Source organism: Meleagris gallopavo, chromosome 4 (assembly GCF_000146605.3).
Source record: "Meleagris gallopavo isolate NT-WF06-2002-E0010 breed Aviagen turkey brand Nicholas breeding stock chromosome 4, Turkey_5.1, whole genome shotgun sequence".
NCBI lineage: Eukaryota > Metazoa > Chordata > Aves > Galliformes > Phasianidae > Meleagris > Meleagris gallopavo.
This window is the reverse complement of record NC_015014.2, coordinates 806,069-868,922: the sequence shown is the minus strand read 5'-3', so window position 1 is coordinate 868,922 and position 62,854 is coordinate 806,069. Positions and strand designations below refer to the sequence as shown.

The following is a 62,854-nucleotide window of genomic DNA, read 5'->3' as shown; positions in this document are numbered from 1 at the left end:
AAAAAAAAAATTGAAAAAGACACAAAAGCAGAGATGTAGAAAACTGCTTCCTGTGAGACAGCTGCCAGAGGAGAACCCTCAGGATCTAACACTTATTGACTTATTTTGTAAAAGAAGGGAATATCTTGCCAGATCTTGCCAGCAGATGCTAATGTATCTCCATCAGTGGGAATGACAATTGGCCCCACTCAGTGACACTGTTTGAGTTTGCTGGTTTTAGTTCCAAAGGAAGTCACATTCAGCTAACACTTATTCATCTGCCAGGTTCAAGGCTGTAAACCTAGCCTTGCTGATAGTGAAGTCACCAGAATGAAACCACTGTGTACTAGCTAAACTTAAACAACGTGGGTCTTAAAAACAAACAAACAAACAACAACAAAAAAAACAGCAGACACAAGAGGTAGAAACGAGTTTTAGATTTCAAGGATTCAGGAATGTTCACTTCCTCTTTATTTGATAGATGAGTCAGATATGATTAGTTTAATGGTTACTTATCATCATCGTGTCAATTTTAATGAGCTAATTTGGTATTTGTTCAGGTGCCACACGTTTCCAAGTTGTTTTAATTCTAATTGCCTTGCATAGTGGACTCAAAAGAAGTTGTTCCCAGCATCAAATAAGGTTTGGCAGCTGTGACAGCCTTGCCAGATTTTCATCCCTTCTGGGAGATCAAAGGAGCTATGAACTCCTAATCAATGTCCTGCCAAAAAGGAAAGCTAAAAACTGGCTTCATCCAAAATCTTGTCATTGTCAGCTTGTCTTCATATATTGCTATTTTAGCTAAAATAAGTAACAATGGTTTACATCAACTACTCCTTGATTTAATCTGTTGAACGGAAAGGATTTGATCATCAATATTCAAGATCATTGGCTAGATGGTGATAAATTGCCCAAAATACTATTTACAGAAAACACAGCTGAGATTGTCAGTTTGAACTGTTGAGTCCTGAGGAATGTGCTGGCTTGACAGGCTTCATTTTTCTCTACTTCTAACGAAGTGCTTCTCTCTCTTTCCCACAGAAGAGGTAAGAAATAGAGGAAGGATTACTTTTTCTGGGAGGGGAGGATGTAAAATGAGAGAAGAATATCACATTAAAAATACCAAAGATATTTTAATGGCTGCCAGTGCTGAATTCTCTTCCCATTTTGAGCTTTTGGAAAGTATTATCTAGTAATAAAAGGTCATCAATAATTTCTGTGCAAGCAGGAAGGACAAATATTATATTAATGTCTGTTATGCATTCTGTAAAGCCTCAACAAAAAACTGAGTGAAAAATGGAAGTTTTTCCTTTCCTTCAGAATAATGGAAGCATCTGCTATTCTGGCAAACCTGGATGAAAAGACAGCAAAAATTTAAGGAGAAAATTGACACATTTGAGTACTTCAGTGAATTTAAGGAGTGCAGTTTTTCTTATGTAAGACAAGTATAATATATTAATAGAAACATTCCAGCTCAGACTGTTCCTTTTTTTTTTTCTATAATGCATATGTATGAGGAGAAAAGAATGGAAGTCAATAGTTCAGTTATCCTTATGTGTTCCAGCGATGCACTGAAATAAAGCTTACAGTTATTCCTACGTCCTACTCAAACAAATCTTTATTAATTCTCTATTTAAAATAGAACACATTATGTGTTTTCCTAATGGGACACATCCTGCTATTAATATTTTAACAGATTTCCCCATGGACAGTAATGTAGAGTCCACTAAAAAATTGATGGCACCATTATGTTCAAGTATGTTTAAATAAAACTATTTTTCTTTATATTCATTCAAATTTCTGCTCATGAGGGACAATAGTTCACTGGCTAAACTAATTTGTTGTGAACACATTATGTTTTGCTTATTTTGGTATGGTTTGATTCTGAAAACCTGTTAGGAACGTTCATTCTTTTCTTTTATGGATTAACACAAAAGAGTTCAGCAGCTTAGCACAGATTCAGAAATGTTTGCGGAAACCATTTGCCATACTTTAGGAAGAAATCATTGCAACCTAGTGTGATATAAGTGCAAGTAGAGCCTTGTTGAAAAAAGCTGGATAATAAGAATGGCTAGAAATTGCAGAACGTAAAAACTGATATACAGGAATTTATAAAACAATTCTGTATGTATTCAACTGACTTTTTTGGGGTTCACAAAGCTAAGGAAATTCAGTAATTTCAGAAAGTTGCTGAAACCTGTCTCCTGAAGAACTGTCTTTACAAGTAGAATCTTTTCTAATTTATACCTAGTGTCTGGATTTGTTGTGAAAAACATACTGAGCAATTTATTTAATGGGAAGTCTTCCCTAAGTAAGGTAAAGGTTAGAGTAAGTTTCTGGATTGCTCCTCCGGAAGAAGCCTCTTAGCTACTTTTTTTTCCTTTATTGACTATTTGAGGTAAATTCTTATGTCTGAGTATTTCCTACTAGGTGGAGTTAATTTTTTGCTAGCTGTTTTTGATATTTTTCTCTTTTCGCTCTGTGTTTCTCTGGGTATCTTTTCATGTTTTCCTTTCTTTTTCTCCCTTTGGTACTCTGCAGTTTCTTTTACCACATTTGAGCACTTCAGAATCTTAATGTACTCATTCTCAGAAAATATGGAATATAACAACCCATGGCTAGGCTGGCTAGGCTACTTTCAATGCATAGGATGATCAGAATTTCTGTTTGTTTTATTTCCTAGCACTTCACACTTCAGGAAAACACACGTAAGTCTGTTTCCAAGAATTTTTTTTCAAGTGTTCAGTGAGAGTATATCATTCTATATATTAAAAACATACCTATTTATATCTTTAATACTGCAATTTTTTTAAAGCATCTAGTTCTCTATGGCTAGTGATTCTGTAGATCTCTGTTCGTTCAGCTCATAATGTAAAGTTGATACTGAGCAAACTGAAGAACTGAAAACGTTTCCTCATTCTTCTTCAGTCTTAAAGAGAATATAGGCACTTTGAAATGAGGAGCATTTCTCAGACACATCACAGAGATTGGAATATTCTGAGCATTCAGTAAACTGAAATTCTCCTCTTTCCAGTGAAGTTTCTAGAATAAATTAAAAATGGCAGGTTATGAATGACAATTGTTGTAATTTCAATACAAAACAGCCTGATTGTATCTTTTTGTTTTCACATCCCAGAGCTGGGCTTTTGTATCCTCTCCTGGATGCAGCAGGAGGACACATGCAAGATGTTTCTATGCTGTGGTGCACTTAAATCATTATTCAGTACATATTACTAGAAGAATCTCTTGCAACGACAACACGCAGTTTCAGTGTTCAACATTCACAATGTGACTCATTGTGTACATGTATCCATTTGGCAAATGATTTGCAGAGATCTTTACTTCCAAAAATCAAATCTTACTTTTGTATGGCAACCAGCTTATTAATTTATGAGAGAGCTGGAGCCAAACAAAATTTTCTTGTCTTCTCATCAGTAAACCAAAACCATCACGCAAGTCTAGAAGGTGTTGCTTTTGCTTTGCACTGTACCACAGAATCAGTGCTGTCAAATTCAGTAGATTTATGACATTTTTTGGTCCTGTAATATGAAGAAGAGACCCAGGATTTTAGCCATGTTTCTTACTTACGTAATAAGTAAAATTATGATATGTCCATAGGCAGTAGTTTACAGAAGGTCATCTAATCAGTTCATCCCAGATCACAAACACTGTATTACTGAATGAAAGAACCCAGTATCCTACAGTATGGGACAGATCCTGCTGTTTACAATTGCACACGAAGATGTCAATTACTCAAAATGATTGGAAAGAAAAAAGGATAATTATTCTCTATTCTCCAAGCCCTGGCACACGAGAAGAGCTGCAATGTGGGTGGTGCACTCTTGTGCTTTTGGGACAGCAATACGAGGTATGCATCTCTGAAAGAAATATTTGCAGCAAGGTCTTTTTCTGGAGTTTCCATCTTTACATAGCTTGTTCAGTCTGCTAGTTGATATAAAGGTACAATATGAGAAAATGTCTTGAAAAACTAAAAAAAAACCCTACGTACAAAAATATAAAGGCTGCTCCAAATGTAATGTCTCCTACTTTATTTTGTTGGCTTATGACAATAGAGGTGGATGTCGGTGGCATGGCAGTAGATGTTGAGCCTTCCTGCCAGTATTCCATTACATTTTGTTGCTGTGCAGAGGGGCAGTCTGACAGAATGGTGGCTGACATAGAAGTGCAGATGAAGCCAACGTGTGGCATTGAATTCCTCCATGCAGACAAAATGGCACCCGCTGACATTCACTGATGTTTGCTGGATGTTGATGTAGACCAAGCTGTGAAAGTGAGTACAGTGAGGGGTGGGTGATGTGTTTCAGCAGTGATGACAGTGGGCTGGATCCACTAGTGCAGATTTTTATGAGCATGGCATGCTGTCTTTTGCTTATTGCTAGTGCAAATACATAGCTAATAGTGTGAAAAATAGTGTTTTGTAGCTGATAATTTGTTCTATCAATTAGTGTTATTGTACTCTTTGCATCTATTCTAGTTTCCATGCAAATAAATAGGAGGCATTACTTTCAGAGTGACCTTTGTAAATTTAGACAACAAGTGGATATGCTCAGTCTGGTTTTGCTTGCAGTTACTGTCAGGAAGTCTGCTTATAATTGCCATTTGCTAATACAGAATCATAGAATCATGGAATCACAAGGTTGGAAAAGACCTACAAGATCATCTAGTCCAGCTGTCCTCCTATTGCCATTACTACCCACCAAGCTACTAAACCATATCTTGTAGCAGCTCATCCAAGTGCAGAAGCTGGCACTTGGCCTCGTTGAACCCCATCCCATTCACCCATTCCCATTCATATCTCTTACTGATAAAGAGATAGGACAGTAATTAACAGCATATACATGATTATTTATGATTATTGGAGGTTTGAAATTAACTTCGCCCACTTAGAAATTGAAGATCCCACATGGATTTTATGTCATGACATAAAATTAAGTAAATAAACCAAAAAGCCCAATTATATTTTTTTCAAGGCAGGTTGATTAGTGTATACTACTGTTGTGGTGCTGCTTTTGCACATGAGCAATTTTTTTCCTAAAATATATATATATGTAAAATATACGGGACACGACCTTTAACATTATTTAGGAACATTTTATATTTCACATTAAGCTATTAGATTTCCTGGTCTTAATAAAGGCACTGAGTTTCTATAAAAGCACTGATCCTATTAGCTACATAATGACAGTATCATTTAAATAAACATTACTTCAGTATCATTTAAATAAACAAAGATTATAATTAGAGCTGAATTCTATATACCTATCCTACCTGATTAGTGTACAGCATCAACAAATAAGCTAGCTTCAAATGAATAAAATTAAACCTCTCTCATCTTCCAAAAAGGTTTGACTACTACAGCAGAACTGTGATTATAAAATAATTTAGTGATCTTTGTTGTAATACAGTCAATGTAATTTTCTTTTGTGTTAGATAGTAAATCATGGAAGTTTTTGAAACTTCTCATCGTACCTGACAGCTCAGCTGCTGTTAAAATTCTCGTCTGGTGTAAAGCAAAGGAATCTGGTTCTGCATCTTACTTGGTCCTCTTTGCCAAACAAGGTTGCCATATCTTACTCTTTTGTCACACTTGTGTAGACGAAGATTGCAGAGGTAGAAGAGAGCACAAATAAATCCTCCAGTTTTCAGATATTTACAGCCTCATTTGCGGTAAGGTCCTGAGATGTAATCTTGTTCTGGTTATAAGAAAGCTAACATTCAGTTACCTAGAACATAATGTTAATTTATCAATAATTTACTCTTTTAATGCACTACTTTTAAAAAATACTGCAGATTTTAATGGGACAGGACTTCTTTGTACTAATCTGATGCAAATGTTATATATAAATCATGTCCTAAAAATGGATCCACCTAATCAAAGTCTTATGTTCACCTTGTCATTTCTTAAAGCTTAGCATTCAAGCAATGCAGCAGAACCACCTCTGTTCTGAACTCGGTGGGATGTGAAATATCAATATAGCAAGCAAGCAGCACTTCTCTGTGTAGAGACAGAACATCAAAGATGTCAGGATTAATTATAAAATGGGTTGTCACAAGTACCATCTATGCTAAAAAAAAACAGATAGAAAACAGAATTTAGGATGGGGGTAATGTGCTTTTTTAAAAAATTAACATTAAACACTAAGTTCATTTCTGTGTCATGAGACAGAAACTGTGCCATCTGGTAGCAGAAGGAAGCTCTTCAGTTTCTAGTCACAGTGAATACTGTTGGCTCAGCTGATGGTTATAGCTGTACTGTGTATTCTAGTAGAATTGCCAGAGTTATGAATAAATGGTGGAAACTGAATACCAGGAATAGCTAAAACGCATTAGTGGAAAAGTCTGCTTGGATTAATACCCACTGCTTTTCATTATGGAATTTGTGCATTAAAATCCCTATTGGATTAGTCTCAGTACAAACGTTACTATATTGCTTCTGATATCCAGTCTAATGTTGGAGCGACTTTGTATAAAACAGCTAGAAGAATATCCTAGACCAGAGTTAACAGATTGCTAACATGAATACATGCTACTCTGTTTATATGAGTCAATTTACCCCTACACTAGGAATATCAAGAAGTCTGGTGCTAGCCACAGGCTAGAGCTGAGGTTGTTGCATTGAAATTGCCAAGACTATGACTTGGGAACAATTGCCTTTGGTTGCTCACCTATGTGATCACCAATAATGTTCAAAGAAAGATAATGGAAATATTAGGAGTGACTGTGGGGCTTTGGAGTCCCACTGGTGTTTTCTGTCCTGCCACCAAAGGATACAAGGTTCCGTAAGATAGGACATAGCTTTGTGGCAGGTGAAAAATGCAGAGCTTTTATGTCTGTCTCACCTCAAGTGCCTGTACACAGGTCCACTCCTCATGGGAAACAAATACGTCGAGTTGGAGGTTTGTGCACAGATGCTATTGAAGTTAGAGATGAAGAAGGATAGCTCACATCACAGGAATGCCGCAGGGGATGGTAATGTCCTTTTAGGAAAGCCAGGCTGGGAGATCAGGAAGGGTGGTTGTTACAACATACAGAGGAGCAGCTCTGCAAAGGAATGAGCACAGGGACAGCTGACAGTTTATGTGTCAGGATCAGTGAGGTTGCCAATTTGTGCATGCCATGCTAGGCTTTTGTCCAGTAAAAACGATGGTAAAGGCCCTCTCTAATCATCTGGAATAATCTTAATGTTTCAGGCTCTGGTTCTCTGCAGCACCAGTATATGATGGAAGAGTAATATGGCAGGGTGCAACCTATCTGGGATACTTGAGAAATATGTTGATGCGTAGCTGGTGAATAAGATGATAAAGGGAGGTGTGTAGTTGTCTTTATTATCTTATGGAATTGTATGGAAGTGTATGGATGTGTAGGGAAGATGAAGCTAAAATTTTCATAGTGTGTACCGCCAAGGTTGGTGAGACAACAGAAAATGCAACAAATTCTGAGTAATAAAAGAAAAAAAAAAATAACATGAGGGCAATCAAACTCTAAAGCAGTAGGCAAGAGATGCTACAGAGTCTCCAACACTGAAGGTACTCAAAGCTCATGTGAACAAGACTTTGAGCAACCTGATCTTACTGTGAAGTTAGCTTTACTTTGGAGCAGGAGTGTACCAAAGGTTCCTTCCAAATGAAGTTATTCTGTGTTTCTGTGATTCTTAGCAGACCACAGAATTTTCTCTGGCCCTGAGATATACTTATGCCCATGCATCTAAACTCTCTTAACACCAGAAGATGACCACATACAGACTGATCACTGGGAGCAGTCCTCAGCCCATGCTGTTAAATGAATCGTGTGGAAAAGCTACCCTGTAGCAAGTCTAAACAACACTGGGGAGTTTGCTAACATTTTAAATTATGGAAATTGATTAACCATTGCTCAAACATATGGTCTGGCCCCTTCTTTAGTTATTAATTTGTGTATAATCATACTAATGAGTGTAAACTGTAGTTAATAATCAGATGTGATCTTCTAAATGTCATCTCATCTGTAATATATAAAACATTCAAATAGTCACTACAGTGTCTCAATTCCTCTGACAGACTTTCTGCTATCAGAATGTAAGGATAAATTTAGTAAGTGTTCTGTAAATATAATTAATTCCTACACAGTTGAAAACAATTTTGTAGGTCACAGAATTAGTCTCATTTTTGAAGAAGAAAAGTGTTTTAATACAAATGCTTGATTTTCTAGTTTTCCTAAGACTGACTTGATTTGAGAAAGTACCATCTAAATAGAGAGTGATGAGTCATTTTTTTTTTTAAAAGAAAGGCCTTTGGTACAAAGTATTTATCTACCAACTGTTTGAAATGCTTCTTTCTGTTTTTAAGTTGTCATAGAGCCAAATCCTGTTTTCAGATAGAAGCACGTTGCTACCCTGCAGTCAGCAGAAATGAAGTCACTGGAATCTGTATGTGAATTATAACGGTACGATTTGGCTCGAACTTTATAGTACTTCTGTCTCGTCAGTTTCAACAAATTACTCGATTTAAACACAAAGATTTATGCTAAGGGCTTTTCAATATATTTAGCGCAACTGGCTGATGCTGAAAATGTGACAGTAGTTAGCAGCTGACCTTGCAGTATGGCCAGTAATCAGTTTTCCTGAGATGAAATGCCCCTTGGGATCAGTCTTGCACAGTGCACAGCATTATGGTTGCAGTTCTGCCAACTTGTTCAACATATACTTGGTATTAAACATCTGAGTCAGCGCATAAAAGTAATTAGGTTGCTTTTGTATTCAGAGATAAATATATAATAAAATGCTTGCTTGGGAACTGTACACACATTACCACAGGTCTGGCTTCCTATCTTTCCAGCTTGAGAACTATGGATTATAGCCGTCCTGTCAAGATTTTATATTACTCTATACTAGGTAAATTAAAAAGGTTGTAACCACAATTGATACTGATGTACAGGCATGATAAATTGTATGAATTGTAGATTCATGCAAGTCCGAGAGCATTTCCTGATATAGCTAGCTGATGGCCCAAGTCCACTAATGGTTATAGCAAGAAATATCGGGTAAGATTAGTTTTGCTGTAGTAGTGGAAGTATATGATATCCACAACAGTGCCAAAAAGTTGAGTCTCAGTGTTGAGGAGAGTGCTGTTCAGTGAACATCCAGTCAGATCCTTCTTTCCTGAGTGTTACAATTGGAAAGATCAATGCAGTGAAAAGGTGATACAGGAGAGGAACAGAGTTACAAAAGAAAAGCGCTCACTCACCTCCAAAGATCTAGGCTCCCAGGAAAGACTGCACAAGGAAGGGATCTCCAGGGAAAAAATCCCTTCGCAATGGCAGTCAGCCCTCAAATAAGGTTTAAGAGAAGTAAACTCAGGCTCCACCTGTTCCAGTCACACAGCTGAATTGCCTTCACCTGTGTTCCCAGGCTGACTGGGTCCTTTCCCCAGGTGCTCAGTGGTTCAGGCTATGATTCAACAGTTACCATAAACTCCAACCCTTCCCAGTGTGAGCCAATGACTGAGCTGGTTGAAGGGTGAACCTTACTAATATAAAGATCTGATGCACCATGATGCTTGTACAATTGCTCATTATGATGAAGGTTGGTATAATATATATTATATAAAACATATATATTATATAATGTACATATTATATACATACTACTTTTCTGAAAGAATGGTCAGGCACTGGAATAGGCTGTCCAGGGAGGTGGTGGACTCGCCAATCCTGGAGGTGTTCAAGGAACATTTGGACGTTATGTTGAGGGACATGGTTTAGTGAGAGCTATTGGTAGTCAGTGGAGGGTTGGACTGGGTGATCCTGTGGGTGTTTTCCAACTTTAGTGATTCTATAAGATGTTTGACAGTCGATTCACGGTTGAAGGTTGTGTTCTTCTAGTGGCCATTACTTGGTGTTACTGGAGGCATGCAGTTGTTTGGTGCAGGTCCATTTAATGTTCCATCAGTCTCACACAGGCCATCACCAGGTGTTGTGCTTGACCTCACAGCAACACTAGAATATTTCAATGGCATTTTGCTCCTTCCGATGATCCTAGAGACTCAAAGACTCATAGAGAGTAGTACAGATGTTTCAGAGGTACCAGGAGGGGAAGGTCTGCCCTCCAGTGCAAAATACTGGTGTCTTAACTGATTATCAGTGCCCGTAATTTGGATCCTCAGCAGGGAGGCCCATGTTGTCTGTAGCATTTTCAGGGCTCTGGGTCTGCCATCTCGAGGCCTTCCATTCAGGTCCTGCAGGGTTTCACAGAGCCTTTTTGTCCAGCCCTGCAGGGACTGAGAGTTTGTCTTCAGCGCAGCCTTAAGAATACAGTAATGAGGCCTGCCCCTATATGGCAGGTGGAATTGCCACTCAATGTTGTTTTCTTCTGCCCAGTGTAGTACCTTTGCACCATACTGACATATATACAAGCCATGGTCCAGAGCTGCCAATTCAATTTCCTTTCGTTTATATTTTTTATCTTAGGGGAAACACTCTTTTCATCAGAATGAAACAGACCACTTAGGCTAAAGTAAAGTGAGGTCTTTCACTCTTTCCTAATCCTGGTACGCTTTCTGTAAGACTTCTGTATGAACTACATCAATACTTTTCATCAGAGTTGTTTATTTTATAAACACGTAACCACACAAAGCCTGCTTTTCTGTTAGATGTTTGGAACATATAAGTGGCTTGATTTGAAATCTATTTAACTGTTGATAAATAGATTTTGTGAGTTGTTGTTGTACAGGGTGCCCTCTTCTGCAGGGTCTGGCTGGATGTGCTGCAATGAAAACTGTGTTGTGCTTGCTCCTTGTGTGGTACCTGTTGAGTCACAGTCTGAACCACTGATTGAGAACATGGGGAAAGGACCCAGTCAACCCTGGCAGCACAGCTGAAGGCAATTCAGCTGTGTGATCAGAAGGGGTGGATCCTGGCTGCACCTCTCTTAGACCCCGTTGAAGGGCTGCTAATCACTAAATCAGGCAATAGATCAGGTTGCGCTGGGCCTCATCCAGGCTGGCTTTGAACACCTCTAGGGATGGGACATCCACAACTTCTTTGGCATCCTGTACCAGTGCCTTACCACCTTCTCACTGAAAAACTTCTCCCTGACATCTAGTATAAATCTCCTCTCCTTTAGTTTAAAACGTTGGCCCCATGTCCTGTTGCAGTCTAGTTATGTAAAAAGGTGATTTCCCTCCTGTGGATAAGCTCTTTTTGAATACTGGAAGTGTGTATAAGTTCTTTTAGAGTATTGAAAGGCCATAATAAAAGGTCTCCCTGGAGCCTTCTCCAGTCTGAACAAACTAAGCTTCCTCAACCTGACTTTGTAGAAGAGGTGCTCCAGCCCTCTAATCATTTTTGTGGCCCTCCTCTGGATCTGTTCTAAATGCTCCACATCTTTCTTGTGCTGGGTACCCCAGACCTGGATGCAATATTGCAGATGAGCCTTCACAAGGGCAAAGTAGAGACCTCCCTTGCTCTGTTGGCTATCACTGTTTTGATGCAGCCCAGGATGCTGCTGACTTTCTGGGCTGCAAGTGCATACTGCTGGCTCATGTTAACATTTTTATCTACCAGCACCCTGAAGCTCTTCTCAGCAGGGTTGGTCTCAAGGAGTTCTGTGTTTGTAAATGTACCTGGGATTTCCCCAACCCTATGCAACACCTTGTGCTTGGCCTTGTTGAACCTGATTTGATTTACGTGGACCCACTTTTCAAGCCTGGCCAGGTCCCTCTGAATGGCATCCCTTCCCTCTGTTGTATCACCTGCACTTCTCAGCTTGGTGTTGTCTGCAAATGTGCCAAGAAAGCCCTTTATCTCATTATCTATGTCACTGATTAAGATGTTATAGTGTACTAGACTCAACACAAACCCCTGGGGGGCACCGCTTGTCACTGGCCTCCACCTGATCATAGAGCCATGGAAAACAACCCTCTGGCTGTTACCATCCAACCAAATGCATTATAAATGCATTTTCATTTTTGAAGAGCATAATAATGAATTAGCATTCTCATTACGAGGAGATTACTGACCAGTAATTAGCAAGTCATAGTCCTTTACTGCTAACTCTGTCATCCATTAAGGAAACTGTTGGTATCACTCTCAGTTATTTTGAAGAACAGTATGGGAAAGAGAAGTTCCAATTTAAATTCAAGCCAAGTAAAACAGAGGAGAAAAATGTTTTTTTGTGAACTGAAAAACTAGGTTGAAAGTTTGCATAGATGGAAGGGTGACAGGGACTCCAAAGGGTCAAACTTATGAAATCCTTCATACTGTGTGACAAATATCTAAAAATACCATTAGCTTAAGACTTTTTTTTAAACTTTGATCGTTTTCCTGCAGCTTAGGAAGTTTGCCACTGATCACAAGAAGTAATTTATTCACCATATAATGTTTTTTGTTTTTTTTTTTTAAAGGAGGCTTAAAGTTACCTGGTAAAGAAGCCTGTGCACTTACTGGTTTCCACTTAAGCGTATTTTAAACTTCTAAACATCCCTGAGTGTGTTTCTGTGCCCACGTGGGAACTGATGACAGAGCTTGAGAATAAGTACTGAGCAACTCCCAGCAGAAGAATGCTAACATTCGGTGATCTGAGACAAGCTACATTACCTCATGGATTACTAGGAAATTTACTAGAGATTACAAAAAAAAAACAAACAAAAAAAAAACACTGTTACAGAAACACTTTAGCATGTTAGCAGTAATATGTTTGAGTCATTCACATTTAATTATATACACTCCAAAATTTTTTCCTGCTATTGCTGTCTTTAATTACACTGCCTAATTGCATAGCAGGCTTGAGGGATAGAAAAAGAGAATAAATGTATTTATTGGAAGATCATCTGAGAATACTGTTAATGTATACTGCGTGTAAACTCTGTTACATTGGTCTTCTGTCATTAATGCAGATTGCTTATACACTAATTGTAAATAAGAAAATAAGGCAAGGTAAGGAGTTCAGAATCTGCTGCTGCTGAAGTTAGGGGGCAGTTTAGGGTTGCAAGGACAAGGGAGGTCCCTGGGGCTTATTATTCATTTTTTATCAATGTGTCAGAAGATAGCAGGCAGTTACTCATTTATCTTTACACCAACAGCTACGACTCACCTTAAATTCTTCCTCAAATCTACACTCAGTGCTCAGTAACATTGCAATGATTCCTCCACAGTGACCCTGGAAAACTAGCTTCATTTCAAGTATCAAATCAACAACCAAATATTTAAAAATGTACCTGTAAGAGTTTACTTGAGCACAGGAAATTTTTAAGCATTACCATAAAAGTTCAGCAGCACTCTTGACTCTTACTACATATGTTCCCTAACTGAGATCAGCTGATGGTAATTTCAGAGCCAGCTAGACAGCTGAAGCATGTTAGTATACCTGTTCTGTGAGGTAAAGAAACAATGAAAACCAAAATCTAACCCATGTTTATTTAAAAGTTGAGCAGTTAAAATGCCAGAGTTGATTTCCACTTTTGCTTGAATTGTATAAATGGTTTATTGAGGATATACATTACAGATTGAGTAGAACTAGCTTTTTCACTTGCAACTATTCAAATATGACTAGATTATATATAATGAAAGTAGCATTTAACCCCATAAAAATAATCATTTGGCAAAATGCTTTACAAAAGGTATTAGTTCTTTAGACAGACCAAGTGATGCCATCCAGAAGCATTCTTATTATACTGTTTAGTGCAGTGTTCTAAAGGCAGAATTTACAGAAGCTTATACAGAAATATGTACCATGAGTGCGACAAAGCCAAGCTGGTGACCTGATATGATAAAATATTAAAAACATGTAACAGATAATAGAGCCGTGGTACAGGAACTGCCTTTTAGGTTTCTCTGGAAAATGTCAGGCTTAAGCAGTTCTTACGCAGTTCTTACAGACATGACTGGAAAGAATCTATGGGATTATGGTGTCACATTGCTTCTGTAGGAAAGCTTGCATTGGTTTTCAGCAAATTTGTTACCGTATCTAAGGACCGAGGACTGGCTGAGAGAGTAAGAATCTGCGACCAGACCATCTGTGACAGTGTTTTACCTTCTTGGAACCACTGTGAAGACAGAACACTCCTGCAATAACAGTCCACTGCCACAAAAAAAATACATTACCTCTAGGTATCTTTTTATATAAACTTTTTTTTTTCCTGCAATAGTCAGAGCAGCTCTGTTGAAATTGTACGGAAGATATAGAATAATAGAATCCTTAGAGTTGGAAGGGGCCTCTGGAGGCCATCTAGTCTAACTCTCCTGCAATGACCAGGGAATTATAAACCTCAGAGTTCCTTGTGGAGCTGATCTTTAACGCGTCTGGTTTGCTCTGTTGTGACTGCCCATCCCTTAAGTAACAAGTCTCTCTTGTATCAAGAGCTATTTACTTATCTAAGTTCCTGGGAAACTGTGTTTTTAGGAGACATTCAGTATATGTGCAAGAGCTAAGTATAAAACAAAGAACCATGCGTGTAATCAACCTGCTGAGTTAATCTGACAAATCCAGAGAGATATCGCCAGAGAAGCTCAGGCTTGCTGATCACACCTGAGGATATCAGATATCTGTATAACTCTTTTTAATCTTTAAGGAAAATCCACAGCAAAGTTTTCTGAAATTTTCTTTTGATTCTTTTGATCCTGGCTTCTGTTTTCAAAGGCAAAGTAGAAAGCGGCACTGGTCATCTAAAACTGACTACAAATCAGACAAGTAGTTTCAGAAGTCTGCCAGTATATCAAGTAAGTGACTAATAGGGAATAGTTGATTAATATTGTTTCTGCAATCAGGCTCTTTTAGCTAAGTTTGGATCAGGAACTAAATATAAGTTATGGGTTTGACTCTTGAAAACGAAACTTGATTTTTACTTAACCTCAAACAAAAACTTACTACCAAATACAAAGATTCTGTATTACAGTAAAGCAATTATCAAACGAAGCAGCTGACCGGCACTCAGATTTAAGTAGCTAACATCCATGCAAATCCCCACGTTTCACGTTTCTTATTTTATGGCTCTAGGATTTCATGTTGACTTTTAACGGTATAGGTGCAAATTCATGTAGCTTTATATTAGGAGTTGAACATATCAAAGAAATAATTAATAGATCAGAAAAAAAGAACTTGTTTATTATGTGTGAAGTGTGACTCATGATGGAACTTTTTATAGATAAGCATATGATTCATTGGGGTAAGTAAGGAATATCTGTGAAGGGTACTGCCTCATTAACAGAACTCAATTGGTAAAAGAAAATATTCTTTATTAAAACACTGCAAAGCACCCATAATTTGCACCTACATTTACAGCTTTACAGTTCTCTGTTGTGGTAAGATGAAAGTTATGAAAGGAACTCAAAAAGTGAGAGTAGTAGACAATAAAGAATATACAGTAAAACAATTAAATAATACATGTTAAAACAAGTAAATTTCCTTCGTTGGCTTCCTCACTTAGACTGAATATTAAAATTTCCTACCCTAACAATAGCATAAAGCATTTAAATACATGCAGTTTCAGCAAAGAGAGAAAAAAAGAAAAAAAAAAAGAAAAGAAAAGAACTTGAAGTCAAATTTTGTTCTAATTTTGACAGGGAAGTGCAATGGGTATGTCACTGCAAAACTTGTCTCAAAAAAGTTCAAGTGCCATTTGGGAAATTTGAAAGATCTGTAGTTGTAGTTGATGGCAGCTATTATGACAAGCTGTATAAGTGAAAAAATTACACTTGAGAACTGAAGGAGGATTCTCACAATAATTAGATGTGATAATGGAAGCTTGTGGCAAAGCAATACATCTTAATTTCCCTAACAGTTATTTTTTACTTAACTGCCTCCACAGGCCAGCAGATAATAGTCAGATCCAAAAGCAAAGAGTTTGCCTCTTCTGAAGCCAGGATATAAAACTGGCTGTTTTACATGTAACGTTGGTTGCACTGCTGCGCTCCAGAGCATTGTTTGCAGTACAGTGTGAGACACTGGGTCAAAGGTAGGTAAGACTAAGTCCAGCCCCCCAAGTAGTGGCTGTCAACCCCTTTGATTGATTGATTGATATTGTTTGTTCCTGTGTGTAAGGATCATATGAGACTTGCTTTATGCTTCTAGTTACTAATCAAATGGAGATAGTGACTGCTTGCTATGGGATGGAAGAGGTTGCTCTCCTCCTGCCTGGGATTATTGTACCCTGGAAGAATTACGATGATAATATCTCAGGGGATGAGACTTGGAAACGTGTTAATGGGAATAAGTCTAGCACTTCTGTTGCTTGCATACACAATGCATATACAATGTTTAATGATCAGGCTCTGTATCTATCTGTGATATTTCTCTGTCAGAGTATCAAAGAATTATACATGACAAAATTTGTCAGTGATACATATATCTCTATTTAAGAATATGTAACAGTGCCTGCCAAGATTTGTTTTCTTATACTATTTTGACACCAGCAAGAAGTAGATGTCTTACACCACCATGTGACAAATACCAGCAAGATATTACATGGTCACTGTGGAAAACTGAGCATTGCAGAAAAAGAAGTGCCTGCTTGTACTTATGTAGTGAAGATGAACCGTAGCATTTTTAAGTGTCTCCATTGTTATTTTGATTCTAGGCTGCCAGAGTTAAGTAAATAAAGTGGAAGAAACATCTGGAATTCTTTTCCTTTATTTTCAAATTGAACTCATTAATATAATTGAAATTTTAAAATCTGTCATATTATACATGTTAGAAACTTGTTTTCTAGTAAGAAGTGGCTGTTCACAGATCTTGGTAAGAGTCTGGGAACCATTATGTCATGGCCTGAAGCACTGATTGAGCACCTGGTGAAGGGGGGTAGCCAGCCCTGGGAGCACAGGTGGAAGCAATTCATGTGTGGCCAGAAGGGGTGAACTCTGGGTCTGCCCCTCTCTGACCTTATTTAAGGTCTGGCAGCCATAAGGGAAGCATCTATCTGGAGACTGTCTTCTCTGGAGTGTTTGGTGAGCCCTGATGCTTGGAAAGAGGTAAGCTTTACTGCTGGATTGTGAACTCTACCTTTATTGGGCGATCAGAAACTGGCTTAAAGCAGCTGATCTGCTATCACCTACCTTTACAGAGTCCATAGAAGATAACAATGACTGCTTTTGATAGGAAACAATCATCTGATCTAGGAAGCAGCTTTGAAAGTGTCTTTATTTTGAATTGACTAGAAGTTGACTCAGTGGGGGCTTTCAGGGAGAGCTACAACTGCAAAGAAGGCTAACAGTGTAGGTACACAGTAGGTTGACTACAATGCTGGCGAAGTTCAGTAGCAACATAAAGAAGTCATGAAACTCAAGTGAAGAACGTGATGAAGCATACAACCCCACATTTGCCAAGGAAGTATTAACAGGCTGCTGTAGATTAACTTTACCCTCTCTTAATTTATTCACAGGAGTTATTACTGAGGATGAGTGTAAGCTAATCTGCTAGAGACTGGAAGGAGGTCTGGCACTCATTAGCCTTTAATGAAAGTCTGGAGTGATGAACGTGGATGGGTTTTTATATCAACCACCTACAGCTGAAAAATATAAATATATGGAAAAAAGTGAAATAAGTCTTGAATCTTGTAGTTCTGCTTCTTTTTACCTACTGGCAAAAGTAATTAATAAGCTTATTTAAATTATACTCCCTCAAAAAAGTATCTTAATATATGCCTGATTAACCTGAACAGGAATGACTCTACTCTTTTCTCTTTATGGTTCAGCTATAAAGTCACATTAGAGAGAACAGTGGACAAGCTGTTGGCCAATGGTTTATGGGCTGGTTTGGCCTGGTTCTGTGACTAGTGGGTTGGAAGGACCCACAGATCCACATCCTGGAAAGGGGTAAGGGATAAAGGGTAGAGAGATGGTCCCCAAAACAAAATAGGGACCACGATCTGAGGAGAAACAATCTAATTTACTAAATAAGATGTTAGAGGGCAAGAAAACACACTATAATACAATATAATTAGAATTGCTGCTTATAAATCAAATATAATGAGAGTGTCCGAAAACTGAAGGCCTTACACTAATGCTGAGGTGAGACGTGCAGTCAGGCTGAGCAGCAGGGAGGAGAGCCTGACCCCATGCCTTTGCCAGGGATTTCATCTCCTCTCTGAACACAAAGTGCACTGGGGCAGGTTCCTGGAACTGGAGCATTAACACTTTAACTCCCAGTGCACTACATGATGTTATGATGGGGAATACCAATAACCAAAAGTCATAACCATGACAAGCTGTATCCTTACTGCATAGATGGAAAGCCGGTGAGCGCTTTGCATAGCGAGACTTGGAGACACTTCAGATGGAAGTGAACTTGGCTTTCCAGGGCTCCTTTGTTTCAGAACTTATTTCTTTAAATCTGTTTTGGAGATATTCAGTAGTTTTGTGTGGTAACAGGAATGAAGCCATAGGATAAAGACTTTCTACATGATGTATCATCTTTTCATTTGATGAGCTTTTCCAGAGATGACTTAAACACAAGTCTTTTCTTCAAAAAATTGTTGAGTTGAACTGAATAAATTCCACTTTTGCTTATATTTAGTAGATATTTATATGCGTTACAGCAAATTATTTAAAATATAACTTGGACAAAATGTCTACTGGTAGTACACCTTGTCTCGCATATGAATACCTAAATGGAGTACTGAGATGCCAGCTATCAGTTTGAGCCCAAGCACTTTGACTTGATACTGGTTCATATGCTTAAAAAAAGAAAACTGTGTCATCTTCAAACAAGGAGTGAGTAAATTCAGCCTACACTCAAAAAGATCAGTAAGGAGTTTGTGCTTATTGTGAACTCACGTACCCAATAGCAGCTAGTAACCTATGCTGTCTGAATCATAGAATTGCAAGGCTGGAAAGGACTTGCAAGATCATCTAGTCCAACTGTCCTCACATCACCACTACTACCACAAGCACTAAACCATATCTTGCAGCTCCTCATCCAGACACTTCTTGAACACTGCCAGGGAGAGTGACTCCACCACCTCCCTGTGCAGCCATTCCAGTGCCTGACCACTCTCTGAGAGAAAAGGTTCTTCCTCATGTCTAAGGGCATAATAGAATCATTTCAGAATCACAATTCCCACATTATGTGTAGAACTTGCTGTAAATTACCTGAACTGATTTAGCGGCAGAGCTGTTTTCCAGTCTTACACGGTATCTTAGAAATTGATTGTGTGTGACAAGTCGCACAGCAAGATTTTGGGCAGTTGTGAGCTGTGTGGACAGAGGTTTTCGTTGTTGTTTCACTGCGAACAGATACAGTTTAGGAAAAAATACACCATTTGGTAATGCAACCAGAATTTTCTTATTGGTGGGGATGTATAACACCTGGTTGGTGACCATTAATTTAATATTTCATTGGATGTGATTTTTTTTGTCCTTGTTTGCAAGCAATTAGAATCTGTTTGCCAGGAAAAAAAGCTCTATTTTTAACCTCTGTAATGACATGGAAAGCTAGGTGAGACAAAGAGACTGAAAGACTTCATCTCAAGAAATTATGAACCCACCACTTCATCTGACATCACACACTGTCATAGCTCTGAACAAGGCAGTTCATTATGGTTGTGTGCTGTTCAGTAGGCGTTCAATGTGTGCCATCGTTCAGGGAGTAGTTCACCACAAACTTCCCTGATTACATTGCTTCCTATGGCCCATAAACAAATTTAACAACAATTTGTTACCCCAAACCTCTCAAACATTTATCTCGCCAACTTTGAGGAAGACCACGCAGCTAAAAAACACCTAAGGCAAATTCAGTGTGCTGCATATTTCTGAGTACCACAGAACACCTAAGAGTTTGATAGTAAAACACAGTGATAGGTGAGTGGATGTGAAGTAGAACCGAGCACATAAATTCTATTTAAATCCCTGACTGTTATTTTTAGACAACTTGCTCAGTGCTTCAAGTCCATTGCACATCACTTTTAACTTTAGGTGCTTGCAGACACAAGCATGCCCCAATAGCCCAAATCTATCCTTGGTTTTAGCCTTGTCTCCTGCCACTATTTTCATTATCATGTGACTGATGATAACCCTCCGTTTTTACAGCCAAGGGGCTAGACCAGAAAGTCTAGTGTCAGATCTTTGTGAGCCTGGAGCAGTTCCAACTTAAGCATTCCACTTTGCATTAGCTGTTCCCAAAAGCTATATGATTTGCTATTCTGAGGTAGATGTTTTTTTTTTTTCACCCTAATTGAACTGTACCACAATGCAAGGAGCTCCATTGGCTTAAGTGTCCCAAGTTGAATGCTGTTTTACATAGAGCAGTTGATTAATGTAGGCTGTTGTGAGAGTAATTTAGACAGTACTGTATTGTAATTGCAGCTCACGGCTGCAGTTATGTGAACTGTTTCTCTGGGTTCAGCTCAGATACTGACGTTTGAGTTTTGGTTATTTGTTTTGCTTTGCTTCTTGAAATTTGTGGTTTTGATTGATTGATCTCAGTACAAATCTGTTAACGTTGCTTGCAGCAACATAAAAGAGGGTGTTAGGTAGTTTGTTCTTTTAAAGCCTGAACACTATCACATCTAAAACTTTGTGCACTGCCCATGTTAATGGAAAGTGAGTCTGATTTTTGTCGTATACCTGATCTAAAAACTGCTGAAGATATTTAATAATTAAAAATTAACACAAACAAACAAACAAATTAACGATGCTGTAGCATCTTACACAAAGCAAATAATTTTTTTTTTTTTTAGTATCCGAAGTATGACATTTTCTGAAGAATTCTTTCATTAACAACAACCAGATATAATTCCTAATGTTACAAGTACAGATGGACGATACGGAGGGGTGGGAAAAAGGAATAGTTTGATACGTATTCAGGCACTTGTATTATGGCTCTGACATGGATATGCAACTTATGCACTGCAGTGTGTCCTGTTCTAGCTGTAAGAACTCCCTTTTGCTTGTGTTGGTACTGATTCCCTCAGAGCCATTCCTTCTCTGTCAGAATTGCCGCAGCGATAATTGCTCTGAAAACAAGCTTGTTGAAGGCTTCCATGTTTGTTTTATTCCGTATATTCTGAGCCAGGCAATCAGATACGGGGAGGTATGTATTTTTGCAGGTAGATTTGATAGTAAGTCTGATTCTCTTGTGTGCTGCTTGGTTGCAGATATGATAATGACACTTCTAAGTCTTCTGATGCTCGATAATACACACCCCAAAAAGAACTGTAGTAGAGCAGGGGACTGGATGTGGGCTATTGCAAGAAACAAGGTTCTATAATTCCTTTTATCTTGATCACTTTGTCTTGTAACTAATTAAGAGTAACTTTATTTGCCTGATACAACTCTGGTTGTAGGGCTTTTGCTGCTTTAACCATAAGGAGCTTTCTTCTAATTTCCAGTGTTGAGTTATTCAGAGCACCTTCTGGCTTTAATTTTCTTCTGCTGTTTGCATAATTCTTGTATAACTCCAGCAATTCTTTGCTTCCTTGGTGTTACAAGAAGTATATCAGGTAGCCTGTTTACAAAGACCACTTTTATTTTGCAAACTTAAATGAAACGATCTAGTCTCCACTTCTGTAGATATTCCCCCATTACTAGCCCCATATATATTTTAATTAAAACTCGTTCAATCTCAAAAACAGGTACATTAAGGAGTTGCATCATACTCCTTTGCATATTCCATAAGCCTACTCTAAGATCCATTATATGTCAAATTCACTGATTATGTAGCCATCCAAAACTGTTCTACTTAGGCTCACGGGGGGACTGAGACATATATGGAATGCTATTTCAAGCTCCAGTGTATGAATGATGACCTTTCACAGCTACTGACAAATAGCTGATACAGTTTTTTTCATTCCTTGCAACAATCAGTGTAGGATGACAACAATGTGTTTAGGACCTATGTTGCTGAATTTCACTCTGAATCTATTAATTTATTTCCAGGTCACCAGTGTTATCATTTCATATTCCAATTGCTTTAAGAAAGATTTTTGTCTCTCTCCATGAATCCTTTTCTCTTATTACTCATCACCTTACCAATCTTATTTCGTGGTTAACTTCCTTTAAATTCCTAATGAAAAAAAAAAGAGAACAGTGTCAATATTGGAGAATAGGACTTTTATTTCAAAAATGTCATTTTGCTTTTCTTATGGGATACATGATCTAAAATGATCATTAGTACAAAACTTGCCCTTTACTGTGGCATTATGGGAATTTTACACTGAAAAGAAGGCAAGGAAGGATGTTTTATCTTTACAGATAAGTAAAAATTAGATATAAAAACAAATATAAAATAATAAAAATATAAGTATAGAATCTAAACATAGGTATCTTTCTTCAATCTGTCATTAGAAAAATAAGCCTATGACAACAATGAGAGAACATGTTCTTTACAAGGCACTTTTTATCAACAGTCAACCCATTCATGGAAAAATATTAAAGAGTTTGGAATGGGAACACAAATACTTATCTGAAAGGACTCAATCAGAAGATTTGTTCCAATATCCCTTGAGCTCAGTATGCTCTTTCCTCATTAATTCTAGACAGGCATAGCATGTGCACATCTTTACACTAACATGAAGAGACTTTGGCTTATCCTTCCTTTAGAAAAGCAATTGCATTGTACTGCTTCTAAAACTGACTAGGATATTGGCATTTTAATGAGTTGTATATTAGCATAATTAAATCATGGCAAAATGTAAGTTGCTGTCTTTGACAGGGTAGAAGGTATTCAAAGCTTATAAAAAGCAGAGTTTATGTGAAAGCTGTGGTTCTTGATAATGCTAGCTTGGAAATTTGGGTGGAGAAATGTCGAAAGGAGCTATTGGCTGATTTATTTATTTTTAGCATTTAAGCACATGAATACCTGTAGAACCAGTGTTCTCATGTTTCGTATGCTATTTAGTTACAACTCAGAGGCAGGAGTGCAAAGGAAAGTAGTAGAATGCAGACTGGCAGAGGAAATTCTTGCTAGTGAGACTGGTGGAAAAGGTCAGATCTTATCTGACTAAATCACCAACTTCTCACGTTCTGTCTCAAGACTGGAAGCTGAAAATTATAGAAGATACCAATTCTTTTATAGATATTAAAATTAATATTCAAGAAGAAAGCACAATGTGGATGTGAAGGCAGATGGTGTTACACCACTACTGAACTTAAAAAAAAAAAAAACCTCATATTTTGCTATATGAGTGGAAGTTTTTTGCAGAACCATTATCAGTAGAATAGATGACTATATGAAACAGAGGAGAATATTTCAACTATATGAAGGTGAATATTGAATGTGTTCATGCATATCTTTCTCACTAGAGAGGTCCATGAATTGTGGAATTCTTACTGTAATCTCCAGAATAAAGACAGGACGAAGAATCTATTCCTGTGGCAGTCAGAATTCTGCTTAGGACATTAATATATACCAATTTTCTTTTTCTTATCTTTGCCAAAGTCACTATACCCAATTATTAGTAGCTGACTTATAGCATAACTTACCAAAACTGATGAAAGTAATAATTTTGCACAGAGAGTAAACAATGCAGTAGATGAGCATGTACATGGTTAGTAAGAATACTGTGTGCATTAAGAAAATTTAACTAGGTGTATTTCATATGTTAATATTTACTATGGCTTTTATTGGTGCTATTTTGAATTGCATTATCTCCTGCCCTTCGTTAAATGTAATCTTAGAAGACAGGAATTTTGCTACTCAACATCTGAGAATGTTCTATCCTTTGCAACAAAATGCCTTTGGCTGCTATGTAAAATAGGAAACTTTTACTAGTTCTCTTTTTCTGTAGCTTCTTACAAACAGCCAGAAAAATGTCTGTGGCTTAAACAGTAGCATTTTTCCACACTCTAACTTACTTTTCATATATAAGCAACCTGGTATACAAACAACAGGAGTTTTTAACGAAGAATAAAAAGCAAAACCATACAATCTCACACTTAGAAGGAAGAAGTACAGAAAAAGTTATGGAATAAAATACTGGATTTAGAGGTATCTTCAGCTAATCCTGGCACACAAGCCTCAGGCAGGTCTTCAACTTTGTGCTATGAACTTGGCATTAATGCTATTTATTAGGGGTACTCTCATATTTTTCTCAGTTTGACACTATAAACAAAGCATGATTCACTGCACAGGGCATTGGAAATTGATTTTGTTTTTTCCCCAATGATAATATCCTGCTACAAGTCTCTTATGTATATTTTTAATGTACGGTCTAATCTAGTCTGGTACAACCACTACATCAGATTTCTCAGGGGACATCTGTATTAATTTGATAACACATTCATTTTCCAGTTAACTGTTCTGCCACAGTCTGGGCAGGAAAGTTTGTTCTCTGATGTGGAAAATAAATCGGAATATAAAGATGTGAAGAGGTCATCGTAAATGTCATGCTCAAAAGCCTTTATTTGCATTGATCAGATTATTCATGAGTCAAATGTTGTTTGTTGCAAAATCAGTTTTCATTTTTGTGTAGCAGGAGTCACTGGGCAAAGTCACAAGCTCAAAAGTAGGTTTATAAACTCTATGGGATTTAAAGATACTGTCAGAGCTAGGATTGATGAATGCATTTTCAATTATCACCAATTCATTTCACTTCTTCTAATAACAAGACCATACTGGTCTGTCTGTCTTCTGTGTGTGTATGGAGCGAGGGAATGGAAAGTCAGGAAGGATTTGATGCTCAGTTGTAAAACACAGCAGGAAGTGAATCAGTTATATTTTTTCAGAATTAATTAACACTACCAACCTCTGTTTATACCTCTCAGTCATATTGAACCCAATCCCTTTTTGGGGGAAAAAAAAAACCCTACAACTTGGCAGTTGCATCAAAACATGATAACTTTTCTCCTTTAAGTTTTCTTCTTTTAAGCTCTCCTGTTAGGTTTAGATTTTTTTTGGTGCCATATAGAGAAGAAAAATGAAGTCTCTTACCAAAGAAAATAAGACAATGTCTCATTAGACATCATAGTCTAGATAGAAGAAAAGTATTTTGAATGTTGGAAGTGTGGAACAACTTTTCTCCAGGTGCTTAACAAGATGAGCTTACAGAATTCAATCAGAAATTTAATATGGCACAAGACAGAGTTTCACTGAAGACCAGGCTTGGGTAGTTTAGGAGATGAATTCATTTTTAAGTGGTTTTCTTTAGGATGTTTGTTTTTCATTTGGGAACACTTTGTTTAAATACGTGGCAAGGCAGGGAGGAAGCATAAACAAGGTGTAAGCATGGAGCTGAATTTTTCCATGAATACAAAAAACAGGCATTTTCTCTCTGGAACTTTTAGAAATTGCTGTGATGGAGACAAACAGTTGTATGTAGTTGTTGTATGACTCAGTGTTGCTTTTTTGTCTACAAAAAAGTAATTATGATAACTTTTAAAGTAATCAGTTGGAGAAACAAGCTCCTAAAATTCAGATGCTTTAGACTGGGTCAAGATTTGCATTACTCTCCAGAAGTTACCCAGCACTTACGATAGTGTACGTCATAAAGATTAAGCATAGGGATATAATGGCTTTTAGGCACACTAAGACCAGTTGTGCCATCCATCAGTGTTGTCACTACACTGCAAATATCTTCTATTTAAATATGATCAGAGTAGCAATATACTGATCTGTTGCTGCTGAACTTAAGCTGTCTTTATTATGCTTGCTTTCTCTGTAAACCAGCAGTAAGATTTAGTTTTGCCTGAAATCTTTCAGAAACCGATTCCTTCATGCACCAAATTAACCTGATAAGCGAATTCCTTCCGTGTAGTAACAAATGTGTTTATTAATGTATAGAGATTTTTTTCTCATGATGAAGATGAATACAAAGGCCATGGCAATATGATGGGAAGCCATGCTGCCACGAGGCTCCTTCTATAACGAGTTGTTCTACAGGCAGAGGAGGATGACAGAGGCATGAGGCCAGTTCGCATGCTTCCTCTGAAGTGAAACTACAAATCCTCATGTAATCCATCCTGGATAACAACTCTGAATTTTTATCCAGTGTCTGAGATCAGTGGCAAAAGAGGTAAATCACTTTAAACAATATCTCCTTATCTTTTGCTTAGTTTGATTTGAATTAAATCCAGACTTGCAATTTATATGCTATAGTGCAGTACAGTATGACAATAGAGAAACACAAATGTGAGTTTAAATGGCTTAACCACCTTCAAAGGGAAATTAAGGAGATAAAATACTTTGACTCAAATTTGATCCACCACATAAATGCTACTTAATACATTCCTGCAGAATGATTATTTTAACTTCTTCAACAAAAAATTTGTCAAATGAAAGTGAGTTTATTTTGATGAATGTTAGTTCCTTGCAAACCTAGGGGTAATGCCTACAACATCAACTGATGTGGGTCTCGTAGGATGAAAGAGTGGAATATTTGTTTCTAGAAACTCAATAATCCTGCTAAATCAAGGGACTTTATTCTGATTTATCTGCATTTTGGCCTCATGGGCTGAATTCTGACCCACTTCAGCCACAGATCAGATGTTGTTCTAGAGCATGCCTTCAGGTCCTGCCTCAACTGGCAAGAAATCAAACCATGGTGAGTGGGGGTGACTGGGAACATGTGCTACCTTGCTGACTGTAAATACTAATTTAAGTATACCCAACCCGCAAGTTCAAGTAAAAATTCACCTGAATAATGGAGGAGTTGCTGGAAGCTGTTGTTCACGTGGATGTCACTGCTTATCAAATCCATTAGATGGAACAGATGTTTGTAACTCATTGCAGAAACTGGTGAGTCATTTTTCTAGATACTCTTACATGATCAGAATTGGAGAAAACTGTCTCTAAACATTTTTTATCTTTGAGAGAGAAAGGAGTTTTCAAAAATGTGCTGGAATACCAAACTTTCCTGGACTTTTACAGCTTTTGATGTAGAATGGACATTTTTCACTGACCATGGCTTGCTGTCTTTTTTTCATGTGGAAACTCAGAGATGATGGAGAGTCAAGTAAAGGAAAAGAGTACTATCACAAGCCCAATCTCGCTTTGCCCACATATTATGCATCTCAGGGTATGCATACCTTACCCTGCATCTGGGGCTTGTGAGGACATCCAGGTGACTCTAATGAAAGTGGGAGGTATCACTTTTAAAATCTGCAACAAAATGCTTGTTATTAATACACTTGATTGACCTGTAAGTCTTTTTTTTTTTTTCTACATGAGCTTTGAAGGGCTGTGAACAAGAGGCAGGTGGGTAGGCCTCTGTTCTGCCACATCCAATGATTTTAGGCACTACCTGCCCACTAAATGCCTAAGGTTGGAAAAGGCTGTTATCTTTCCTATTAGTTGTCACTTCCTAGAATTTGTGACTTTATAAACTGCATACCTAAGGATAGCAGGGTAATATTTAGAAGGGAAAGTAGACGTTCATCCTTAAACAACATATAACACTGAGTGGGGAGTTCTGAGGTGGTTCCCTCACTTTGTGGTAGGGGAGGGCCAGCTGAAGCTTTACCACCGCATTTCGAATGGCAACATCTAGGCGAGAGCTCTGCAGTACCATCTCCAAATGAACTGTCCCCTCAGCCCTTGAGAAGTGGTGGGGGGGAAAATCTGTGGCTTTTGTCCTAACCACCAGGTACTGTTTTTAGAGGTAGTTGTAATTAATTACATCGTCCTGGCAGACCTAGTTCCCCATGTTCTGTACAGGGGAGCCTCGGGGCCTCACTTAGCTCAAGGCACCAGGAGAGAAGCTAGGTGCCTAAGTGAGCTACAAGCACCAAACTAAACTAAACTAAACTCAGATATTTAAACATTAGGGTTAAATGCTCGACTTTTAAGTAGTTTGTGAGAGTTGTGGTGGATCTCAGTATGTTCTGTGTTTTGTGAGCTGCCAGAAACCAGCCAGAAGAGCAGTCTGTTTGTATCTGGGTCTTCTGTGTTAGTACACAGTAAGTAAGTACTTGGTGTGATGCTGTTTCTTTCTGGGATGTAAGAGAAGTTTGTTAGCATTTTTCTAAAGAGAGATGCAACAAAACTAATAAACGTTTACAGACAAACTTGCACCAGTTAAAATAAACTGTCTTAACATTACATCTTTCATTAGTTCACTGCATCTACTCTGTATACAGGTTCCCAGTCAGGTATTTGTAAGAAACTGAAGGTTTATTGCAAAATTAATTTTGTTGACTGCTCCATGTAAACATGCACTTGAGAAATAAGAGAGAACCATCTCAGGTTGCTCTGTAAAATGAGTACCATTTCTTCTAAAGAAAACTTGAGAGTGTATTTTATTAGCATTGTAAACATATTCTGACATGATCTCAAAAGAATCAAATTAAGGAATGTGTAGAAATCACCGTCTTTCAGAGCAATGCAAATCATCCAGCAAATACTTATTTCTTCTTAAATCCTAAATTGTTCTGTGTCTTATGCAGTCCTTGTCCAGGCTGTGGTCCTGGCCACCACTAAAGCAATCATGTTTGACTTGTGTTTTGTTTTTTTACCACTTATGTTTTGTTGACACAGTTCTCAAACCTAATCTGATTTTGATTTTAAATCTGTGATGTCAAAATTCTTCTTTCAAATAAACACTGAGTTGACAGGCATCAATAATTTGGCAAGCATCAGAGAAATATTTAGAATTATGTCAGTGTCACACACTGTTCAATGACTCCATAACTCCCAAATGGCAGGGAATATATGACTTACTGAAGAATGAAATGAAAGAGAGTCATAAGAGGCTCAACTAAGTTAATATTTGTTCCAAGCAAATTATATAGTCATTCTATTTCAAGTATTCAGTAACAATCATATTGCTTCCATTTATATTATAGGACAGGACTATATCTACTTCACTGTAGTTCCATATCCGATTTACAGTGGTGTCTAGAGTATTCATATGTCTTAGTCTTGGAGCTGTTTGTTTACTGTGTAGGTGCTTTGATATTCCTGGTAGTAGTAACTGAAAATAGATTACCAATAGAGTCTTAATCACTTTCATAATGCCCTTTTTTCTGGCTAGATCTTTTAAGCATGTCAGTCTAGTTTTTCAAAGAGAAAAAACATTAAAAAATATAGGATATAGTCTTCTGTATACAACAGCATACTGAGGAAAAACATGAAATCAACAGCAGAGTAAATTGTGTTAGAGCTAGCGTGCCTATTAGTCTGATCTTTTATTGTGATGTGCAAAGATTTGGGAGTTGCTGCTGAAAATTAGATTGAACTGCTTTGTATCATCAGTCTGCAAAGACAATTCCTTTTTTTTTTTTTTTTGTTGGTAAATCCACCTTTGGAACAACCTTAAAATCATGCAGGTGTTCCCAGTGGAGAATAACAGTGGGGAAAAATGAAACGCAACTAAATACATTTCAGCTCAACCAAACATAAATATATTCAGCGATGTCTTTGTGTTTACATTGAGATCCTTTATACTCTCTTAGTTCATCATGTTTTGGAACCCATAAACACTTCTGTGTTTGTTTTCGCATCCATTATTTGCACAAAGAAGTCTTTCAAGGTTAATAAGTATCTGTGATAGTGTTAGACTTGTTGCTTTCCCTGTCGTGACTGCACTCTCAGACTTGCCTCTCCTCACTGAATGGATCTTCTATGATTCATTCAAAGACAGTAAGAGGAAGAGCATGTAACCTTCCTCCCCACTTTAGTTTGTCTTCCCTCCTTATTTCTCTTCTACAGATGTTTTATCTGTTCTATGCCCATCTGCAAATCCCTTAATCTTCTAGAGGTTTGGCTCTCTTCTGCATTATAAAAGCCAACTTAATCTTGCCTGCTGTTACAGAGGAAGAAAAAAACTTTTTAATTTTTCTAGTCTCTCAGCACAGGATGGAAATACTTCTTCATGAAGACTCCCATCTTTTTCTTCTCCATCCTGTATATTCTGCTTTCTGTGAGAAAGAATTACGCAGACTGGAAGGAAGTCACAGTGCAAGTCATCCTGCTGCCCAGGTAGACAAATAATGGTAAGGAACACATGGATGCATTGCAGAGCTGGCCTTCAACTTAGTCTAGCCCATTTATTATTATCCTTCCCAGTAGCTCTTTTGAAGCATGTTGTGATGAGCACAAACCACCCATCAGGGAAGGGGCAAAACTGCAAGGTTGGTTCTTTGATGTTAGGTCAGCCAAATTCTTCTCAGGATTCACCCTCTTTTGCCAGCCGTGCTTTGAAACACGTTGTCCATCTATATTTCATTTATGTTTAAAAGACAGAACAACATGTTCACAGCCACTCCTGAAGCTAACAAACTGTGGAAAGCACTACCTAAGTTTAGAACTACTCAGGAATTATGCAATCTTTAGCTTTTTCTTTTGGTACAGAAACCCTCTCTGTAGAACCAACAGGTTCAATTTCCCCACTTCTTGTGCAAGGGCTTAAAAGTGTTAAATTTCTTTTCACGGTGTATTCCATGTTCTTTTTTTTTTTTGCTGTACTGCAGATTTAAGTGTTTCTGGAGCTGGAGAGTAGGAGCCTTATATGTTGAAAAGTCATTTTCTTTATTCCTGCTTAGTATCAGAGAGATATGTGTAACAGACAGCATGAAATGGCTCACTCTACTTCTTGCTGTAAAGGTTTAGTCCTCAGTTTCCCACTGTATGCAATAATACAATCACAAGATGAGAAATATACAAGATTGCCTTGGACACATTTGGGAAATTCTTTCCGTTTGCTTATGATGAAAACAATTTGCTTTTAAAATGTTTTGTTTGGCTTCATACTTATCAAGCAGTAAAATCTGAGAAATTTTAAGAGCTTTCTAACATAAAACAAGACTTTAGTATGATATAGATAATCTGTTGAAAACGCCAGAGTACTCTGAGTTTACCATAATTATTACTTTTCATTGTTACAAAAATTCCCAAAGCTTAGCAGAAGCCACAGCAGAATTATAGGATATTTCTACTCGTCTGCTTGTTAGAGGTTGTTAGCTTCTGGAGCCATTGCCTTAGCTGCCAACAGCTTCACAAGCACCAGCTGCCAAGAGCTGCAACAAAAGCAGGTTCCTGAGTTTGGAAATGTTCCCTGGAAAATTACAACAAACCTATTTTGTACTTAGTCCTGCATGGGAGCAACCTTGTCCTTGAGCAGGGCCGTGGTTTTGCAGCACTCATGAGATGGTAGGTAGGAGCCTTGACTCACAGGGGCCAGAAGCGGCTGGGTCAGCTTGGCCCATAGGGCCTGAAGAATCTCTTGGGCATTTAGTTGCAGCACTTCTCCCTGTGTTCCTATGATTGAGTGGTCATTTCACACTGAAAAATAGCAGTCTATTCAGAGCATAAAAGGTGATGTCTTCCTTTAGATGCTTAGATGTATCAGGCCCTTATATTAGGGAAAGAGAGAGACAAGATTACTGGAAGCTGGAGCTGCTGGTTATCCATTACAAACCTTTATAAATTCCCTTTGCTACTCAAAATTATCCAGGGATAAGCTTTCTTGCCTTCAGTAAAATTCTAGACTGATCTGAACCTGCAGAAGTATATAGTTTCTAATGAGATACTCACAGTACACAGGAATTAAATCAGACTTTCAAAGGACAAGGGAATATGTGCTTTTATAAAATGCACAAACACCACCAACATCTTTGACGTGTAGCAGCATCTGTCAATCAGTTCTAAGCTATGTGGTAGGACAAAAATATTTTTTTTTGTTGATGGTGCTTTTATTGCTAGAGATCAAATACATTTCTTCATTCAAAGGATATTTTTAACCATGATAAACTGTTTATACGTGCCTTTTCTTAGAATTTCTTCTCTAGGTTTCAGAATAAACAAAACACAGTAGAATTCTAAATAAGAAAGTCAGATCAAACACTTGAGGTATTCATTCTGCTGATTGGTTTTTCAGATTCATGCTCAATGACTATAAGTTACCTAGGCTAGGTGGTATGACTGTTAGATTTCTGCTATTGTACAGCGCCAAGCCTGGATCTATGCCTGTTTGCATCAGCTGAGAATTCTCCATAATATCCTCAAATGATTCTTTTAACAGTTTAACTTCTATTTATTCTGCAGAGAAAGAAAGCAGGACCATTTAATAACCACACGGAACACTAATGTAATTAACAAAATAATTCAGTTTTACATTAAAACTCATGTAATTGAGTTAGGCTGTTTATTAGATTTCTGCCAGAAAATGTTGCAAGATGCTTTACAGTAATACAGGAATAGCTGTTTTAAGTAGTAAAGAAGCTTTGTGTATTTACTCCATGGAGATAATTGCATTAAGGAATTATATGAAAACTTTTGCTTTTTAAAAAGTCAGAAACTACAGACAAAATCTATTTCCTCCACTTACAGATTCGTTATTAAAACTGAAGAGCAATTTAGTCTCCTTTTCTTAACTATTATGTTGAACATCTTGGTTAGGGGAAGAGTTCTTTTAGAAGAAAGACAGCTGTGAAAAGCAGATATCTATGCTCGTATTTATAGTGCAGCTTCCTCCTCACATGTGCATTTGCATCTTGATACAGTCAGAAATAAAGTGACAGGCCTCACCTGGAGTACTTTATTCAGTTCTGGGCTCCCTGGTACAAAAAAGACAGGGATCTCCTGGAGAAAGTCCTGAGGAGGGCCTCAAAGATGATAAAGGGCTTGGAGCATCTTCCTTATGGGGAAAGGCTGAGTGAACTGGGTTTGTCCAGCCATGAGAAAAGAAAACTCAGAGGGAATTTGATTAATGTTTATAAGAATCTTAAGTGTGGGAGTCAAAGAGACGTGGCCAATCTCTTTTCAGCAGTCTGTGGGGACAGAACAAGGGGAGAGTAGAGCATAGGAAGTTCTGCACCAATATGTGAAGGAACTTCTTCACAGTGAGGGTGACGGGGCACTGGAACAGGCTGCCCAGGGAGGTTGTGGATTCTCCTCTGGAGATATTCAAGACCAGCCTGGATGCCTACCTGTGCAGCCTGCTGTAGGGGGGTTGGACTCAATGATCTCTGGAGGTCTCTTCCAACCCCTACAGTTCTGTGATTCTGTGATTTTTTTCCTCTAGGGCTTATTTTTAGCAATAAATTTCTAATTTAAATTTCTAACTTGTGCAGCAACTAAATGTTTTAAGTGATATAAATATTTCTTCTTATTTCTTGTGATACTTGAACATCTATCTATTGCCTAATTATGAAAAACAGCTCTTACGCTTCAATTGGTGTTTATCCTAATACACAAGAGCAGAGACACCAACTGTGTGACCTTTGCTTGCTGATTCAGAACAATAGTTATTAGTGAGCTTAATGATCAGGAAGTCATTTTCTGACAAAATTCTGTCTTCAGTTGTTCTGTTTTGAGAAAACCCTTCACCTCGTTGGAAAGAAATAAAGTAATAATCATACAATGTGTCTGATGGGTAAAGACTGTCATGAGTCTACCCAAAGTATAGATTCCACTGACTGTGTATAGAACGTTGCTTTTTCAGATGAATTTTATTTTCCCTAAGTAATGCAAAAAAATAAAAAATAAAATGGTGGGGGCATCATATACTACTTTTTCTCTGATTTCAGGTGCTTAAATGCAGATCAAATTAAGGGGGGAAAAAAAAAGATGTACACATAATCTACTATAGTTCTGTAGCTCCAATTATCTAACTGGAAGAAGGAATAGACAGAATGACTGATAGCTGAGCTGATTTCTTTCTTGTCATCTGGCAACTTTTGGCTCACGTTGAGCTTTTCATCCACCAGCACCCTGAAGTTCACCCCCATAGGACTGCCCTCAAGCTTTTGTTGCCCAGCCTGTATTTGTGTTTTAGACTGTCCCAACCTAATAATACAACTTCACTTTGTAGTCACTCACAGCAGTGGCTTTCCACAATATCCGTTCATGTCAAGCACAGAACAGGTATATTCAGATATGAGACTTCAATCTGGGACTATTCTTGTTTTGAATACAGCAGAGATGAGGTTCGTGAGGTCGGACTGACATTCCTGCCCAGATTACCACAGCAGGGATGACTACACCTCTGGTAGGATTCTAAAGTCTGTATTTTGGGATGGTGTTAGTGTATCATTGTAATAGCTACTGCATAAGAACTAAAGGAGAATATTCAACAAAAAGGCCAGGAGAATAAGAAATGTTTTAAAGAGAAAACTTACCAGGATAAATAAATTTGCCCATTACAGAGGTAAATATATGTATCTTGCTAGATTTTATATTTGGTCGGATAATTGCAGTTGTCTATCTGGCAGTCATTCACAGTTTTTAATGTATTTTTCACAATTACCTTTCTGACAGATTCTATCCCAGCACACAGATGAGGAACGGGGACATAAAGAAAAGGGGATTTTCTCAAGATCAGAATTAGTGTACATCATTCAGGCCATGTGAAATCATTGCCTGTGATTTGATTCAGTACTGAAGTAAGAAGACAACTTTACTAATATTACTGCTTAATATTTTCTGTTGTTTTAAAATTAAATTTGTTGGTTTCTAGATTTTTTTTTTTTCCTGTGAGGTCACATGCACTTGGAAACTTCATAGATTTGCATTTTTCTGGCTGAAAGTATGCAACCAAATAATAAATTACTTGTTATAACTGACTATTCTATTTACTATTAAATGCTTAACTAATATAAAACTGTTATATCAGCCATTAAATATAATCATTTAATTATCTATAATTAAATATATGCTATGCTCCTTTGCCAGTAATGACCAAAGGGAACTTTTTTTCTTTGTTTATCTCAAGATAACACAGATAGATGCAAATAAAGAGAACGAAACAAATTCTGCTTGAGGTCTACACTGTAAAAATAAATAAATTTAAAAAAATGTAGGAAAGCAAAGCAGCAGTAGACTGTTTTCAGGATTTCTTTAAAACAATAGCAGTGTATATTCACAAAACTCAGCTCTGAATGTGATATGACATATTTATTACTGTATGATTTGTTCCTTTACAATGCTTTGGAACATTTATAAGTTTGTAAGACACATTGATGGATGTGTTACTCTGAAATGCTGTCTTGAAAAGTAGCAGCTGCAAAGATTGCTCTGGCTTTTTTCACTAAATGGAAGTGAAGGGACTGATGAACTATGTTGGTTAAACAGGATTTATTAATGTGCCAAGAGACACTTCAAATTCTGCACTCATTTTTTTTCATGCTTTAAAATAGAAATATATCTTCTCTGTATTTCTAGAACAATTAAGAGAAGTTGGAAAGGCAAACCAGTTTTTGCCTTCTCTGGGTTTGGAAACCCAGAAAAATCTCAGTGTTGTCAAAACTCTATGAAAAGTAGAAGACAAATTCAGCCTCTGGCTGGAGCAAAGAAGTTCTGCTCCCATGTGCTCACTGAAATGGAAAGCACCAAACACATGGGTTTACTGGGCTCTTGATGGAACTAGCAGCAAAATCTACTCCTATATATGAGCCTTTCTCATGCAGATGAGTGCTTTCAGCTTTAAAGGACTAGTATAAAGTGGAAAAATGTTCCAGATGCTGCTTGTGCTCTTTGAATTTTGTCTCTTTTTCATTTTATTTTTTCCATCTTTTTGTTATTGTTCTAAGAATAGAGTCCTATTTTTTTATGTGCTGCTCTTTGTGATATACACAAGCAAATAAATAAAACCATGGTTTGATTTAACTTCCCTACTGTAGTGGCAAACGGGCTTTGTTGGAAGCACGCACATTAGTTTATATTAAATTTAAGCAGGTTTTAGAGCTAAAAATGTGGGTCATTTTTATGCACGTGAAAGAGCCAAGATCTGCAAATTATCTCTTGTGAGACTCCTACTTCAGTCAAACTCTGAAGGATAATCCATTCTGAAACTTTTTTCCTTAACTTTTCCAAACATTATGTAAAGACCAAAATGATCATCAGCAACTTCATTTTTGTGTGGGTAGTACAGAAGGAAAAGTTAACTATAAACCCCTTTGTAGGGTGTTATTAAGAAGGTTAATTACATACTGATTTTCTAGACACAAGCAAGCTTGAGATGGAGATTGTAATATCATTTTAGAATATGCATTTTGCTTTCATTTAAGGCAATGAGTCTTTTCAAAGTCATAAAACCAAAAGTAACCTGCTTTGCAGCTTCTCCAAAAAGATTGTTTGCTCTCAATACGAGCCCAGCACTGTATTTTGACATTTGCCATATTTAAGGAGAACAATTTCTTCACACTTGTCTTGCTCATTAGTTTGTCTTGAGGCACCCTAGTGATTGCACAACAGCTTGAATTTCAAGTGAGGGCTGCTGCTCGTTTCCCTGAAGTGCTGCTGACAATTATATCTGATCCCATGGCATATATGAGTTGCCACGATACTCTAATTCTCCTCAGTTGCTCTTTGGTTCCCTTATGGGACAGTCACCCCAGTGTATCATCTGTTTGAGAGAAAAAAATAAGTAGTGAGATGTAAAGTTGCTTTCTTTTCCTCAAAGAGAAAGGAAGCTTGGTATTTTCTCACTGTTTTCCATGGACAGGATTCTTTTGGTATGTATGCAGAAGTGACTGTGGCTTGCAGATGATAGATGGTTTCATTATGCACCTGGCAAAAATAATACCATCACAGCTGATAAATATTTGAATACATACAGGCATCCAAAGTGATACAAGCCGCTTGATAACTAAGATAAAAATAAGTATTTTTGTTGTTGTTGTTGTTAAATTTATGATAGTCCTTCAGAGGATTAATTTCAGATAAGAATTTGTTGGTAGGATATATCTGCATGCTTTCTGAGCACGTAAGGAAAACCATTAAGTGGATGTATTAAAAGACACTGCTTCACAAATTTCTGCAGTAGGTAGGGAAGGTTAAGTTCTGTTTTAAATTTAACTGTCTTGATTATCTCCTGAGATAATTATGTAATATTACATGTTTTGACTCCTATAAAGACATTGTTCTGTCTGATTATTTAATAGAAAATAGTATCTTTTTACTGACAGCAGTCATTGTTATAGTCAAATTAGATACCTTAAGTTCTGTTAATATTAGAGCTGTAATCTCGAGAACCTAAATAATCTTACTTCATATCTAGCCAAAGTTACAAGGGAAAGGCATTTGCATAGAACAGTACAAAATATAGTGTAATTATATTATCACATAGTTTACATTTATGTAAATTTTGCATGTTCTAGGGGAACTGTTGCTTATTTTCCCAAAGCACGATCTTGCTCAGCTTCACTACAAGCGTAAATAATGATCCACGGTTTCACTTTGTGGAATTTCGATACAAAAGAATTTAAAAATGCAAAATACGTTACTTTTTGTTGTTTTGCTCTTGATTAATTTCTGTGTTTGGGATTAAATAATCTGCAACTATTTCATGACTTCAAAGGAAAGCTTTTTTTTTTTTCTCTCTTTTTTCTCTCTTTTTTTTCTTTTTTTCCCACCAACTGCATGTTTCAACCTTTTGGACTGAATATCCTCGGTTCTGCTCTTAGTTACTGTTGTTTGCAACCTACCCGAGCACAGTTACCATCTCATATCAAACTGATGGGGTTCGAGTAGGTTTGCAAAGAATCAAAGCAAATCACCTGTGTCTACTTTCTTAACTTACTGGCTGAGTATTTGTGTTTCAGGTAGAAGCCAGTTATTTTTGTTAGTTGCATTCCAAGAACTGAAGGAAAATCTGTAGTATCACTGAGATTTTTGTTAGGTGGATGGTTTGAGAACCTGTTATTATTTGTTATTATTTTTGCTGGAACCTGGTTGGTGCATTCCTTTCAAATGCTGCATAATTCTAAATATTTTATCTACTCCTTGTCAGGATGTACCTCTTAATTATGAACTTGTAATGTGATTATTTCCAATATTCTATACTTTTTCATGTTTTCTGTTGCCTATTAACCTACGTTAATAATTGTGCTATTTTACTGCTATTCTCTGTGTCATGTTGGAGTGGAAAACCTCGAGGAGAGTGGAAGAACAAGCTCAACTACAGTAGAATAATAAAGTGGTTCAGAGCAGCCTGCCAAAATCTCTCTAAACATCTCGTTTTATGTCTGCTGGGTCTGTTCTGGCAGTAAATTTCAAAGACACAAACAACTTTCCCCCTTTCTCTCTGCAATGATGTCCAGCCAACTGGAGACTCGTGCCCTCTGAGCTGCTCTCAATTGGTCTTAAATGGTTTCTGTTAAGATTGTCTTGATATATTTATAGTTTTGGGATACAAGAGTTTAACAGTTTGGAGATTTTAATTTCATTTGAATTTTAAAAAATAAAATACATTCAAGATTATATTACACAAAAGAAACCACAAAATGAAAAACTGCTTCACGTAATCATCTGTTCTCCAATAAAAAGAGCTTTGATTCCTACTTTATGGAACAATTAAATTCTGCAGAAAATGAGGAAATCAAAACCTTTGTAACATACCAAAGGCAACAGAGCATCTGGGAATATTTCTTCATTAGTATTTTAAGGAATCTAATACTCATAAAAAATACTTACAAAGTTTTGGGGTTAACTGTTTTTTTGCGAAGGGTCAGAACCTGAACTGACAAAAATAATGACATCTGAATCTGGAAAATCTCATTTAGAAGCACAGAATGAGATGGTTGAAGAACAGATGGTTGCTATCTGCATCTACTGTACTCTACTGAATCAACTCAAATTGACAAGAGAAGCTTGATGCACCTTAATGAGTGTTCACTCTTGCCAGAAAGATCTTCCAATGCTTGATCAAACTGGTTTTAGATGAAACTGCTGCTTGTGAAAACAGTGCTGATTTTCAGTGGAGCTGATATGGTGATCTATTATCATAACATTACATTGTATACTTAAAAGGTGCTTTAAAAAAAAATACATGTATGCATACATACATATGTCTACTCAGTTTAACACTGCTTGTGTTACTGAATTCAGTGGGTAGTAGCACGAGGTTTTGTTGTGGGCAAAGAAGGAGGATGGGGAATGACTTCTAGACATGGAAAAATGGCGATGCTTTCCCATTGATCCCTCTGCACCAGTAAATTCCCATCAACTGGGAGGTGCTTCTGGGATAAAATTCTATCACAGTTGTGACACTAGGAAGCAGCAATGAAATGGTGTGACTCTGAACAATATGTGTGAATATCTTTGAATCATTGAACTATTTGAGTTGGAAGGCCATCTAGCCCAACTCCCCTGCCATGAACAGGGACATCTACAGCTACATCAGGTGCTCAGAGCCCTGTCCAGCCTTATCTTGATAGTCTTTGGGAATGGTGCATTCACTACCTCTCTGGGCAGAGTGTTCCAGTGCCTCATCCCCTTTACTGCAAAAAACCTCTTCCTAATACCCAATCTAAACCTCCCCTCTTTTAGTTGGAAATCATTTCCTCTTGTCCTATCTCAATAGACTCTGCTAAAGAGTCTGTCCCCTTCCTTCTAATAGCTCCCCTTTAGATACTGACGTTCCACTTTCAGGTCTCCCCAGAGCTTTCTCTTCTCCAAATGGAACACCTCTGGCTTTCTTACCCTGTCCTCACAGGGAAGGTCTTATGATGCTATCTTCTGAAGTTTATCAGGATCTGTGGTTTTGGGGGTATAGGTGCTGTGCATTATTTCACTGGATCAAATCTGTGTTCTGCTCCTTGGAGAACTCAGAAGAAATGCAAAAAAGAAATCTTCAAGGAATTTTTCCCTTCCTTCTCTCAATGTTCACGTTCTCTAGAAGACAGGAGTTGATCCAGCTGTGTATTTTGGAGCCAAACATAGAACTGTTTTTTACCAAAATTATCAAAGGGGATTTCCAATACGAATCTGGAAATTCTGCAGCTCTTCAACTTTAAGAAATTAGTTTGTGAATGACTAGATGAAATAAGGGAAACAAGGCACATTTCAGAAGTATAGTACTCTGAGATGAGTCTAAAGGGCTTTATTATTTGGCTTACTAGGAGGATTTTGATAGAAAGCATGTAACTGTTTGTGATTCTCACTATGTCTTTTCTCCATTTTTTTATACAAATATTTGCATAGATTTTCTTTTTTTTTCCTTTTTTGTTTTCATCACTGAAGCCTGTGAAGCCTAAATAAAGCTGACTCACTGAAAATTCAAAAGAGTATGAAATTTATATGAAATAGAAGGTCAGAGTGGAAAACATCGCCTGGAATAAATAATAACAGCATAGTAAAGCAAAGTTGGTAGCAATTTCTGGAATACCCATCCCCAGTATATTGCTTTACCTCAATACATTACACTTAATTATTTCACATAAAAAAATAAAATGCTTGTGTATCCATGTCAACTGCAGGTATATATGAAAAGTATATTTGATATAAAAAATTTTTCTAAAAAGCATTTAAGGTTTTTTGCATTAATGAAACTTCTGTATGAGTGCTGCTATCTCTTATTTACCTTTGATATAAAACCCAGTTCTAGCATAAGAAAAGCATTGAACGTGAAAGAATCTACCGTTTGGGGTGATGGACCCTCCAGGGTTTAAATGAAAAACATTCTTCTAATTTTTAGTAAAAGAGGTGGTGCAAAGTGTGAAATTTTCATTAAGAGAGGCTATTTGAAAACAGCGTATTGGAAACCCTTATAAGATGCATGCTGCATATCCTAAAAGAAAAAATTAACATAGCTGAACTGGAGGTAAAGTTTTGTTATTAAAAACAACGAGGCTTCCTTCATAAAGCTGTAGTCCTGTCCAACTGATATCAGAAAAAGCCACGAGTATCGGCAGGTTAACTATTGAAAGTTAGAGCCAATAGAAGTATTAGATCCAGCAGATAAGCAAAGCATAAAAACATTTGCCATGGACGAACAGGGAACTTTCCGCACTCAAACCCTTTTTGCTGGAAGAGATGTTCGAGCATCTGTCACAAGCTGAAGTGTCAGCAGACAGAATTACGGAACGAAGCGACGGGATGCTCCGTGCACCAGGAGTGGCTGGCATATGCCCAATATCTGAAGAAGCAGAAATGCAAAATGGCTGAACCAACCAGCCAGGGTTGGTAACTTTTCTCTTAACGAGGTGCTGATAGAAAGGATGAGAGAACTTTCTTGAAAAGGGACCAGTGAATAACACAAAAGTAAAGAGAAGGATCTGAGCTTTAAGACAGCTTCTGTGTGATGATCAGAATTACCTTCCTGGAAAAAGGGAAAACTATCATACCACTATGCAGAAAGAAGAAAAGTCACTCAACACCTTTTCTGATGTTTGAATGAGCAGACAACAAAAAAAGCTAGCCAGTGGCAGATACAAAAGAAAAAAGAGGTTCTTCAAGGAAAATTTATTTAAATTGTGAAGCTTCTTGTCATAGATTACTTGGCACGCTGTCAGCTGAATGTATTCATAATCTCTCCAAGAAATTAAACAGTAAGACTGATTTGAGTGCCTCACTGGCCACGGATTCTGAATTTATTTCCTGTGTTTATTTATTACCTGTTTATCTTGTTCTTATTTTCTTATTCAGGGCATCTAGTGTTGGCTTACTGTTGTCAGGCATAGAATAAAGGACTAGATGGATTTAAAGTAAAGTCTAGAATTGTACAATCATTTTTATGTTCTGAAGAACACTCCAGAAGATAAAATACTAAAAAATGAGAGAATCAGAAATTATCATGAGGCAATTCCCAAACTATGGGAAACTGACTTTCCTCTCAGTCACAGTAGAATGTTATTTATTTTGTACTAAAGACCTATTATCTCAGAAGAAGTGAAAGTGAAAAGGATAACAATTATGAACTAAATAAGACAAGTGCAGAACGTGCAACAAACTGATATCCTCATCTCACAGATTGGCATCAAGGAAGATGGATACCAAGGACACTGAGGAGCCTGAGGGAATTAAGATCAAAGGCAATATGTGATGTTTGAACCTCAATTTTGGAGGCCCTGAAAACGGAAGACATAATTACTTTTTTTCCCCAGAATTTTTTCCTTCATTAACTTATATATATTTAATTTTTCTGTAGTGGGAAGCCATTATTTTGTTAGTTTGCATCATTTTTGCACGGAATGCCTGAAATAACTAGGGGATTGTGCTGGAGCCTTCCAGAATCATGTTTTTGTGACATCATTAGAGGTGCACATCGCTCACACCAAGGCACTAGTGTCTGATGAGCTGAGTAGTGGTGGGGACTGTAAAGGAGGTGTAGGAGGAGTTTAAGTTGATGCAGCCCAACCTGTCTTTAGGAAGTGATTCCAGGAGGGAACTGTCCCACCAGCCAGACCTAGTTTCATCTCAGGGGAATAATTTGATTCACTCTAGAAGACAGCTTGAGAACGAACTTGCCTGTTGAAAAGCCCTCAGGTGAGAGCAAGGAGAAAGATTACAGGTTAGGATATACGATTTATAGGATAAGACTGAAGTCATGCTATTTTAAATAAAGAGACTGTTGAGAGAGGACATAATTTTTTAAATAACTGAAAGGCTGTTTCATATAGGGAGGGAGTAACTGTCATCCAAATCATTCTAGGACAGACAGAAAAAGGCTGCAGTCTGCAGACTAGTTAATAGAAGTAATATGTTTCTAATGATAAGGAAACACGAGAAGAAATTATCTGGAGAAACAGTAAAGCCTCTGCTATTGATAGGTTTTCACAGAACTGACTCATCTCGGATGACACTACAGTAAGATATCATCTGTATTGCTTATTAAGGCATATTCTAACCTTATATTATGTTCACTGTTTTTACCCTCTCCTTAAAGAAGAGAGGAAACATTCTTTCTCCTTTCACTTTGGCTATTTATGACTATTCTCTCTCATTTCCAACCCATTTATAAGAGGCAATGCAATCCATAGTAACTCACCAGTTCCCAGATCTGAGAAAGTATGCATGATCCACGAATGTCCTTTAAGATAACTATTATCCATGCCTGATAGATGCAGTTTCTGCAATCTGTCTCATGCTGAGAAGGGGCATTAAGAAAGGGATGCACCAAGCCATCTTAAATAGCAAGGAAGTATACACTAGTCAGATGAGTAGTTTGACTAACCACCTTTGCTCCAAGCATTCTCAGAGCTTTCAGGAGACTTGTGCTCGCTGCAACGAGTGGGTGTTTTAAGGCAACAAGTCTGATGTAGTTTCAGAAAGCAAGTAACATAAGAAAAACATTCTGAACAAAGCATTTAAAAATTTGGACTGAGATTTTTTTTTAATGTCAAAATTCCTTCCTAATTTAGCCCTCAAAATAAAATGCAAAATACTTCCGTTTCGAATACCCTGGGTTTGACACAGTCACCCCTGGGATCTGTGAGTTCTGGGAGGTGAAGCCTGATCACTAAACTAGGTGTCTAAATATGGTTTTATCTGCCTCTCTTGAGGCACCTACGTTTGAAAATGATTGGCTGTAATCCCTGCCAAAATGGCTCACACCGTCCTCTACATGTGCCATGCTTCTAGTAGCGATTGTTTTAGTTGGAAAGAGCTTAGTTTTCATTTTGCTGTTGAGAAAACTGGCCAGTCCCAATTATGGAAACAAATCTTCAGCATAAAACATTTTTAAAATATAGAAATTCTCCTGGGGAAGTCAGAGGCAGGGCAAAACTAGCTTTTCCAGAAGAGCTGACAGTTGTTTACATTTTAATGTGGAGGAATTCAGCAAGTCTGCAAGTTTATTTTTAGTAGCTGTAAACTGAGTTATTTAACTCCTTTTTCTCTGTGGCTGGAGCTGAGACACAAAAATGATTAATACAGTGACAAACTGCTGCCTGACTTCAAGCTAAAGGTTGGATTGTGATGAATATTGTGTTGATCAGAAGGATGTAGAATTCTTTTACATTATATTTCTTGCAGTGTCTTATCCAAATATTTGCAATCTGACAGCTTCTGTGCTTAGAATAGTTCTGGTTGCCAAAAAAAAATAATACTGGGTGCATCCCTCCTTGTGTAGCAAAGCTGATTTCTCTAAGGTGACAAATTTGTAAAGCTGATGTAAAATTGGAACTGCTTCAATTATAAATCAGTCCAGTCACAGGAATCCAGCTCAAAAATCACATTTTCTAAAAGAATAGGTGGCTTTTTCCAAAACCACCGTTAGATACAGCACCCAGGAGACAGCAGAGTAACAAAATAATTCCACCAAGGGATGTGAAAAAGGATGTTGAGCTAGGCTTTCAACAACACATTATTTGATGCACATTACTTAAGCTTGGAGTCTGTTTCCACGTGTCTCCAAAGACATGTAATTTATTTCGCTAAACTCCAAGGAGGCTAGAAAAATGCTTACAAAATATTTGCAGATGCTCTTCATCTGAGAAGCACTGTGGAAAGGCAAAGAAGCATTGCGTGGCTTTTGATTAGAATTACAAACAATTTTATTGTTTAGTTTTAAACTAGGATCCAAATAATGTTACAAAGCATTGAGGTATTCTGGTAGAAAACACAAAAAATATCTACTATGTTTGATTCTTTATTGACACTATCTCCTAGCAAGTCCTGTACTGTTCTCACCACTATAATTAAATCTATCTGATATTTGTCAGAAAGAAGTGCACTTGAAACCATACACAGATTATATGTATATGTATATATAAAGTTAAATTACCTGCTCAATTAACAGTCAATCCAAAAGAAGCCTAATGGAACAGGTCATGATATCACAGGAACATCCATGTAAATCAACCTGTGAGGCTTTTGTCGTAGTCTGAAAGGAGGGCACACCTGACTCAAAGAGACAGGAAACTCTGATCATATTTAGAGAAATTGACTCATATCACAAAGTCTCATTATTGAGATTTTAGAGAGAAAAGAAGAGAGATTACTTTTCTGGATAGCACGGGACCAAAGTTTTAATGGAAAGGACAGGATGCTATATGCGCCACTAAGTTTAAATCATAGGAAGTGTAAATGTATACCTGTTCTGGTATTTGGTTCCTAAGAGGATAAACTATAAAGCAGTATTGATTTAACAATTCCATCACTTCCAGTCAAAGGACTTAGGCAAAGATGTCTCCTCCCTGTGAAGAACAGTGCAAAAAGTTTAAGTGTGTAATATTGTTTAAGACAAACCACCAACAAGACAATAAAAGACATCACAGTTGGTAAGGAAGCTTTCTTTGTAGCTTAGCAAACTTTCCGATTGAAATATTTCAGGCCTATTTTGCTTACTGGAGATTAAATAAGATCTTTGCACTCAGATCTATATGTAAAATGTGGAAAGTTATTATTCCCAAATACTTGAAGTGAGTTTTTCTAAGAAGAGTGCAAGAATAAGGACACTGTGTTTGAAGAAGCTAAACACAGTCAAACTATCTCTTTAGTTTAAAAGGGTTTCTTGGGCTCCCTAACATATTGATCATGGATGATAAAGGGTAAAATATTACAGTCTAAAGATAAACTGGCAGATGAGCTCTACACAACTTTTATTAGGTCTGATCCTATAATGAAAAAAAATGACAGTGCAAATCCTCAAGTATAAAGCTGCAGTTATGTCAGTAGAAAAATGCAAAGAAAAGGGCTAACGATTGTACTAGTAGGCTGTGAACAAAGATCAGAGGGAATAAGCTATGCCAATAAAAATCAGATGCTTCAGACTTCCTTGTAACTCCCATAATCATGAGTACTGTTGCTGTTCAAGTGCCTGAAAGCTCCACTGGGTAAGAGTTTGGCAGTGTAAGGCTGTGGTTAATCACAATATTAGGTAGTTTCTGCCCTGCAGAGCTAGTCTGTTTAGCCAGATTACATACATCTTGCATTCTTTTTAATGTGACCTTTCTTCCTTTCTTGATACTTTGTGCTTGTGTAATGTACCATGCTGGGGACAAGTCTCTGTGATATTTTTATTCTGAATCAATTTTAAGTGAAGGATTGCCTTTTGGTCTTAGGAAAGGATGACATTCTTAACCAATGCATAATGCATGAATTTTTCATGACTGCAGCAAGAACTAGTGTCACGTGTTGACACAGATACTAAGCAGTTTTCTTTTGTTTAAATATCAAGGTTCTCCTGAGACAGAAAAAACACCATTCACTCTCTGTTGTGTCTCGTAACGATAAAGTAAAGCAAAAAGGATTCAGCGGGAGAACTCATTTGTTTGTGATTCCAAACCTTCAGCTTCACTAAATGGGCAAGTAGCATCTTTTAGATGGCACAGTGCTGGTATGTCACTTGTCTGATAGAAGGCGAAATAACGTTTGATTTTTAACATCTTAAATGAAAGCACTTTAAACTTAGCTGAATCTCTTCTATGTATGCTTTCAAAACAAAGGGGCCACAGGGGAGATAGCTGTGAAAAACTCAATAGGTTTACACCAAGCTTTTACGTAGTGAGAATTTCATTATACTCTCCAGCATATATATGTGCTGTCAGCAGCTATGTGTAACAGTGGAGCCATAAATTGTTAGTAAGATCTTGCTGTAGGATTTGTATTTGTTGCTTCATTTCTCTTGCCCACTAGGATCACATACCATCTCTCTTCTGATTAGCAGCAGGGTTTGCACAGCCTTGGTTGGAGATATGTTGTAAGAACAAGCACAGCAGTAACTGGTAGCTAGAAATAGGGACTGGAGTTAAGAGCACTGATTTGGTGGTGGAATTATGTTGAGTGTAATATGCCCCAGAATAATTGGGACCCAAGGGATGAACTGAATACCAGAATATATACCCTCAGATCCATCTCGTGAATTTCAAGTTTCAGTGAAACCAGAAAGAACTGATTTCTTATACATAGAGCCTAGTTTAAGTCCTTGCTAGTTTCATATTCCAAAGATCCACAGTGTGAGGTATGTAAGCATCTTTACAGTTAAATCTTATAACAGATTTGAAGAGAATCAATTAACTCAGCTAGAGGTTACAAATTAAAATTCTGAGTGGCAGAAATCATTGCTGACTACTGCTAAACTTAGAGAAGTCTCAAAAGGTACAATCTTCCTCAAATGTTCTTTTCTTGTACCAATCAAGATTTTGTCAGTGTTAGCCAACAAATCCTCTGTTACTGGAGATTTGTATGAAATGAATTCTTCAAAATAGCACTGGTGGAAAATATTTTTAAAAGACAGTATTGAAAGACTTAAAAATGTAGTTCTATTCCCTGATCCCACCATTTCAATCTAGTTGCTGCCTATATCCTGAGGTTATCTTCCTTTGGAGAACATAAACATCTGGAGACATGTTAGAGAGACAGAAAGTCATAAAATCTGGCCAAAAAATACAGGACATCTCCTTTTCTTGAGGTATTTCTTTGCATTAACCTGGAATAGCTGCTAGAAGTAGGAAATATGTAAATCTACTGTCTGCCAAGCCTACCACTTGCATGCAAATCAGACTGAGATTACTTATAATTGATTTTTCAGAAGTCTATCTGGCTAAGCTTAAAATTAGGTCTTTTCCTTTGCAGTCAAGTTCTTGTAATATAAAAGAAAAATAAAGCAAATGAGATGGAAATTCTGCTGGGTGTACATGATAGTAATTAGCTGCTCTCTGTGTACCCTAACAGAGAAGTACAGTCCTCACCCACAACCATCCACTGGGAATGTACAACTAGAAAAAGATTTTTAGGGAAGGGCACTGTGATACCAGTTTAAAAAGGGTAGTATCAGCATAAATAAGAGGATGATGAAACATCCACACCACAATCTTTTACTCAATTCTGTTCTACCATAGTGCATATATCTCCTTCAATACAGGACTTCTCTTGAGCACATCATAGTGACAACTTGGTGTTCAGGGTGCAAAGCATCAGTGGGCTTTTCTGCAGCCCATAGATGAGCACTCCTGGTTATCTTCTGATGGTTGTCATTAACCAGATGAAGTGATTTCTGTGCTACCCAGCTTCATGCTACAGCTGTATTATTGCTGTATTTCTAGCTTGAGCAAAATCTCTGTAGCATCTTTGCAACCCCAGAGCAAAATCCTTGCTGGGTTGCCTGCCTCTTTTCCACCCTTCTTGTTCCTTCCTCCTTCTGACCTTTTTTCCTTCCCTCCCACTCAGCTTGATGCTTGATTCCCCAACAAATACAACAGCTGTATATGCTTTTTCTAAGTCCTTGAATTGTCACTGGTGAGTTCAAAAACATGTTCCAATTTATTTTCTCCCTTTACTTATTTTTGACCATCAGGAGTACTGAAGATATACCACTCCTTTTTCTGTGTCACTTGCCTTATCTTTGAATGCATAGAAACCCCAGGATATCAAGCTTGATCCTGGTCCGTGTTCTTAAATCCCCAAACCTTCAGCTTCTGTTCTTTTTTAGTGCATGTTTAAGAAACATGGAAATTATAAGGTGGAGACAATATGGGAAGGCTAATCATAGAATCATAGAATGGCCGGGGTTGAAAAGGGCCACAATGATCATCTAGCTTCAGCTACCTGCTGTGTGCAGGGTCGCCAACCAGCAGCCCAGGCTGCCCAGAGCCACATCAGCCTGGCCTTGAATGCCAGTTCTGTTCTACCATAGTGCATATATCTCCTTCAATACAGGACTTCTCTTGAGCACATCATACTGACAACTTGGTGTTCAGGGTGCGAAGCATCAGTGGATGTGGATGTGGATGGGGCATCCACAGCCTCCTTGGGCAACCTCACCAGTGCCTCACCACCCTCTGGGGGAAAAACTGCCTCCTAATATCTAACCTAAACCTCCCCTGTCTCAGTTTAAAACCATTCCCCCTTGTCCTATTGCTATCCACCCTCAAAAACAGCTGTTCCCCCTCCTGTTTATACACTCCCTTCAAGTACTGGATTGGATCATTGGCCACAATGAGGTCTCCCCGGAGCCTTCTCTTCTCCCAGCTAAACAAGCCCAGTTCCCTCAACCTTTCCTCACAGGAGAGCTGCTCCAGCCCTCTGACCATCTCAGTGCCCTCCTCTGGACCTGCTCCAAGAGCTCCACGTCCTTCCTGTGCTGGGGGCCCCAGGCCTGGACGCAGTGCTGCAGATGGGGCCTCACAAGAGCCGAGTAGAGGGGGACAATCACCTCCCTCTCCCTGCTGGCCACCCCTTTTTTAATGCAGCCCAGAACACAGTTGGCCTTCCGGGCTGCAAGCACACACTGCTGGCTCATGTCCAGCTTCTCGTCCACCAGGACCCCCAAGTCCTTCTCCGCAGGGCTGCTCTCAAGGAGATCTTCCCCCAGTCTGTAGAAATACCTTGCACTTCGCCCTGTTGAACCTCATTATTAGGTTCACATGGGCCCACTTCTCCATCCTGTCCAGGTCCCTCTGGATGGCTTCCCTTCCCTCCAATGTATCGACTGCACCGCTCAGCTTGGTGTCACCTGCAAACTTGTTGAGGGTGCACTCGATGCCATCATCTGTCATTGATGAAGATGTTGAAGAGCACCGGTCCCAAGACCGACCCCTGAGGGACACCGCTTGTGACCGGCCTGCACCCTGACACAGAACCATTGATCACAGCCCTTTGGCTGCAACCAGCTATCCAGTTCTTAACCTAATGAACGGCTCATCCTTCAAGTCCTCTCCAATTTAGAGAGAAGGATGTGCTGAGGGACCATATCAAAGGCTTTGCAGAAGTCCAGGAAGATGAAACCCATCACCCTTCCCCTGTCCACTGATGCCATCACTCCATCATAGAAGGCCACCAGATTGGTCAGGTAAGATCTGCCCTTGAAGCCATGCTGGCTGTCTCAAATCACCTCTTTAAATGATGTCGAGAGTGATTTTGTCTTCTTCCTCCAAAATATCGGAAAAGTGATTCCTGAGAATCCATGACTTCTGTCTTTAATGCCAAAAATATATACGCTAATGTTGAAACTACCAAAACTGAGCTACAGTAAGATCTTGTTCTTTGATGTTCCATATTCTTAATCCTCATAAATAGCTGATGCATGACATTCCTGATTATAGCATAGTAGTAACAATGCCTTTTAAAGTCAGAATTAGAAACTCTGATAAGAAATTTTCTTGAGACTGCAGAACAGAATAACAGATTTTAGATCATTATTGTCATTGTGGGTTCCCCTTGAGATATAAATCAGCACAGCCTTATTGACTAGAGACGAGACACGCCGCTGTGACGCCTTCAATTTTTGCCAGATAATTCTAGAAAACCAGGGTAAGTAAGAAAACTTTCAAAACAAAGCCTTTATCCTGCAAGATACTGTTTAATCCTTCTCTAAATGTTCTTCACACGTCCTATCAGCGTCAGCCAATGACAGGACAAAGTCAATACCTTTCAAAACTGGGCCCTCTGCACAAAAAGCACATTTTTAGTACTACAAGTTTTAAATCAGATTCCTATTGAAGTTCTTCAGCTTCCAGATTGTTTATAGAATCACAACATGAAAAATCAGTCAGGATAACAAAAACCCCCATGGATTTCAGTTTGCTCTTTAAAATTTCTTCCATTTTGTAATCATGCCTCTACTTTGAAGCATTAATTGGGAAGGACAGTTACTTTCCAGAAGTGATCAGAGAACCACTTCTACTTCTCTGCATAGTAGGAGGTCAGCTTTTGATTGAGGAAGTTTGATTCCTCTCTTGGATATGCAAACTTTGCTCTTTGAATGGTTCAAAACCGATCTATCAGACCACCAGGTACGATCTAGGGCTTGGATTTAATGATTCTGCCACACTCTTTGGCCTAAAAGACCTAGGAGCGTGGGAGAAGTTCAAGACCTGAAATTGAACCCCTTCTGGGAAAGCGCATTGTGCGAACTAGGAAGGACTCCTGGGACAATCCACTTTAAATAGCATTTGTTTCTAAGTGCGATAGTTCATGTGAAAATGCATGCAGCGCTGGTTCTTGCAAATTTTTCACCTCAGTTTTAGTCTGCATAAAGAACAGTCTCAAGCAGTTCCTACATTTGCAGGATGTGCACAGGAAGAATAAGAAAGGAACAAAAGTTCAGCTGTTTTAAAACATAGGTAGAGAAGCTGGATTTTCATTGTCTCCCAATGCTGCTCTCTCATTCAGTGCTGCAAAGGGTAATGCCTGGGAGAAAGCAAGGCGGCAGCTTCCCAGAATACCACAACTAAAGCTTGCCAGACACATGGTGACCATCAGAAAGTTGTAGTGATTAGTCTGGCAACATAAATAAACATGGGTGAATTCTGCCCCAACAAAAAAATTGTTTGCTCTATGTGATTCTGCTTCATGGAACATCCTTAGGTCAGCACGGCACAGGAAAGGAAGAACAAGAGATTGAACTGAAAATTCTCCTGTGATGCAGAAAACGAATGGAGAGAGATTTTAACTAGATTCTGTTCAACTATATAGGGCAGAAAGAGCTTTAACCAAAGGGTTAAGCTAAATTGGGGGTTTTGTACTTTGTGTGCTATGCTGGGCTTTTATGCAGCATTCACCTTGATGATGACAGAATAAATGCTAAGGTCAGTCCTCATGGAGCTCTGTGGGGAGACCTGCCTCCCTCATTGTTCTCAAATGCAGAAACAAAACAAAACGGAGAGAAGCAGCCTTGTGCCTTGTTGGGAGGGACACTGAAATGTCGAACCTTGATAGATGTATTTTTAACATCCAGTACAGGATTAGAGTGAGGCCACCCACGGGATTCCATATAAACTTATTTATGTGCTGAAAGCAGCAAGGCGAGAGTAACATGGAGCTGAGTTTACTTGTGATGGTGCAGAACCACAGTGACAGAGTCCTGCTACTTCCAGGAAGGAAGCCTGTATCTCAGAATGCATTAGAACACTGAAAGTTTCTTTGAATCAGGACAAGACTGCCCCAGCAGAATAGCATATAATACTGCTCCTGGAATCTGTGCCAACTGACATGAGCTGGACTAAAAAGGCTCTGTGTAGTAACACATTTTATTACCAGGATGCACTTTATGTATTCTATAAATGATCTAGCTTGTTCAGAGCTAAGCAAGATATTCCATTGCAAAGCTGACATATGCCTTAAGTCACACTTTTCAACTACCTGATAGTATATTTGAGGCCATTATTTTGTAATAGCCTTTATCAGCAGACCCTAGATGCCCCATTCTGGAGAATGAAGATTTCAAACCTGCATCTCCTTTCATTTCCTAGTCATATGAGGTAGCTTCAGGAATAGGGACTCTGGAAATAAACATGTATTTAATCATAGGGAACCATAGCAACAATAGCTACAGTAAGACTGGAAACATTTATCTAGTGGAATATATGAAATAACAATATTCTGAATACTTACTGCAAGTTGCTCAATGCAGGGTTAAAGCCAGCTCCACTCTGACTTATTGCTTTTTATAGTCAAATAGTGGAAATGTCATTGCCCTGTTTAAAATCTGCCTTCTGATAGAATACTGCACCTTGTATGGCTGCCTGTTTTGAATGCAATGAAAAAGACTTCATTGCACTGACCTTGTTTGAAGACTGGATATTTAGGATTTCTACTTGCTAGCACTGTGGCATAATTTTCTGTCCAGATGTTCATGACAACAGCCAGTGTCTAGATGGATGCTTGGTAATGGTATAGAAAAGACAAATAGCAAGTCCTGCTAACCCAGAAAGAAGATCACGCGAGGCCAGCTTTGCTTCTTCCAGCAGTGCTGGCTTCCAAGGCTCATTTAAGGAAAACACGTGACATTTACATGACACACTGCACTTTGTGGTGAAACATACCTGCTCTCCAAAGTAACTGTGCAATTAGTTGAGGTTGTCAGTGGGATTTCCTATCCTGTGCAGCAGAGACCTTCCTTTCACTACCCCGCATACGTGCACGAAGTCCATACAATGTGTATCTAACGCAGCTGCAAGACACAGACCATGGTTTTGAAAGAGTATTAAGGTAATCTCCTGATACAGGAATATCTTAACACTGGTGCTTTCTAGTTTGAGATTCTCGAGATTGGCAACAACTGTTAGCTTTGCTAGTTCATCTCAGTGGCTTTAACATCATTCTGCCCAATTACCCATGCGGCACAGCATTTTAGCCTAACAGTGTAACATTATGTATAAGGGCTTATCGTAACATCAATCAATGATCAACATCAACTTCTCTGAGAAAGTTAAATGCAACTTGAAAAAAAAAAATCCCTTTTAAATTTTGCACTACGTTGCATACTTTGCTTTTTGCTTTTGCATCACGCACACACGCACCACTACTACTGTGATCAATCATTAACAGACCTCTTTGTTGTTCATTAACTTGCCCTTTCAAGTCCCCAGATAAACAGAAACACAGACAGTTTCAACCTGTTTCATTCCAGGCACCTTTTTCCAGTGTTCTTAGGGCAATATGTATATGGATAGATTGATGGAGGCTGAAAATTTGATAGGAAGCAACTTGTCAGCTTGGAATTGTACTCTCACAGGAGGAGCCGTACCTCCAACTTTTCTCCACACTTCTAGCTTTAAGATTAACATTTGGGTTTTGCCACAGCATCTTCTCCAATTTACTGCAGCCATCAGAAGCTATTGCTACTTTTATGACTGTGACTACCCTAAACTATTACTTACAATTATTATGCTTTGATAGGACAAGTAGTGCGCTCCATTCAAAAGCAAAAATAAATGCATTACTGATAAAAAGTGACAAAACAGCAGCAAATGTGTTTGTATATGCAGAAGTAAAACTGAAATAGTTGGTTGCTTTAGTTTTTTGTCTATCATTCATGCTAGTTACAAATATAAATATTTAGAAGTTTATAAAAATAATGAGCATAAAATCAAAATGCTTGCTTGGGGAAATCTATCTTATCAAATGTACTTAACAGGGATGCAAATGACTCACTTAAATCTGATGTTCAGCTGCTTAAATGAAGGAAAAAGCAAAAGCATGATAAGAATAATATTGTTGTTAATAAAATTAGCAAATTCACATAAAAATTTTAAATTCTTTTGGATTACTTAAATGCTAGTGAACTCTGGTCATCAGGTTAGATGTAGCAATAAAATTTAACAGATTCTGAGTATGTAAAATGTTTTATGTAATCTGCAGATTTTTTAAATGATTGATGGGTTTTGAGGAGAGACACGTTGTTCCTGAAGACTAAACTTTTTCTAGCAATTATCACCAGGAAGGGATGACTAATTGCAGTACTCAGTACGCTGAATGATATACATAGCAGACATATAAACTTTAGAGTTTTGATTTAGGTGTTCTGCATTTGGTAGAAGGAGTCAGCCTATTTTTGGAAAGAGACTTATGAGCTTGAAGGCTGTAGGCTGATGAAAGTCTTCATACTGTGCTTTGTAGAATCAAAACATTTTCTGCTGCTGCTGTAAGTCAAAGTCAAAGCTTTTGAATTCAATACAATATGTACAATTATTCAAAGCGTAATTACATTATTATTATTAAAATTGCTGTCATTTTAGTTCAGCACTGCAAATGGTTGGCATGCAAAACAGCAGACAGAGGTTCTTATAACACAAAAGATATGTAACTTTCAGCAATGGCTGAACACAGCAACACTGCAGGGATTTTTGCTGCCTTCATATTTTCATCCCCCCAAGCCAACATCTCTTTTTCAAGAATATTGATCACATGGAAAATATTTTTAGAAGTCTGTTCTATGCTCATAATTAATTTTGTCTTTACCTCAAAATGAATTACAGTGTAGAGTCTAAAAATAACCTGGAACCGTAGAATCAAAGAATGATTTGTGTTGGAAGTGACCTTAAAGCCAATTTAGTTCCAATCCCCTGCCACGGGCAGAGACACCTCCCGCTAGACCATGGTTCCCAAAGGCCCATCCAACCTGGTCTTGCACGTGAGGCATCTTGCACTTCTCAGCACAGCCTCTTCTTGACCTCTTGCCACCCTCATAGTGAAGAATTTCTACTTATGTCTAATCTAAATCTCCTATAGGCCCCCTTTTGGTACTTAAAAGCCACTGTAAGATCTCCCCAGAGCCTTCTCTTCAGGCTGAACAAGCCTAGTCCTCTCACCTGTCTTCATAGGAGAGATGCTCCAGCCCTCTGATCATCCTTGTAGCCCTTCTCTGGACTCTATCGAACAGGTCCAAGTCTTTCTTATGCTTGGGAGACCCAGAGCTGAACACAGTACTTCAGGTGGAATGTCAGAAGATCAGAGTAGGGGAGGATAATCATTTCCTTTGACCTGATAGCCAGATTTCTTCTGATACAGCCTATGATAGAACAGGCTTTCTGGCCTGCAAGCACACACTGCTTGCTTATATTCAGTTTTTCATTCTCTGATACCTACTAAGTTCTCCTCGGGGCTGCTCTCTATCTACTTGTCACCCCGTCTGTATTCATGTTTGGGATTGCCTTGATCTGTGTGCAGGACCTTGCACTTGGCCTTCTCAAACTTCATGAAGTTTGCATGGACCCACCTCTCAAGCTTGCCATGGTCCCTCTGGATGGATCCCTTCTCTCTAACACATCAACCACACCACTCAATTTGGCGGGGTCTGCAAACTTGCTGAGGGTGCACTCAATCTCACCCTCCATGTCACTGACAGAGATGTTAAACAGCACTGGTTCCAATACAGACTCTTTAGGGACATCACTAATCAGTGGTTTCCAACTTATCTGTGTATGCAGATGTTTATGATGTTTGTCATCCAACACCTTGCCTCTATAGAAAAGATCATTGTAAAAGTAACTGAGGACAGATATACGAGAACTACAGTAAGACCCTCAGTAGTGAGCGTGGATGCAAGAGAAATCCTATTGGATATGGAAGTACCACAAAGTATTCTGTCTTCAGTAGAAGATAAAATTACATGCTGGTTTTAAAGTTATAGAATTAGAATCATAGAATCATAGAATCATAGAATCATAGAATCATAGAATGGCCTGGGTTGAAAAGGACCTCAAAGACCATCTAGTTTCAACCCCTCCTACTATGTGCAGGGTTGGGTTGCCAGTCATCAGACCAGGCTGCCCAGAGCCACATCCAGCCCGGCCTTGAATGCCTGCAAGGATGGGGCATCCACAACCTCCTTGGGCAACCTGTTCCAGTGCCTCACCACCCTCTGGTGGTTTTCAACCAGGTCCACCACAGACCCCCACATGACACAGCTGAGCCCATCAGCTAAATTAATAGCACTTTGGTAAAACCATACTTAAGGAAGAGCCCAAAACACCAAGGGGGAGTGGGAAGAGAGGAGGGAATGAAAAGAGAAGCAACAGAGGGAATGCTATGGCCCATTGAGTAGGAACTGCTCCATGGTGGAGCAAGTGCACCCCCAAAGGGAATGCAGTCACATCTTGCACAGAAAAAGTGCAAGAAGTTGCTACTGAGAGAAACTACCACATCTTGAACACAACCCCACTTTATCCGTTGCATCCCTGAAGGGACTGTGTGTAACCTGTGGTGACAAAAAGCAGGGAGAAGAGGAACCCAGACTGATGCTGAGCCTGGAAGAGGGAAAAGACATTCCTCATTACCCAAATGAGTAATTAAATATTTCTGGTAACTGTCAATAAATTAAGTTATATTCCTCAAATCCAGTCTGCTATAACCATGAATATTTTGTGATTTCCCCGTTCTTTTCTTAACCCACAAGATTTATCATACTTGTTCTCCCTTATTTTTGTATTTTCTATTTATTTCCCTGTGGAGCAGGGATCAAGCAAGTAGTCAGGTGGATGCTTGACAGGGGTCAACCCTCCACACTGACAAGAGCTCTCTGAATGCAGACTAATCTTGCATTTTAAACTGCTTTTAAAAAACAACATTTCTTTGCAGCAGAAACCCTCAGAAGGCTCCAAAATCTAGAGTGAAGAGACCAGTGGTTTTGAAATGTTTCATAGCCTGAGACCTGGAGTCATTTTTATAATTTTGTTCTCATGGCTTTCAACATTTTCAGATTTGAAACCTCCTCCAGATACTAAAATAAATCTGAAGAAATAGTTTCTGAGATGTCTTGGAGAAAGCATGGTGAGATAAACTGATTTTAGAAAGAGTAGGATGAAAAAAGAGGAGAAAAGAAGCTGAAATGCCATTGTGAACTATTTGCTTCATCTGAAAACGAGAACAGCTTACAATACATACTGCTGTTTCTGAAGGAAGGTTTAAACTGACAACAGTAAGTGATGCTTAACATACTAGGCTATAAAGACTCACAAACCTTTATCTTCTCCTGTAAAGACCATTCATTTTGTTGTGTTCTTGCAGATATACTGGCTGTCCTCTGTTTTATTGATCATTTTCTCTTCTAAACTTACTACCTGCAAATACTATTTATGTTTCTGAATGAAGACTGTTTAGTTGTTTGACAGAGGTATAACCTACTAAACGAAGTGTTTCACAAAACAGCTCTGTGTTCCGTGCACAGATAATGGTTTAAATTCCATCTGTAAAAACTTTCCTTGTGATTTCCTAGAAAAAAATTTTGTTTTCACTGCTTGCTAAGGCTTTCTAATTATTTTACTGAGGATAAGAAATGTATGTTGATAATGAAGTTAAGATTCAAGTGTATTCTTAAAATAGAGGCTTACTGAATTCTGCCTGTTACATTTCAAGCACAGGACAGAATCTGAATCCGCTCTCCTGTAGTATATAAATCATACCTTTTCACTGGATTCTTGATATTTTCAACATCTGCTGTAGTTATTGATGAGGATAGGCAAAGTGTTCTCCTCTTATTCTGTTCCTGTATTGTGCCCTTGCAACAGGGGTGCAAACAAAATGAGAATGGATATCTCTGGGCCTGGTGCTCAAAAGAGTGCAAGAAATGTTACTACAGCGAGCTGCCTCTGCTCAGAATGTTCAGAAATAATTATGATTAAAGGCAGAATCTGAAGAATTTTCAGAACACCAATGAAAGGTTTAGAGAAGCTGTAGCAATTATTGCAATTGTTGTTAGAGCAAGGACATATTTACATATATACGCATACACATATACTGCATATTTACATATATATGCATATTTACATATATACACACATATATATATTCCAGACATATTTACATATTTACAAAGGAAAAGCAGATTTTTTACTCCTTTGAAGAAATCCTGCAATTTTTCTTACAGTATTTCGTCCAGTCTTCCTATGGAAAAATGTGACATTATTTTCCCTTCTTTATGGGGCCTCAAGTACATCTCTTTCCAAGTCATTCCTGCCATGATATCAAAGAAAGTGGAAGGAAGCCTATTTCAAATTATGGTTTCAAGACTCAGAAGCTGTACCTGATATTTATGGGAGGCTGAGAACATGGAAACAGAAAGGCTGTAGATACCATAACATTGCTTGGTCGTGCAGCTTGGTCTCACAGCACTAGGTCCATGTGCTGCTCTTGGTGCTCCAGGCCATGGTTATTCCTTTTTGTAGATTTGTTGTTTTTTTTCAGTTCAGTGCCTGTAGTAATGTGACCACTCAGCGCATCACAGTGATATTTTTCTGTAACAAAATGGAGTATGTATATATTTGAAGGATATTAAAAGTACAAAGCATTCTCTGGTAGTGTTACATGAATTTGTTCTCATTTCTAGAAAGCTAGCCAGTGCACTTAAAAAATAATGCAATACAGTACAGTAATAATTAAAGTTACTGCAGGACTGTATTAACTGCACTGCAATGTTTATGCAGTGTGGCAGTGCCAGGAACAGAACTTATAGTGAAGTAGATAGTTAAATTGCTTATCTGTATATGTCCTGTGCATGCATGATAGCCTTCATAATCACTCTTACAGTCATTTCCAGCAATAGGGCTGTATGCCTACATCAGTACTTTTCTCTTCCTTCTTTTTATTTCAATTACAGCGTTTTCAGTACCTCTCGGTGGTCAAAGATGTAGGAAGGAATAATTTTTGGCCTCAGAGTACTGATAATACATTTTTAGTCCTTTAAGTTATTCATCGTCCATATGTTTTTGGAGCACAGCATGCTTGGACAGTCTGCAAATTTCACAAGGATTGTTTTGCTGCTAATCATAAATTCTTGTCAGTTCATATTACACTCTTAGGTTGCTTATAAAGGCTATCATACATATCAGAATTTTTCTTCCTGTGGTCAGTTGTTTCTTTGGGATAACTTCCCTATTCTAGCAAACAGTCAGCATTTCAACTGCAACTTAAAGTTTAGATTGACTGGCTCCTTTAGATAACTATATCCTTTATTCATAAGAAGCTCATTTTTTTTCAGGGCAGTATTGTTGGTTTTTCAGTTTCAGTACGGTTTAGAGTGTTTGCATTGGATGTGTTTAAATCACTCTAAGATGAAAACCTTGAAGGGTATTTGGCTCCTGGCACACTTGTGTGGACTAGTTCGTGGCTGGCATGTTCTGTCTATCAAAGATATTTGGATCAGCTATTCTCAAGGATTTACTCACTGCAGGAGAAGTGCTGTAGTACATTTCCAAACGTTTCACTAATTGCGCTATCTGTAGTGGAAATTGTTCTGTGGGTTTTGCCTACTGGATTAGTCAGTGCTGCTAATGTGCAAAATGAATGCTTTTGCTAAACAGTATAAATCAAACTATGATATTTACGTATCTGTGGCTTGACCCGATTATCTTTGTATCTCATGCTTTTCTCTCTCATTATAGCGGAATCAGGCCCTGCCATTAACAAAAATCATGGAATATTGTCCTAATGGTTTAGGAACGCTTTGCTGTTGTCTTATCTTTTTTCTGTTTGTCAGACGTAATCCTTCCCAAAAGAGTAAAACTTTTGCAGATCACAGTTCCTTGGGTGGCAGTTCATACATGCATATGCCTATTTGTGTGAAGATCCAGCTTCTGCAAAGTACTGGGTAACAGAAATTAAAACTTACTTTCTGGAGCCATACTGATGAGACAAAATCCACTTTGACTGAGTATCCAGACTCCCTCTCTGTTCCTACCCCAAACCGTTGCTATTTGAATGATATGAAGTCAAGGCAGTAGAGGACAGGTGAGGAGGTTATCCTACATTATTTAAGGAAGAGTTAATTATTTCTGCCTCTCCTCTTCAACTTTTCCATAAGCCTCCACTAGAAAACAGCAGTGGGGTTTCTGAACATTTGCTTTTCCTTCACTCTATCATATTATTTTTGAGATAATTCAGGCTGAGTCAGTTACCCCGCTGTAAAGCCTGAGAAACTGCACTGACTGCACTAACTGTGCTTGGGTGGGTGTAACCATAGCAGGAGAACTTGGCAGCATGGCTGTGAAAAGGAACTAGCAAGAGGATTGCATGGAGGGTGGGTAAGAATGGAAAGGAGAGATGTGAAAATCCACTCCACCCTGATGCTTTCACTACTTGTCCATTCCCTCCAATGGGAGTTTTAACATTATATATAGAAAAACAAAGCAAATACAGGCTGACAGCCTGTTGGCACCCTTACTCCTTGACACAACTTTCCTTCTGTTCAGCTGGAGCATTGTCCCTGCCCTTACCTGTGGAGTTCCTATCCTAGCTGCAGTATTTGTAACCACTCTCCTCAAATAGATAGTATTTCTGAGCATGCTGTTTCCACTCCTAATCATAGCAAACACTGGAGAGCATGAATCTGGGAATTTGCCACTGGTAGCAGTGGTTGCCTGCAGTCAAAGAGATCATGAGGATAAATGCCAGGTTCTCTTGCCTTATCAACTTCTCAGCTCCAAAGAATTGGTGGCATTCAACTTCCCTCTTTCTCACATTCTTCCCACTAAATCTCCAACCAGTGTTGTTGTGTTACTGGCCACCACATGCAGACCTCTGTTTATCCCAGGGTTCTGGGAGATTTTTAGTATAAACTCTAATCTGTTCCCATGTGAGCAATGCAGTGGTTCTCAGTGATGCAGGTAAAGAACAGGTTATTATTTGTATCAAATAATTAATCCTTGGAGAATGAATCAGATCCTTTTATAGAGCTCTATAAATAAAAAAGTTTTTCTTCAGCTCTGAGAAACTAGAAACATTACAGATTACCATGAGTTTGTAGGAAAAAAAAGACAGAGAAAATATTCCCATAACATGAAGATGCATTTTTTTATCCTAAGCTCAAAAATCTGAAACATTGCTCTTTAAAATAATAAGATGTTAGAAACCTAGTTGCAAAAGCTTGCAGAATTTTCTAAATTAAGTATATTATTCATCCTGTTGTCTTCACGGTTCTTTCTGTGGCTACAGAGCCTGCAAGAAAAAGGAGCGAATATGAAGTGTAGCGTGTCTGGAAAAAGCAGCTTTTAAATAGCACTTGGCATTTTCCAGTTTATTGCAATGAATGTTAATGCACATTGGGAATTCATAAACACGAAGAAATGATTTAGATTTCCCTTCCTGTATAACAAACACAGCGGGACAGAGAAGTGCAAAAACTGATATTATGGTGTTTACAGCTGAGATCCAATTATGTGAACACTATTTTAGTCTCAGCTAGTCTCTCGGTCGTACAATAGCCTGTTCCTTATTCAACCTATTCAAAAAGGTTGGGTGAAGCACGTACAACACAGCTCTGGTTTGCTCCAGAATTTTGGAAACAAAAAAACAAAAAACAAAAAAACAAAAACAAAAAGTTTTTTTTTTCCTAATAATTGTATATTTTCCCGTATTAAAAATCTCTATGTCTGAATGCAGTGAGTTGATTTAATGTGAGTCTAGCTAAAGTAAACAACCTGAAAGACATTTCTGGCAGTTGGAATGGAAGCCCTCATCCAAAGCTAAGATATTACCTATCCCTCTGGCAGGTTACATCCTGTCCAATTATGCGAGTAAAATTCCTAAATGATAGTCACTCCATTTCTTCTGTTCCACAGCCTGACTAGCACTAAGATACCTTTTCAAGTATAGCTTTGGTTATGCGTCTTCAACCAACGCTTCCCATGCAATACAAAGTACTTGCACAAATTTTTTGTATATCTCTCTATATATTTCTACTGTCCGTGACAGAACATTATGAAAATGCTGATTATGTCTATGGGACGTTATGCAGTGCCATCCAAAGAGGTCCAGTCCTGGAAGGTCAGAACACCATCAGTCAGGGGGCTGAGCTAATCACCATGCTCCAATGCAAGGTGTGTCTGGAGCTGGAGCAAAAAACCTCAGTAATGTGACTGTCCTGGTTGCCAACCTCAGCAATTCTGCATAACGCTGTCTGGCACAATGAAGACACATCCCTAGCATAAAATTTCAGCAGATTATTCCTATTGATACCATATGAATACTTGAATCGTATTTTAAATTGGGAAACATACCTGAGCTGTAACCTTTGCCAGATCCATCTCGTTTGAATTCTTAAGTGTATTGCCAGATACCCAATGCAAGGAAAGATGAGGTTCATTTCCTTTTAGCACCTAACATCAGTATTTAGATTACTCAGCTATTGAATCAGCATGATATTTTGCAATAAAGAAAGCTGTGTGCATTAAAAATACGGGAGAATGAAAGTGAGTTTTCTGTTTGTAATTATTCGATGTAATATTTCAAAATAATTATAAAACATATAATTTAAAGTCAAGTAATCCAGAAACATCAGCTCAGTGTTTGAACTGGCTTTTCCGAATGCTCCCCCCCATTTTAATCTGGCACCTAGGCAGCTGTTGTGAAAACATCCGTGGTATTCACTGGGGCAAAGCCTAGGAAATAATAAAGAAGCTTCTGAACACATATTTGAAGTTTGAGACCTGTGAGACTTCAAAGATTTTTAGCTAAAAAGGCCTGGGGGTAAAATTAGAAATGATGGTAATAATAATAATAACAATCAATAATAATAATGCTGTTTGACTCAATACAGAATCACATGTAGATAAGGAAGTTTCTACATGTAATCCAATAATCTCTTCCTTTTTACTTTCACACACACATATTGTCAGTTTTCACTTTAACTGGCAAAGCAGCAGACATTCTAGACATTACTGAAAATGCAAATATTCTGTGACATTGTTGTGTAAATTTGCTTTGCCGTAAATTTTGAACCTTTTTAAAGCAGAGAGCTTCCTTGAAATCTAATGAGCAGACCAGCTGCCACGGCACACTCTCACACCTAGCAGTACAGAGCCGTGCATTTCGAGAGATAATTAAATAACAGGACTTCAGCACTGGAGTTTGTTGTTCTGAGAAGGGGGTCTCTGACTATAAACAACCTCATCCCTGGATGTGCTTGCTATCAATCTGATGGGCCGTGCTTCCGCAGCCTTCTTGTGATGGCCACGCTCATTGTGCTCATTATTCGTTCAAAGATCAAATAGCTTCTGAAGATAACAAGCTTATCAAAGAATTTACTGCAGTTAAATTTATGCATGTTTGAAATGCCTGCCAAAAAGAAGTACATCAGCAGCACTGCATAGATTTGTTTAGAGATGCTTCGCTTCATCTGTCTTTGGTGCCTTGCCCAGGATG

The 62,854-nt window shown here is 38.1% G+C and overlaps 2 long non-coding RNA genes across 5 annotated transcripts; one reads left to right on the top strand and one right to left on the bottom strand.

Moving 5' to 3' along the window:
* Window positions 1–2,556: 2,556 nt before the first annotated feature.
* LOC104910500 lies at window positions 2,557–9,301 on the bottom strand. Of its 4 annotated transcripts, none has more exons than XR_793113.2 (4): window positions 9,222–9,301; window positions 6,840–7,041; window positions 5,470–5,693; window positions 2,557–3,021 (listed from the first exon to the last, which is right to left on the bottom strand). It is a non-coding gene; the product is annotated as an uncharacterized LOC104910500 (long non-coding RNA). The 4 variants fall into 4 exon arrangements; XR_002113819.1 differs by lacking the exon at window positions 2,557–3,021 and adding an exon at window positions 4,185–4,262; XR_002113822.1 differs by lacking the exon at window positions 2,557–3,021 and having other exon boundaries at window positions 5,071–5,723.
* A 7,377-nt stretch (window positions 9,302–16,678) lies between these two features.
* On the top strand, window positions 16,679–37,978 carry LOC109367104. The gene is made up of 3 exons (XR_002113816.2): window positions 16,679–16,938; window positions 29,679–29,829; window positions 34,094–37,978. It is a non-coding gene; the product is annotated as an uncharacterized LOC109367104 (long non-coding RNA).
* Window positions 37,979–62,854: the final 24,876 nt, after the last annotated feature.